General features: G+C 52.0%; 2 protein-coding genes across 4 annotated transcripts; one reads left to right on the forward strand and one right to left on the reverse strand.

The window, feature by feature from the left end:
• Positions 1–26,272: 26,272 nt before the first annotated feature.
• LOC122153806 lies at positions 26,273–31,912 on the forward strand. Its single transcript, XM_042796969.1, has 7 exons — positions 26,273–26,316; positions 26,713–27,064; positions 27,153–27,265; positions 30,234–30,338; positions 30,910–31,004; positions 31,294–31,555; positions 31,725–31,912. The coding sequence occupies exons 2-7, from the start codon at positions 26,958–26,960 to the stop codon at positions 31,784–31,786; spliced, it is 744 nt and encodes a 247-aa protein (XP_042652903.1). The 5' UTR covers positions 26,273–26,316; positions 26,713–26,957; the 3' UTR covers positions 31,787–31,912.
• Positions 31,913–37,730: 5,818 nt separating this feature from the next.
• GLI1 (GLI family zinc finger 1) lies at positions 37,731–60,735 on the reverse strand. Of its 3 annotated transcripts, none has more exons than XM_032997798.2 (12): positions 60,668–60,735; positions 45,912–46,078; positions 45,637–45,732; positions 44,453–44,648; positions 44,053–44,215; positions 43,848–43,949; positions 43,580–43,720; positions 42,833–42,982; positions 42,165–42,329; positions 41,453–41,701; positions 41,019–41,298; positions 37,731–40,659 (listed from the first exon to the last, which is right to left on the reverse strand). In XM_032997798.2, exons 2-12 carry the CDS (start codon positions 46,006–46,008, stop codon positions 38,393–38,395), a joined length of 3,906 nt encoding a protein of 1,301 aa, XP_032853689.2. In that variant the 5' UTR covers positions 46,009–46,078; positions 60,668–60,735; the 3' UTR covers positions 37,731–38,392. The 3 variants fall into 3 exon arrangements, with proteins under 3 accessions (XP_032853689.2, XP_042652919.1, XP_042652918.1); XM_042796985.1 differs by lacking the exon at positions 60,668–60,735 and adding an exon at positions 58,160–58,450 and having other exon boundaries at positions 43,848–43,946; XM_042796984.1 differs by lacking the exon at positions 60,668–60,735 and adding an exon at positions 58,160–58,450.
• Positions 60,736–60,948: the final 213 nt, after the last annotated feature.

Here is a 60,948-nt window from a genome sequence, read left to right on the forward strand (position 1 = left end):
GTGGTTCCCCACTAGTTTTCCCATATTAACCTAAGATCCCAGATCCTAATCCCTTCCTTCTGGTCTGATTCTGATGCATAACACAGGAACTACTTCTTTGAGGTAGCCTCCATTTAGCACAAATTTAGCTGGGCTTAATTAGTCCACCTTGCTCTAGGTCAGTCTCTCACATAGTGTGATCAGAGCGCTCTGTCTTCTGGCCATGTTGGATGACTTCAGGAGACTGTAGATGTTCCCTAACCACAAAAGAGATCAGCCCTCAAAATACTCTGGTGACACTGGTCAAACATCCTCTTAGCACCTCCTCACAATCACTGATCAGGCATCTCAGAAAGATGGATTAAGCTTTCTATGCTTAATGTTGTGCATTTGACTTCTCAGTCAGCATTGGCAGCTTATCAAACTGCACCTAAAAATGGATACCTGGTGGCAATACCCATTATGAGCTTGGCCATACGTTGCAGTGGCATTTAAAGCTGCATAACTTTGTCCAAGGAAGACATCTAACTGCTTTACATCCCAAAGAAGAAAGAGTCATATCCCCCACTGGGACTGCAAATGTAAGTTCAAAACCAACTATTCAGGTAAATGATTCTAACAAACATAACTTGCAAGTTTAGTTTTGCAGCTTACTGACTTATTCCAGAGTATCTCAGGCTACTTGTGCTAGCACCTTCTGTACCTTGTACAGAAGTTTAAAAATATCAAACAGTTAAGGTATATATATGTATGTGGAGTTTGATTCTTTGGCCCTGAAAGACTAAAAATGATTGAGTAGAAAACCACCATAATGCATTTTATCTTTGGGAAGCAATGTCTCTGTCACTCGGAGTAGCCAAAGATGAGTTAAAACGCAATAACCTGAGATCAATAATTGTTTCTTCCAGTAGAAAAGGTTGACAGTAACACTTTTTCAATAGTGTTTAAATAAACAGCATAAAAAACTAATCACACAGTATCAAGTGAAGTGATTTTTCAGTTGAACTATATCTCACCCTTGGAAAAATATGTGGAAAATAAAGCAGCTGAAAATAAATTAACTTCCCCCAAAAAAATCTTATTTGAACATGCCAAATATTTAACAAAATTGTCCAGCTTCAGAGTCCAGATTTAGCAGATTTGTAAATGAATTAGACTGATAAAGAAAATTTGTCAAAGAGTTCCACTAATATTTTTGGAAATCTGAAAACATAATTGTCCTAGCTCTTATGAGTTGCATTATTTGTTATGTGAATGCTGAATTCACAAACCACAGAATGCTCTGAATTTTGGCACAAATTGTTATGCCTGAAAGATCATATCAGAAGCATATTTCCATGCCCATATTATGCAACAAGACACCCACGATGAATATGAAACACTGAATTGTTGAATCATCTTAAAAACAACAGTCTGCAAGTATATTACAGGAAACATTTTTAAATAAATGGGTTTTAAAAATAAAATAGCATGAACAACTGAAGAAAATATAAAATTATTATCAAACAAATCCAACGGCCTAAAAAAAGTTTCTAATGTATTTCTGTTATTTATCTTTGAAGGCATCTCCTTTTCAAACAGTCTAAGCACCAGTGCTCTGTATTCCCAAGTATCAGGCTGACTGATTAGGAAATTATCTTTAATTGTCTGCAGCAAGGCTGTCTTTCCTAGTAGGCTAATATGATCAAGTTATGACATTTTCTGTAGACAGCGGTGTGCAAGGAAGAGATGGGGCTAACTTTACACCTGGCCAGCTCCCACTCTCAGATGACACTATGTCACCCAATACAACAGTGGGATCAACTGGAAGTCTGATTGTTCCAGCTCTATACAAGGCGTCACCTCAGAAGGATTTAACCAATTTGCTACGTAACCTGACTATATGTGTTCAGTTATTTATTGTTTTCTTTTTAATTCTGTTTTTCTTGATATAAGTACATTCCAAAAATAATGAGCATTACAGTATCAACTATCTTACTATTAGAGGCCATATAGGAGCTCATGGAAATACAAAAATAAGCTACAATTTATTCCCTTTCTGAGGATATGCCCATAGGCATGAATGGAAAGGTTGGGTTGTGAATGACAATACAATGAAACCCAGCAGATGAAAGGGCAGTTATGGTCCACAACAACATAAGATATTATTAAACTATTACATTTATATTTAACATTTATATTTTAGAGCCCTTTGGCTCTGCCTGTTCCAAATGAGATAGAAAAACTCCTCACACACCCTATCCACCTCCCATCTTCCTGCCATAACAATCTTTGGGCAACTTCTCCCTGTTTCACCTCAAAAGAAGCCTGACCCTGAGGCCATGAGGGAGCTGTGATGAAACCTGACAGTTTTCCCAGCATGGCTGCACGTCTGCAAGCTCTGACACAGAGAGCTCTACAACTCATCTCAGTGTAGACCTCAAGACCTGAATAAGGCAGGAGCAATAGGTCCTATTCCAATCACCTTCTACCAAGCAATTGCATTTGCCTCGCCTAACACGTGACATACCGAGGTGAGTGTTATACTGAAATTCTTTGAAATAGAACAAATAATGCATGCGTGCACACACAAGTCCCAGGTAAGAAGAAAGACCTTGAATGAAATCTATGAGTCTCATCCATGGAAAAGAACTATGCAATTTCCCAGTGCACCTTGACCTCTTAGTAGTGACTCTGGAGTTCATTCATGAAGCTCAAATTCTTGCAAGAATTTTCAAGTGATATAATAAAAATCCAACAGGAGTTCAAAAGAGAGATGTTGGGACAACCAAATAGTTGGATGCTGATAATCCCCCCTCCCCATCCCCTTCCCACTGGCAGATGAGTATTTCAACAGAAACCCATGGGGATATGTCAAAGCTTGGTATGATAAAGGAAAGTGTCCTAATCATATAATTTTGAAGGGATCTAGGTCACCATTTTCCTAATCAATGTAGTATGACCTTCAGTCAAAAATGCATGTTCCTGTTCTACTGAATAAATTTGTCTTGGGAGCTAATAACCACAGAAGGCCCTGAAGTCTTTTGAGGCCTCTGAGGAGATGATAAAGGAGCTTGCAGGTCATGTACCAAAGTATCCAGGTGCTATTGGCTTCAGGGGTAATTGAAAACAGAAACAAAATTAAATTCCTCTTGCACAGGTCACCCTGTGTTTCTGGATATATTAGGACAGGACTTGATGTTTTAATTGACAAAGCACTGTTAACAATACTTCTGTCTTTCCAATCACTGCTAGAGCTATTAGGAATTAAGGTCAAATACTAAATTAACTTTGCTGAGGAGGCAGAGTATATATCAGGGCTGTTAACTCTGCAAGGCCCACAGCTTTTGCCTGAGGGTAAGGGTAGAGAAAAATGGAATAGATTGGAATAAGAAGCTATCTTTTGCCTACCGGCTGTGAATTTGAAATTTTGGAAAGCATTGCTTCTGGAGAGATGTACACTGGTGTTGGGGAACACCAAAGGTAGCAATTCTAACATACTGCTCATAGCCACAGAACGGGGAGCCTGCACAACAACATGCTGCAGACTGCTAAATCATGAGGTGAGGAGCCAGATTCTGCACCATGGCTGAACCTCAAGTGGAGCTGCTTGTGTCTCTGGCAGAGACCCAGCAATCACACTACTCTTATCTGGTGCTCTCAGCTGTAGTAGTGCTACTGATTCTCAAGCCATTCTCCCAGTTTGCACAATGACTTTTTTTTTTTTTATGAGACATAGATTCTCCTCAAACCAACAGGGAACTTCATCTTCCACCTCTTCATGTAGGATATGTAATCAGACTGAAGAGGAATGCACAGAATTTTGTTGTCTATGCTGGAATCAGCTCCTATGAGCCAGCCAATCCTCAAACAAGCAGCATAACTATCCTGAGAGCAGCTGACACTTGTAACAGCTGAGCATCAGCTGGATGCTTTTAAAAATGCAGGACTGTGCACATAAATTAAATTAGCATATGTAATTAACTTGTTTTCACAAGTTATTGATGAACAGGGTCGGACTTTACCATGATATGTATAATCAAGAGCATATTTTGCTCTCTTCTCCTGCCACAGCTTGGCTGAGTGCTTCACAAAATCACACCACCGCAGTGTAAGAAACTGATAAAAGTCAACCCCTTGCAAATATCTGAAGTTTCCTGTCTTTCTCTGATAGATGAAATAGTATTAGAGCCATCAATTTCATGTTTCTGCCCATATGTGTAAATTCCACTTTTATCTTGCTTCTCTAGTTGGCTATTATGTTTAGACTGTATTTATAAGGCAGACTGAAAGTGGTCCTACCAAATCACTGTGACCTCCATAAGAAGAGTGTGTTACCGAAAGACCACTATAGCTAAGAAACATTAGTCTACAAGTATTCCTCCTCTTCTGTGAGAGGGCTTGTCTCAAACACTGTAGATAGAAATGGGATAGCTTCGTTTGTTCATAATCTTAAAGGTGAGAATTGCAGAGGACACTTTGGTACGCAACAAGAAAAACCCAGCATTACCCTGTAACACAGATTCAAAACAGCAACCAGCAGCTGATTATTATAGCTACCTATCCTATTATGTTTCTCCCAAAGTGCACTGTGCCCTTAAATGATTAATATAAATGCTTTTAAATTAAACTCTAAGAAATATCTAATTCTTCATTTTATTTCAAAGACCTTCAAAAAAAAAGGAAGAAGAAGTGGGAAAAGTGTTAGAAAAGGGTAGGAAAAAGGGGTATTAATCTAGCTTTCTCTGAGAGAAATCAGTCTCTAAGCTATGGAAATCACTAAATGTACCTTTTTAAAGCTCAGAATTTTCCTCAATAAACACACCAGAAAAACTTTTACTGGAAATAGACACCGGGGGGGGGGGGGGGCGTGGAAGTCATATATCAGGATTAAAGGTAATTTCTTTTAACTTGCTTTCCCACAAATGCCAGTAAAGCTTTTATATTTTTTTAGTCCCCCTCCAGGTCATCTATGGCCTTTTACTATCAAAGTACAAACAGGTGCCATGGTTTGAGCCTGGTCAGCAGCTAAACACCACACAGCTGCTCACCCACCTTCCCCTCACTTGGGAATGGGGAGGGAATCGGAGGGGCAAAGGGAGACTCGCAGGTTGAGGTAAAGACAGTTTAATAACAGTAATAGGATAATACAGTGACAGTATCAACAGATAATGCACAATGCAATTGCTCACCTCCCGGCTGGCAATCCCAAACACAAAGCCACCACAGCAACACCCCCAGAAGTGAGAGCCCACACCTTCCCGCCCACACCTTCCCTTATATGGTGAGCACAAAGTCACATGACATGGAATATCGGCCAATCCGGGCCCAGCACTCCAGCTGTGCTCCCCCCACCCCCCACGTGCCCACACCCAGGCAGGGGCACGCGGAGCTGGGGAGCCCCTGGAGCCTCAGTGGGCATCAGCACTCCTCCAGCTACCAAAACGAACAGGAACTCTATTCCAGCCCCAACCAGGACAACATGTCTGTATCCTTCTAATACGGAAAAGCCATGTTAGAGGGATAATGGCGATAATTAGAGGATATGGCCATAAAGCCATATTAGAAGGATACATAACCCCAAAAATGTTCACAGAGATACTTCTTTTTATATATCAAACTGTGTACCTGCAGAAGCCACTGGGTAAACATAACACTGAAAATTGTGATAGGGAATTGACATGTCTCATCTCATATATGGTAGTATGATAAAATAAATTATTATTATTTTATAATCATAATATATAAGCATTTTTGCTTATTTATCTTACATTACTAATACTGCCAAAGTTCTTGCCATGGAGCAAGACCCACTCTGCTGCATACCTCACACAACAGAAAACAAAAACTCCTGCTTCAACGAGCTTACAATTTAAATATAACACAAGAAATGACTGGCAGATGAAAATAGGTTTGATAACAATACCAGTCAACTTGATTAGAAAAAGCTTTCAAAATGTATACTGGTTCTCTCAGGAGAAAAGTACAATGCCTCTCTTCCCCTTACAAGGCTAACACTGAATTCACAAGATGATCCATGAGACAGTATCTGCGACTAAATAGCGTATTCCTTTCCATTGCATGTAACAAAGTTAATTAAATAACACAGGGTTCACTCTGATATAACTGAGCAAAATCTGCTCAGATATTTTCATTATAGAGTTTCCTTTGTTTCATTCAGGTAGAGAGAAGAAAACATAAAGCATTTTTTCTTAGTTTTGCTCCTAAGGCATCCGTTTACACAAAAATTGAAAATTTGTTAAAATTATAGAGCTATAAATGACAAGATTTTTTGAAAGAGATGAAGGAAGAAAGCACCGCTAGCATCCAATCATTAATGAGAGATTAGATATTCCACTAAGATATTCAAATGATTTAATTTACTGAATGTAAGAGGAAAGGCTTTTCCTGATGTGCAACAGTGAGTGTTTGTAGAGAACTATTAGAATTATCGGAAATGTAACAGTCAGAGTCTGTTCCAAAACCTTGTGACATTTTGAAAGCACAATGCGCATTAAGAGTGGAATCAAACCTTTACCTGCAGACACAGAGCACAGCCAACAGAGGCAGAAGTTTGTAGAGCAGTCTTTGGCTTCTGCTAGAACAGTTTTCTATTTTTTTTCATTCTGCCTAAGTCCCTGGCAACTACTAGCTTTTAATGCACTTGTTTACCTTATTGACAGAGGTTTTATGATCTTTCTTAAGTGACTTCTGTTCTACAATGATGTGATATTTATCCTTCAGTACATCTTAATGCTAGCATCATGCATGGAAATCTTGATTGTGAGGCAATACAGTCACAGTCCTAATATTTCAAAAGCACAAACCCTGCTTCCTAGCTGCATAAAGGCAATGACCTGTAATAGGCAAAATCACTGAAATACAGGAAATAATTTTAAAAGTTGAATGTATTAACAAGCAACATATTCTAAAAGCTATTAATAAGCATTATTCTCCAATTGGCCTATAGTGTTTTGAGTTCAGAATGTCACTGATATTATTAAGAAGATACAGAGCTTCTCAAAGTACCCCTGATATCACAGCTGACATGAGAGGGCAGTTTAGTGGGTTGAGTGGTGGGGACTTACTGCAGTTGAACTTGAACAGGAATCTTCACCATTACAGCTGGAACTCACTAGTGCCTCCTCAATTGAGAAACCAAGGGCTGAAACAAAGCTTCTAAACCATCATACACTCTTTCTCTTCTGTATTTGAGTCATCTAGTTCACACCAAGGAAAGCCTTTTCACACTACATAAGTTTCATTCTCTGAAGTACTGAAAAGCTCTGATTCCCAACAAAGTCAAGCAATATGCTTGTAAAGTAGTTCAGCATCTTGCCAAAGATGTTCAACACTGTATATCCCAGATATAACAGTGGTATAAGTTGTGACATTATGAAACATAGATGAAAAAGAAAACACTTCCAATCAATCTGCTTTTTGCCCATGGAGATATTTTGCAAATATAAGAAAAATGCACGGAAAGAAAGCTATTACCTCAACGATCTGCCTTTAGACTGTAAAGTCATAATATAGTTGCTTTAACCTCTGTGAAACAGGTTTCAGATGCATGTGTCAGAAAATGGATTCAAAGAACCATTAGTTTTTTATTCTCATCCATTCAATTGTTCCTCTGAAAAGTAGCTAAATAGAAACGGGTCTGAGTGAGAGATTTTCTTTAAATATGTATTAAAACCTAACAGATGGCTTGCCTGAATGACCATCATATAACCAGAACATTGGGTTTCAGAGGAAGAAAAAGCCTACTACATGTACTAAAACCACTAGCACCACAGTAAGAAACAGAGAAAAATTAACTCATCTAATGCTGCAGACTGGAAAAGTACTCCTGTCTGAAGGATTTGAGAGTCTTTTACATTTGTCTTATCAGATGGCCATGAAAGCCTCATTAAAATAATGTACATCTTTTTAGAGACAGCAAATGAAATTGATTTAACAATTAAATACCCATTGAAACCCAGTGCTCAGATTATACTTTAAGATTAATGTTGTTAGTTTTTCTGAGAAGGAAAGGATGAGCTTCTGAAACACAGGATTATTATTTTCAAAGCGACACTTCAGGCCATTAAGAAAATTAGTAATTTTAATGGTGTGGAAACCTGTTATTTCAAACAAAGAGTATGAGAAGGTTAGAAGTGAAATGTAAGTAGGTGGAAAGAAGTACTACAGTACTCAGAAACCTTTGAGACTTCTATTCCAGCCCCCATTGAACTAAGTCATCAATCAAAAATCTTGGCAAGATGAAAATCCCTTCATTTCCAAAAATATTTTAACAGTGTTTATCCAAAAAGAAAATCCTCACTTGATACCTTTGAACATTTTTAGTATTTCTTATCAGATATGAATATTTCTAAAACAAAAGTAATTTTAAGCCAAAAAAAAATATTTTACTAATATAAGTACCTGTTTTACACATTTCAAAACTTCTTTTCAACATTTTTAAATTTGAAACTTCAAAAGAAATTAATGTTTTCTCAAAATATATTTTGCCATAAAACTTGTGAACTTTTCTAACCAAAAGATGAAAGAAAAAAAATAATCTGAAATTGCTGTGACATCTAAAATTTCAACTGATGACATAAATTAAGCTGCTTAACCTCTTTAACTGCTTGAAGCTTCCCCTGATTAAAAATTATTATTCCTCAAGAGGCACTTTATCTATATAATATGGAAGCATGGAGCTGTGAAGTTCATTAGTACAGAGAGAATTGGAAAAACTTAAAAACTTCTCTTTCTTACAGGAAAGCTATAAGTATATGGAAAACCTGTGTGGAGGAAAACCTGCACTAGGAAAAACTGGAAGGGGATTGACTAAACTGAAGCTGAAAAAAAAAAAAAATCACATTGATTTTTGCATAACATGGTACTGAATAATAAAATCTGGGCTATATTGTGGGGAGGATGAGGGCACTTGGGAACATGCTAGTACAAACAAGGGCTATGTGCTCTGCCCTGGTATCGATGGCCTTGCTGGGCTGGGGAGCTATCTTGTGGAGAGGATGAGGGAATACATCTCTCTCTTCCTACCCAGGATTGATGTGGATGGTTTTATTATACAGGTTTCCAAGGTCCGTGATCTCCCTTGATCCTGGTGAAGGGACTTGTGGTCTGGCACCAGAACGATCAAACAGTAAATATTCTGACCAAGAACAGGAACAGAGGGTCCTTGCCTTCAGCCAGGAAGAGGAAAGGAATGACAGGGTATCCTGGACTGTGTGGATTCGATGGCCTGGCACATCAAACCCACAAAGGTATAAGGCTTTGGCAGGCACTGGTGCCCAGTGTATGCTGGTGCCATCAGGGTATAGGGGCACAGAACCTGTCTGTATCTCTGGAGTGACAGGAGGATACCAAGAATTGCCTGTATTGGAGGCTGAGGTAAGCTTAACAGGAGACAAGTGGAAAAAGCACTCCATTGTGACGGTCCAGAGGTCCCTTGTATCCCTGGCATAGACTACCTAAGGAGATGGTATTTCAAGAACCCAAAAGGGTACTGGTGGGCTTTTGGCGTAGCCACTGTGAACGCAGAGATCAAACAGCTATCTACCCTGTCTGGCCTCTCAGAAGACCCCTTTGTTGTGGAGTTGCTGTGAGCTGAAGAAGAGCAGGTGCCAATTGCTACCAGGACAGTGCACCGGCAGCAATACTGCACAAACCGAGACTCCCCAGCTCCCATCCATGAGCTGATTCATCAACAGGAGAGCCAAGGAGTGACCAGCACGACTCATTCACCTTTTAATAGGCCCATAAGGCCAGTGCAAAAGCCTGACAGAGGGTGGAGGTTAACAGTAGACTATCGTGGCATGAACAAAGTGGTGCCACCACTGAGTGCTGCTGTACCGGCCATGTTAGAGCTCCAATATGAATATGAGTCAAAGGCAGCCAAGTGGTATGCTACAACTGACATTTCCAATGTAGTTTTTTGCAATTCTTTCTGCAGCAGAATGCAGGCCACGGTTTGCTTTCACATGGAGGGGTGTCCACCTAGGGGTAGAAGCACAGCCCTACCGTTTGTCATGGACTAACCCAAACTGCACTGAAAAAGGGTGATGTCCCTGAACACCTACAATATATAGATGACATCATTGTGTGGGGCAACAAGGCAGAAGAAGTGTTTGATAAGGGGAAAAGAGTAATTCAGATTCTACAAAAGCTGGTTTCACCATTAAAAAAGCAAGGTCAAGGGACCTGCACAAGAGAATCAGTTCTTGGAAATAAAATGGCAGAATGGACACCATCGTGTGCCTATGGTTGTGGTCAACAAGATAGTAACTATGTCTGCACCAACTAACAATGAGGAAACACAAGCTTTCCTATGCCTGTGGGATTCTGGAGAATGCATATTCCAGGTTATAGTTAGCATGTGATCTCTCTCTACCAAGTATCCCCGAAGAAGAACTATTCTATTGGGTGTGGATGAGATGCAGTTAATTTTTCCCATAGCAGCCCTCATAGTGCTGTGCTTTGTATTGGTAGCTAGAAAGGCATTGATAACACACCAGTGGTTTTGCTACTGCTGAGCAGTGCTTCTACAGCATAAAGACTGTCTCTCCAACATTCCCCCCTCACCAGTATGCTGGGGGTGAGCAAGATCTTGGGAGGGGACATAGCCAGGACAGCTGACCCAAACTGTCCAAAGGGATATTTCATACTATATGATGTCTGCTCAGCAATAAAATATAAGAGAAAGGAGGAGGAAGGGACCATCGTTATTATGATGGTTGTCTTCTGGACCAACCACTACACGTACTGAAGCCCTAATTCCCAGGAGGTGGCTGGACATTGCTGATGGGAAGTAGAGAATAAATCTTTTATTTTCCTTTGCTTCTGTGTGCAGCCTTTGGTTTTGCTTTATTCAACTGCCTTTATCTTGACCCATGAGGTTTTTTCCATCTTATTTTCTATCCCTATCCTGCTGAGGAGGGGAGTGATAGAGTAGCCTGGTGCACACCTGGCATCCAGACAAGGTCAACCCACCATGAATGAGAAAAACATTTCTTTCTTACCCACTCACATTTCTGTGAATGTCATGCATGTATATCATCTGCCATGTCCCACTGTACTTCACAATATTTTTATAAGGCAAACCATATAGCTGGTAACTTAAATAATTTTCAGGAAGTTTCTTAATAGTTCTACTCCTAAGACCAGATATTGCTTATGAGTAATTTAACATTGATATTTCCATCAAGTATAAACCTGCCCAATACAGCGTAAGAATAGATTATTAATCCACATTTATTTTTATTTTAATCAGGATTTCATCCCAGCTTTCTCTTCCAAGACCACAGATAGAAAAGAGTAAAACAAGATGTGCCATACCTATGTCTACCTAAAGATATTTCAGTAGCTTTCCAAAAAATGCCACCTTTAAAAATCAGAAACTTATAAGTACATTTAATGGAAACCATTATATCACACAAAACAAGGCAGAAAGCTATCTTAATCTAAATGTGAAACTTAGGGAAGCTGAACAGTATAATGTACATTCTCTGAGCAACTCAGGTACTGAGATGGATGAATCACAGACACAAAAGAAAAAAAGCTCTCTAACAAAAGTATCACTGAAAATTATTCTTGGGCAGGTATCTTACAAAATGCACACCACCGTTACAAGAACAAGTAGTACAGAAATCACTCACTTCCCTTATGTGCAAAGAGTTATTGGTTAGCACCTGTATGTCTGGGACATACTTCTCCATCTAATGAGCATCAGAGAAAGCACTTATTCAGTCTCAGCTATTCCCTTGTGTTGCTAGTGTTCACCATTAGGCCAGGGCATCATTTCACAACTAAACAAAAGCGAAAGTCATCATTAGAGAATATTATGTATCAGAACACCTTACAATTACAATGTAACTAAAAGAACATGGAAAAACATAGGATCAAATCACAAACCAGCTTAGAGAAGCACAAAATATCCCCGAGGAATCGGAGACTTGGACTTGTCCATGTTTTTAAGAAAGCTTCAGCTCATCTACTAGCTAAATGCATATGCCTGCATAGGTATTTGGGCACATAACTAGCTGCTCTGAAACACAACCAAGTAGATAGATAATTGACTAGAACATCATCTTCCTTCTTTCCATTACAACCAAAATATTTTGGCCTCAGTAAATTAAGGACAAAAGTTAAGAACAACTTATAAAAGTTGATCCCTTTCCCCTTAGGAGCTGGTGTAACACTGAATCTTTAAACTAATGATTTTCAATTAAAATGACCTACCTCAGGCAAAGGCAAATGTTTCATAGACTTTGAACCAGAAACTACTGTGGCAGCAATTAACAATTTTGTTAAAAGTTTTGTTGTAGCAAGTCAATTGCTTTCCCATAGCATTTGATTAAAGTAGTACAGGGAACATCAGGACTCAGAGAATTCTTCTGAGGTGTGCATTATTACTTTCTCAGACATCTGCAAGTTTAAGTACACAAGATGAAAGACCAAAATATCTGACGCACTGTTTCGCAGAGCAAAAGGAAATACAAAGCTTTTAGGTGAGGTAGAGTGCCATATACCACCCTTTTCAGCTACTTGTTGACCCTCTGCACTACATTTGTCCCCCTGCCAAATTAATACCATCATACTTCATGGGAAAGAACACATTGGCGTGCTCCCTAGCAATGACGACTACTGCAGTTTTATCTGCAATGCATTACAGATGACTGCTGCTGGTTTTCTACCACAGAAATGTGTCTGGATCCCATAATAAAGTCAGAAAAATAAATAAATCCTTAATAATCTCTTTTTAGATTCAGTTCTATCCATCTGGTTGGACTGGTTGACTATTTTTTCTTTTTTCTTTTTTTTTTTGACGTCTAAGCTACAAGCAAAATAAAAAGTAATAAGGACTTTTCATACACACTGTATCAAAACACGAAAAAGAAGCAGAATTAATATCCCAGCTGATCGCTTTCCTAGAAAAAAAAGTTGTTTCTTACAACTTGTTTAATAATATTTTTCATACCATCCTTTTAAAATTTAGAATAATTTCCTGCATTTGCCTTTGGAAATTTTCCATTCCCAGTGAATCTGTTCATTAGATCTTTTCTGTTAGTCAAAAAATTGCCTTTTCTTGAACTGAATAAAATTAACCTTAGTTAGATCCCATTTTGTTCCATTTATATAAGACCTTCCAGTGACTAGTCCTATTCCAATATGTATTTACTTCCTGTTCAAATAATTTCTACCAGGTTTTTCTATTTTATTTCTTTTAAAACTTAGTACTGTTGAGTTTTTTCCTGCCTCCTTCTAGCATCACTTTCTAGCTCCAGTTATGGGATGTCTGGAATTAAACATGAAGTTGTAATTAAACATGCAGTTGTAAGTCAAGGTGAAGTTTGTGGAGGAAGAAAAGACAGTTATTTCTTTGTTCTGATATATGACACTTCTGAGGAAAGTACAAATCTTCCTTGACTTTTGCAGTTGGTCTATTTCATTACACCTCATATTTATGTAGATATTCACAGGGGTTTACAACAATAGGCCTTCCTAAAAAAATTAATTATGTTTTCAAATAATGAGTTATTTTCTCTTTCATTAACAACTAACTTTCAGTTTTCTTCTTGTTGCTTAATTTCACTTTTCTCCTCATATATTTATAAAAAACCTTACGCTCTGTAATTTTTGTCCAACAGTAAATCACTGTGTTTAAGATTGCTTGTCTCTATCAAGTTAAAGAAAGCAAAGGAGCATGAAGAATTCTATATACTGCTCTCCTGGGTCATGATCCTCTGCTAGAGCATTAGTCATAACAGAGTTTCTAAAATGGACAGGAATGGGTGACAAAAACCATTGCAATAAATAGAGTAGCGTTCCTAAGACAGTGAGCCAAACACTGATATCCCCTCCCTATCCTTAAGTGTCCACAGTTCATAGTACATTCAGTTTTGTAGCATTGACAGTGTCAAGTCTCATGATAGGGAATTCTGGGTTTTGTCTGTTGAAGGAAATGAAGCTTTCTGTTGTCCTTAAATGTTTAAGAACTCTTGTGGAATATAACACAAGTCAAGATGTCTTGAAAAGTTATTATACTATTTATTTATTTGTATTTCTAACAAATCTCTAGGTTTAATTTTAATTCCTACAAAATATGCACACCCACGTAACTGGTTATTTTCTAAAAAGTCAAGAATGATGCCTCTGCAAATTGAGAAATAAACTGTGTTCACAGCGATGAGGTTTTTTTATAATCAAATATGTCACAGATGATTAGATATGCCATCAAGCTGTTCTCATTATTTTGCAACAGGTGAACCAAATATTAGTAGATTTGACAGTGTTTTACTCAGAGATATCTTTAAGTGTTAATGTGGTAGATTTCAAGTTGTCATTGACAGTTGCTAAAATATCATTCAGAAAGAATGATAGAATGAAAGAAAGTTCCCATTCTAAAAGAACATGGGAACAATGTCCATGTCACATTTCCAGTGCATGTAATAGTGAGGCTCCTGTGATAACACAGTACTCTAGTAGCTAGGGGAAGAACTCATGCCACAAACATTTCAATTTTCAGGTTAAATGGCTCTAACAAAGTAATTCCCATTCTGAAATTAATGATAAGTTTTTCCTTGTCCAGAGGAAACGGTCTAGTGGTCTACACTTTTGGCTGGATACACAGGATGAAATGTTTTGTCTGGGGTTTGCCTTATGATCTGGCTTTGGCAAACAGTAAGCCAAAATCATCTTCCAGTTTTCCTGGTTTAATCGAGGGCACTGCTTGAGCCACTGCTTCTATCCCCTTCCTTCTTTTTCTTTTGGTGCTAATAAAAGATTGGTGACGTTATGTGGTATTACTTAATGGAAGATCATTGACTGCCTCCAGGAAACTTTTATACTGTCTCAATGTCTATTAGAGATGCACAGAGTAAGAATTCTAGCTAAACTGTACCTTCCCATCAGTATGTATTCACATTTTTGCTAGCAGTATTTGCTTTTCATCTACTCAGTACACTGCATCTCTTCAGAGACCTGATAGATAAAAAGAGGCTGAACTTCATTATAAGCTAGATAGTGAAAGTAAGCCGTTTGGTGCCCAAAGGCTTATTTAGAAGATCACAGAAATTATCTCATTTGGTTCTCACTGATGGTGAGTACTTGCTTACTCCTTTAAAGAAACTTCCACTATCTGCACTACTGAAGACTACCCTACACTCACACCTGAGTATCATAAAAAGGCATAGACAGAGAGCTTACATGGTGCCTGAGCTACATATAAAGTGGCACCTGTCCAGCAACTTCCATTAAATCCACATCAAAAAGAATGCCACTTCTTCCTGTGGGAACTTAAGTATTTGAAGTGGGGAAAACAGTTAAGGCTTGTTGCCTATCTTTCATACGTAAGAGAAAAAGAGCAGTATATACTTTAAGTTTGTTAATCTTATACTTTTTTGAGAGGGTTTCTGTGTCACTTATCAAGCCTAGATAGACATATGAGAAGGAAAGATGTGTTGGAGAATGGCTCAGAGACAAGGGTCCTGTGCCTTTAGCCAATAGATTGTAAGCCTGCATGCCTAAGTTGTGCCTTCTCATGTATTAAGAAAATCTTTGAACGAACGTTAGCGCAGGCTCTGCTCATACAAAAAGAAAAAGGGGGAATTGTTGGAGAATGGCTCAGAGACAAGGGTCCTGAGCCCACCGAGCAATTGTATGATCAGAGCCTGCTCTAGATGCTGATGCTGGGCCTCACTAGGGTTTGCCTGCAGCTGCTTGCAGCTGCTGATACAGGAGGAATGTCAAGGACGCTTCAGCCCTGTGTACCGTGGGGTGTCGAAAACAGGTTAAGGGGGATTAGGAATAGTGGTCTGAGAAACCTAGTGTTATGATAACGGTGGTCTGAGAAACATTGTGTTACGGTACTGTCGTGTATCGAAAACAAGTCAACAGGAATCAGAAATAGTAGCATGAGAAACTTAGTGTTATGAGAAGCTTGTGCTGTAAGCTAACTGCAAGTAGGTGGACCGTGCGAATACGACCTTTAGAGCTTAAGCCAATCAGCTAGTGACTAGTAGGCATAATAATTATCATTGTCTGTATAAATATATGTACCCTGGACCAATAAAGACACACGTTGATTGATGCTCTATCACCCACACTGAACCCGTCTCGGCGTGTCGTTCGTCCGCGGCTCCGCAAGATGGCGCCCGAACAGGGACCTGCATAGAAGAATAACACAGACAGAGCGGCGGACCCAGAAAAAAAACAGCAATGACCGAGGAATTCAAGAACGGACCCGGAGAAACACCAAATACAGCAACGTCCAGGGTCCACGAGCTGAGACGGAGAGGTGCCGGCCCCAGCAGCCCCGGGGGAGTACGCGGAGAGAAGCCGGCTGGACCGGCCCCGAGAGCGGAGGCGGAGCAGCCCCGAAAGTGGAGGTGACCAGCCCCGCAGAGCAGAGGCAGACCGGCCCTGCAGAACGGAGGTGACCGGCCCCGGAGAGCAGAGGCGGAGCGGCCCCGAGACCAGAAGTGAGTGGCCCCACGAACGGAAGCAGAAAGACACCGGAGCTGACGTGGTAAGGAGCCGACTGCAGCAGCCCCAGGGGCGGACGCGAAGGGACGCCACAGGCGGATGCTGAGCGGCCCCGGGGGCGGACGCGAGGGGGCGCTGGAGGCGACCGCAGGGTGGCCCCGGAAGTGGAAGCGGGGGGGGCGCCGGAACTGACGCAGAGGGGCGACGGAAGCTGACGCAGAAAGGTGCTGCATACAGCGGCAGCAGAAACAAACACAGGGAAACATCAGAGACAGCAGTGCCTAGCCGAATCAAGAACGATCGGACAGTGGGCCTCCGACAGGTCGTTCCGAGGACCTGAACTGAGATAGAGGGTCGCTCTCCGCAAGGGCTGCTGGCAAGAGCTGCAACCGGTGCCTTAGTCATGGAGCATCAGCAACATATCAAAGGGGGTAATTTTTTAGTGCCTTAAACAGGGAGCACAAGCCGGCGGGAGTATTTTTAGTGCCTTAAACAGGGAGCACAGGCCGGCGGGAGTATTTTTAGTGCCTTAAACAGGGAGCACAAGCCGGCGGGAGTATTTTTAGTGCCTTAAACAGGGAGCACAAGCCAGCGGGAGTATTTATAGTGCCTTAAACAGGGAGCACAGGCCGGCGGGAGTATTTTTTAGTGCCTTAAACAGGGAGCACAGGCTGGCGGGAGTATTTTTAGTGCCTTAAAAAGGGAGCACAAGCCGGCGGGAGTATTTTTAGTGCCTTAAACAGGGAGCACAGGCCAGCGGGAGTATTTTTTAGTGCCTTAAACAGGGAGCACAGGCCGGCGGGAGTATTTTTAGTGCCTTAAACAGGGAGCACAGGCTGGCGGGAGTATTTTTAGTGCCTTAAACAGGGAGCACAGGCCGGCGGGAGTATTTTTAGTGCCTTAAACAGGGAGCACAAGCCAGCGGGAGTATTTTTTTTTTTTTTTTTTTTCTGCCTTAAGCAGGGAGCAAAGGGCCGACGGTGCCTTAATCAGGGGTAGGTCGGCAGTAACGGTACTGTGCCTTATCCAGGGAGCACAGGACCGGAGGTGCCTTAAACAAGGAGCACCAGGTTGACGAGATGGAACAAGAGGTAGCCCTGGATTTATTACAGCGCTTTTTAGAAAAGCGGGGAGTGGATTGTATAAAATCACTCGCGGGTTTAGTAGCATTAGGACGGGTCAAAGGATGTTCTCAGGACCCTAATTCTCTTTTTGATGTCAACGAGTGGAGACGATTAGGTGATATTTTATGGGATATGGTAATTGACGAGGATAAAGCTGCAAGGAAAATGATGAAACCATGGCGGGAAGTGGTGAATAATAGTGGGCGGTATCAGCTTGAAAAGAACCTTGCAGCTGTGGCAACTGCAAAGTTGTGGGGGGAAAGTTCCACTGTTACCCCAGATAGTGAGGCATCCGGATCTATGCTTTTTGACAGTGATCGTATTCCTGTACCATCAACAGGAGGGCCAGTTACAGTTAATGTGAATAGGGAAAGTCCGGAGGCCAGCCCCCCCCAGTATCTTTAGAGTCATGCCCCCCCCCACCCCCCCCTACCTCAGAGGCGGAGGGGCAGAGGGACGATGGCCCCTCGCTAATATTTAGCCAACAGGAGTGGCGCGAAGTAGGTGATTTATTGTGGGACGAGACTATCACTGGAAGCAATAAAGGCAGTGAAGCACAACAGCAAGGGGTGGTCTGGCGAACGATCATAAAAGCTCTGGGGGAGATGCAAGCAGAAAAGAAAGTAGCTGCTGCTGCTATGGCGGCTATCGGCGCTGTACCATCTCTGCCGGTCCCTGCCAAAACCAACCGTCCGTCCCGATCAGCCACCTTCTTCGAGATTAATCAGCACCTCCACTCTATTAAGGACATGTCACCAAGTATTCCTCTTTGCTCCACCGCGCAAGAAGCTGCAGAGAAATCAGGTGGCGCGGGGGGACAGGGGGGAGCGGCGTGCCACCATAAACTCTGCCCACCCCCCCCCCTTCAGACGGTTCCGCCCCTGACAGCGCGTCAGCGTCTGGCTCGGAGAGAAAAGCGGCGGCTCTGTCCAAATTAAAGCACCAGGGTCACACATCGGTAATGGACAGTGACAAAGTCCAAGAACTTGAAAGAAAATTACAGAAGTTAAGCTACAGGACAGAACTCTGCATTTACAATTACAAGAAAAGGAAGCGCTGCCGGCAGCCCCCACCACACCCACTCCCATCACCTTTATCAGAACCAGCTCCGCTTTTAGCTCAGTCCCGATGGAGTGGGGTGATTCGTGATGCCTTGTTAAAAGTGGACAGGCATGCTGCTGGAGCGTTGGCCTGCCCGGTAGTGACAACAAATGGGGGACACCTGGGAACTCAAGATCACAAGATTCTCCTCGGGGGGTCTGGAGACTCCTTACGAACTTTACAACTCTGAACTGTCATTTGGGTGTTTCAACATCAACACCGGTATCAAAAACTTGTTCATGTAGTATCAGGTTCATTGTATGGTGTTTCAACATTGACACTGGTATCAAAAACTTGTTCATGTAGTATCAGATTCATTGTATGTTGTGGGTTCATTGCAATGTTTAAAACATAGCATGGTGAAACCTGTATTACATTCTGTATTGCATACTCTGTTGTTACAATTGCTGACACTTTTAAAACTGTAAGGATGGTTTTCTTGCTACATAAGACTGCATAAGATTGGAACATGGACTGACAGAATGGTTACGAGACTTGGGAATTTGGAAAATGGACTGATGATGGTTGCAAATCTACAAAATTACTGGGTGGCTGAAAGCTTTGTTGATGCACAGACTGGCAATGCTGATTGTCATTATGATTGTCATGATGGTATTGGGGTCTGTGTGGAAATGCTTTATGAATGCTATGATTCAAACGTTAAAAGGAGTCTGGATTGTCCAAAAAAGAAAAAGGGGGAAAACCTGGTAGGAATTTTTTTGGGGGGGGGGATCAGGGTTATGCACTGATCCTACAGGGTTTGGACAATCCAGGCTGGGTCTCTGAGCAGAAAACTGCCACATGGCAATCCTGCCCTTGGGGTCACCTGGAAGGGCAAGGAGGAAGTCAATCTAGTGCTTCCTCCCTGTTTGAATGCCTGGATGCACTAACCACAAAGTAGATTTAGTTTGTTCACGCGTGCTAACGATGCAGACCTATCACAGCACTTCCGGGTGCGTGATAAGTGCCTTTAGCCAATAGATTGTAAGCCTGCATGCCTAAGTTGTGCCTTCTCATGTATTAAGAAAATCTTTGAACGAACGTTAGGGCAGGTTCTGCTCCTACAAAAAGAAAAAGGGGGAATTGTTGGAGAATGGCTCAGAGACAAGGGTCCTGTGCCTTTAGCCAATGGATTGTAAGCCTGCATGCCTAAGTTGTGCCTTCTCATGTATTAAGAAAATCTTTGAACGAACGTTAGCGCAGGCTCTGCTCATACAAAAAGAAAAAGGGGGAATTGTTGGAGAATGGCTCAGAGACAAGGGTCCTGAGCCCACCGAGCAATTGTATGATCAGAGCCTGCTCTAGATGCTGATGCTGAGCCTCACTAGGGTTTGCCTGCAGCTGCTTGCAGCTGCTGATACATGAGGAATGTCAAGGACGCTTCAGCCCTGTGTACCGTGGGGTGTCGAAAACAGGTTAAGGGGGATTAGGAATAGTGGTCTGAGAAACCTAGTGTTATGATAACGGTGGTCTGAGAAACATTGTGTTACGGTACTGTCGTGTATCGAAAACAAGTCAACAGGAATCAGAAATAGTAGCATGAGAAACTTAGTGTTATGAGAAGCTTGTGCTGTAAGCTAACTGCAAGTAGGTGGACCGTGCGAATACGACCTTTAGAGCTTAAGCCAATCAGCTAGTGACTAGTAGGCATAATAATTATCATTGTCTGTATAAATATATGTACCCTGGACCAATAAAGACACACGTTGATTGATGCTCTATCACCCACACTGAACCCGTCTCGGCGTGTCGTTCGTCCACAGCTCCGCAAAGATGATCAGGAAAAGGAAGACTAGTTGAACTAGCTGAAGTAAACAGTCTATGGGAGACAGGAAAGGTTCATGTGTACAGAAGGCAACTGCTTTTCTTCAGCATATTTCTAAAGGCCATCAGTCTGATATTTGCCATTAGTGCTATAAGTTGTACCTATTTTAACCTATTTAGATAATTACGCTGATTGTCAGAGTGAAACTATTACAACATATTGTCTCTAATGCTTTTGTCAGTATGCACTTCTGTTTAATGCGAATCAAAAGACACAAGAAAAGTGATGGAGTATAATCAGAAATGTCTTCCTTTCAACTGAATTCAAGGTGTGTATATATGAAGGAAAGCAGAAACTGAGTCTGAATAGAAAGACCAATTAATTAAAGACACAATTAACCTATCTGTAAGAAGACAGTAGACCAGGTCTCCAGAAGATACAGGAGCCAGTTCTAGCTAGCTTTCAACTACTAAGCCAATTCATTCTCACAAAACAACTAGCTCACTTCATAGATTACTATAATGATTTCAATAAGGCTTCAGTCAGACATGCTATAAATGGAAAGAAATTGTACAGATAAGAAATCTTACACGGATGTGTCTGTATTTGCTCCTGCAATGAAGCTAGGAAAACTCCTTGGTGAGGCACAGACACTTCTGTCAAGTCATGTGTTAATGCATACCTTAATATTACTCAATAAGGACACTAAAAATAAAGTGCTACATATCACAAAATGAAACTGTCCATTATAACCAGCCTTCATGTTTTCCGGTGCCAATATATAGCTTTGTGCTTAGTTATGTATGCAACAAAGGCACTTGGGATCCCTCCATATGAAAAACAAAGAACATCTGCATTAGAAAATAGGCAAATATACGAGTATATATTCACAGTTCTGGGGCCCTCAGCATAAGAATGACATGGACCTGTTGGAGCGAGTCCAGAGGAGGCCACGAAGATGATCAGGGGGCTGAAGCACCTCCCCTGTGAGGCCAGGCTGAGAGAATTGGGGGGGTTCAGGCTGGAGAAGAGAAGGCTCTGGGGAGACCTTATAGAGGCCTTCCAGTACTGAAAGGGGGCCTACAGGAAAGATGAGGAGAGACTCTTTATCAGGGATTGTAGGAACACGACAAGGGGTAATGGCTTTAAACTGAAAGCAGGTAGATTTAGATTATACATAAGGAAGAAATTCTTCCCTGTGGGGGGGGTGAGGCGCTGGCCCAGGGTGCCCAGAGCAGCTGTGGCTGCCCCCTCCCTGGAAGGGTTCAAGGACAGGCTGTACGGGGCTGGGAGCACCCTGGGCTGGGGGAAGGGGTCCCTGCCTGGGGCAGGGGGGTTAGAACTAGATGATCTTTGAGGTCCCTTCCAACCCAAACCACTCCGTGATTCTATGAACACAAGAATCACTAGAGAGTTCTTAGAAAAATCAGCTGCCTGCAGATTCCCAGACTACCATCTAATATTGAGAAAATACCAGAAGCAGTTTGGGAGCAGAAATGAAAGATGAAAATAAACATTTTTGATCCAATGTCAATGTTTTCCAGTTACATTAGCTGGCTGCCTCTGTAATAGAAATTTCATTGTTTGTAACAAAAAAAAAAAATCAGTGATCTTCCTAGCTATTGCAGAAAATTCAATGCATCTTACAGAGGAAGTCTGCAAAAGGAGATTATTTTTTCCTCCAAGTAGGTTAACAAGAGTCTATTTACTCTTCCATAGGCTTTGCTTATCTAGCCTTCAGCTACTAAAACAAAGAAAGAATATTTGTTAAATCATTCATTTTAAAATGGCAACATATTATACTATCTAAATGTTCTATCACAGAAAAACAAGCCTTAGCTAGTCTACAAAAATTTGAACACTAAAACTGACTAAATACAGGCAAAATACTAATTTGTGCTGAGGGGTTTTTTCTCCCTCCCATTCATTGAGGAATTTTTCTCCTTAAATTTAAAGTGGGTCTCAAGCCCACAAAAAATGAAGATGATTCCTTCTCCACTGACTTTCTGTCAAAGCCACTAATCAACCAAAACATATTTTGGAAGTGTAATTTTATAAAGTTCCTGTTGCTATTCTGATCATATCAAGAACACCTGTATGACATCACCTAAAACATATAAACAGAGCAGCTGACTAGTGTAATTTATGAGGCATATTCAATAGTAATAATTATTTTTTTTACAAAAACAATTTATCATATTTCCAGTAGCATCATGCATGTTGTTGGAATTTTACTCCATTTTTTCCCCATATGCCAGAGACTCCTTCATACCATTCCAAAGATCAATTTTCCTAACAGTTTCAGCTTATTGTTGATTCAAATGTCTGCCTAGTGGTTTCTCTCCTTAGTCATCTCATTTACAGTGTTATTGTCAACCTTTTTATCATTAAATCAAAGCTCATCTTTGCTGTGAAAATGCTTTCCCTTTTCCTTTCCCTCCAAGAGGGATCTTATGGTTTCTTCCATGTTTCTCTTATGCATTACATTTCTTTACACCCATATAATGCCCCAAACTAGTCTTAATACCTTCTCTGAACACCACCTTCCAATTCCACTCCGTAACAATGCCTACAAAGGGTAGGCATCTAAATATACAATCATTTGCTTCTACTGAATAAATATTGTTGTGCTCCCTTCATACCTCACCAGTTTTTCTTTCATTTTCTTTAAACAAAAGTTCTGCAAATGCCTTCAATAAAATCTGTAGTGCCAAGAAAATACTCCCAAACCAGATTGAATGTACTAGGGGTTTTTTACTTCATTGATATAACTGCAGTGATAATTCCACCCTGGTTACTGGTCAGGGGCTTTACTATAAATAGCAAAACAGACAGTTGTAACACTGCCAGGAATTAGATGATACATTCAAAGCTAAATCAGTATATCTCTGCAAAGCAGTGAATTGCATTGTGCTGACATATCTTCAGTTATATTTTGTGCAGTACTTCAGAAGGTGAAGTATTTATCTCTAGAACAAAAATGAACAGAAAAATCCATTTCATTACTCTTTACTGCAAACCTTTCCCAAGAAATCAGGACTCGTTAATCCCCATTCAATACCATCACTTTTTGTTTACAGGCCTTCTCCTGAGTATTCTTCATGTATCTTTTTATCTGTTTCTGGCTGACTTGCATCGAAAAAAATTTTACCTGGACATTAAGAAAAAAGTCTATGACATTGTCACCATGTATCATCTTTAAATCTTTCCTATCAGCTGTATTGAATGTGACATACTGTTAATAGTAAACAGGTTAGTAGAATAATGAGGAGTTCAAAGTATAGCTGTGCCAGTAGGAAAAGGCTGATGAGTTTTGACTCTGAATGTGGAGCAGCTGTATACAACAGGACTCAGAATAAATAACAACAAAACTGGTCACAACAGAGTAGAACACTCAGCAGAAAATACTCGCTGTTCAACACTCGGCCGAAAATGCCTGACATTTGACGCTCAGACAAAAACATTCGGCCAAAAACACTCAACGTTCGACACTCAGCCAAAAAGGATCAGCCAAAAACGCCTGACGTTCAACACTCGACTGAAAACGCTCGGCCAAAAAAGACAAACGTTTGAATCTTGGCCGAAAACGATCGGCCAAAAATGCCCAACATTCGATGCTCAGCCAAAAATGCTCAGCCACAAACACCCGACGTTGGACACTTGGCCAAAAACATCCGACATTCGACACTCAGCCCAAAACGCTCAGCCAAAAATGACCACTGTTCGACGCTCGGCCAAAAACGCTTGGCTGAAAATGCCCAACGTTTGACATTTTGCCAAAAATGCTCGATCGACTCGCGGTCGACTCGCGGCTGACGTTCGACTCACGGCCAAAAATGCCAGATGTTCGACGCTCGATGTTAGACGCTTGGATGGACACGCCCAATGGTCGACGATCATCTGAAAACCTTGGCCAAAAACACCCGACATTTGACGCTTGGCCGAAAAGGCCTGACGTTCGAAGCTCGGCCCAAAATGCCCAACATTCAATGCTCAGCTGAAAATGATCAGCCAAAAATGCCTGACGTTCTACACTCGGCCAAAAAGGACTGGCCAAAAACACCCAATGTTCAACGCTCAGCAGAAAACACCCGACGTTCGATGCTCGGATGAAAACACTTGGCTGAAAATGCCTGAAGTATTGATGCTCGGCCGAAAACATCTTAAGTATCAACGCTTGGCCGAAAACGCTGGCCCAAAAACACCTGACGCTTGACACTCATCCAAAAATGACAGTTGCTGTGCAGCATTCTCCCCTCTAAACTACTCCAGTACACTAAGCAATCCATGGCTCTTTGCTTGCCTTGCTGCAAGGGAACAAAGACACTAGCCAGCGTGAGCACAAGGACTGTTAGACATACTGCGAGACCTTTGCACAGAAAGGGACAGCACAGACGCTGGTTGCTGTGCCCCAGTCTCCCCTCTAAACTACTCCAGTGCATTAAGCAATCCACGACTCTGGGCGTGCTTTGCCAGAAAACACACACGCTGGCGAGAGCCAACACAAGCGATGTAAAACACACCTTTGCACAGAACGGGCTAGCACAGACCATAGCTGCTGTGCAACATTCTCCCCTCTAAACTACTACTGTGTGCGGAGCCGCGGACGAACGACACGCCGAGACGGGTTCAGTGTGGGTGATAGAGCATCAATCAACGTGTGTCTTTATTGGTCCAGGGCACATATATTTATACAGACAATGATAATTATTATGCCTACTAGTCACTAGCTGATTGGCTTAAGCTCTAAAGGTCGTATTCGCACAGTCCACCTACTTGCAGTTAGCTTACAGCACAAGCTTCTCATAACACTAAGTTTCTCATGCTACTATTTCTGATTCCTGTTGACTTGTTTTCGATACACGACAGTACCGTAACACAATGTTTCTCAGACCACCGTTATCATAACACTGGGTTTCTCAGACCACTATTCCTAATTCCCCTTAATATGTTTTCGACACACCACGGTACACAGGGCTGAAGCGTCCTTGACATTCCTCCTGTATCAGCAGCTGCGAGCAGCTGCAGGCAAACCCTAGTGAGGCTTAGCATCAGCAGCTAGAGCAGGCTCTGATCATACAATTGCTCGGTGGGCTCAGGACCCTTGTCTCTGAGCCATTCTCCAACAACTGTGCACTAAGCAACCCGCGGTTCTGTGCTTGCTTTGCCTGGGAACACACACGCTATCCAGAGCCAGCACGAGCGCTGAATCCCACACAGCAAATACTCTTTGAGGCGTTTTCGGTCGAGCGTCGAACGTCGGGCGTTTTCATCCGAGCGTTTTCGTTAGAGCGCCGAACGTCGGCACCCGCTAGCCGGAGCTGGCAGGGGCTCCGTAAGGCACACCGCGAGATCCTCGCGCAGAAAGGTCCCGCACAGACGCCGGTTGCGGTGCAGCGTTCTCGCCTCCGAACCGCTCCGGCGCGCGGAGCAATCCGCGCCTCGCCACTCCCGCCTGCCGACCGAAACGCGGGACTGCAGCCGCGCGTTCGCGGTGCGGGCGCGTTCGCGGTGCGGGCGCGCTCTGCCGCGATCGCCGCTGCCGTCCGCGGTTAACGGCAACGCGACGCTGCGGTGCCCGCGGTTTTGCTGCTGCCGCCGCCGCCGCCGCCGCGCCCGTCGCCGCCTCCCGGTGAGGAACCGCCGCCCCCCCCACCCCCGCCGCGCCGAACTGCAGAGCCGGTGCCGCCCCTGGGCACGCGCCGCCCGCCGGGCGCTCCCCGCTGCTGCCGCCTCCGCCGCCACCCGGTGGGCGAAGCGCGGTACTGCAGCCCGGCGTCCGCGCGCCGGCTCTGGCCCCTCCGGCGCGCCGTCGGCCGCCGGCGCAGGCGCCGTGCCCGGGAAAGAGAGGAGCGCGGCGGCGGGTGGCGGCTGCCGGTGAGGCGAGCGAGCCCCTTGGGCGGGTGTGGGGGTGTCTCCTGGGGGCGGGGGGGGGACGGGAAGCTGCACCCGCTCTGCTGCGGCAGGCGAGCCTCGCCAGCGCAGCCCCGGGGAGTCCCCTGAGAGCGGGAAGGGGGAAAGGGGGCGGGCGTCCCCAACTCGCCGGAGATCCCCTTGAGCCGCCCCCGCCCCGCTCGCCCCCTGCAGCTGCCCTCAGCTCCAGCCCCTCCCCTGAAGCCTGTCCCGTAGCCCCAGGCCCCCCGCAAACCCTGTCGTGAGGGCAGCGAGCTGGCCCGCGACTGCATTTCCAGCAGCCCCTGCGGAAGGAGGGGCCGTGGCCAGGGGTGGGCTCTGGCGCTGACAATCTCTGTTTCTTCTTTCCCTCTTGCGGAGGCTGCGCTGAGGATGCGGTTGTCCGTTCCTCCCCTGGGGATGCTGCTGGCTGCACCCGCCTCAGGCTTGCGTGGGGCTGTCTCTGCCCGGCCTCGTGCACTTTGCGGCGTGGGGGCAAAAAGGAACAGGCGGAGCGCTGGCTGGCGGTGGGCAGGAGTTGCCGTGGCTGGCGCTGGAGAGGCCAGAGAAAGGCAAAGGGGACTAAACGGGTGGCCGTGCAGCCGGCAGCTGCTTCCCGCTGCAGGATGAGAGAGCCAGCCTCTCCGGGTGAGGAAGGATCCCGCTTTGCAGTCTGCAGCAGCTCAGACCACCAACGTGCACCGCAGGGTCTGTATGTCTCACTGAAAGCGCGGTACAGCCACGCAGTGCACGAGCGAGCGGGGCTATGTGCGTAGGAGGCCTCGTCTCGTAAGAGCTGAGGCACCCCCGTGTTCTCTTAGGTGGAGGACAGCCGAGCGCCTGGAGCTAGAGAAGAGGAAGGGGGGTGGGAAGGAGAAAGAAGCGTCTGAACCGGCAGATTCTCCCGGCAGCTCCAAGAGCGAGAGCTGCTGCGGTGAGTCCCAGGCCCGCGGGGCCCTGTCGCCCCTCTTGCATGTCCCGGGCCCTCCCCTGGCCTCTTCTCTTTCCCATGCTGCTGTGATTTTCTTCGTTTCCCTTTACCTCTCAGTTCTTCTGTCCTGCTCCCTCTTCCTCTCTCTTGTTCTACCACTCTCTTTTCTTTTTCTCTCTGTGCTTTTGTCTTGCTCCCTCTTCTTCCTTTTTTTATCCTCTGTCTCTTGTCCTGCAACCCACTGGTGTTTTTCTGCTCTCCAGGTGTCTGTCCTGCTACCCGTCCTAGGCTTTTCCCCCTTCTTGTCTGTTCTGCTCCCTCTCTCTTATTCTTGCCTGTCTTTCACTTTGTCCTGCTTCCCTGTCCCTTTTTCCTTTCTCCGTATCACCTTGTCTTGCTCTCTTGTCTTGGTTGGACAATCTCTGTCCTTCTCCTTGGCCTTCTTTTTCCCCCTCCGTATCATCCTCTGTCCTTCTTCCTGTCTGTCTTTTTTCTCTTTCTGTCCTTCCCCCCCGGTGCTTCTTTCTCCAGTTCTTGCTCCTGCTCTCTGCTGTCTGTCCTTCCCTTTCTCCCTCCCTCTTTCTTTGACGTTACCCCCACGCTCCTCATTGTCTCTCCACCCCTCTGTCCCGCTTCCTATCTCTCATTTTCCATTTCCCTGTCCTGCTTTTGGTCTCTGTCTTTCCCCTGGCTCTGCGTCCTGTCATTCTTCCCGTTGCTCTGGCTTGCTCTCTATCCCAGTGTTCTTCTCCCCAACCCTCCCTTTTTCTCGGATTTCCATCTTCTTGCTTCCCGTCCCTCACTTCTTTTCTGTACCCCGCTCTCCTTCCCCTGTCCCTCTGCCTCTGGCCTGCTGCTGGTCCCTGGTTTGTCTTTCTCTCTCTGTCTCCCCCTCTCTGTCTGGGCTCTGTCACTCCCTCTCTCCGTCACTCTCTCCTTCATGCAACCCGTATCTTTCTCTCTCTGTCCCTCTGCCCCTAATGCTTCTTTCTCCGTCTCTCACTCCTGCTCTCTGACCCTTTCTAACTCTCACTGTCCATCTGTCCCGCTTCTTCTCTCGGGTTATTCTGCTTTTATCCCTCTGCCTGTCTCACTCTTTCTAGTTATCTCCCCTTGTACAGCCGTCTGTACCTTTTTCTCTGCCCTACTCTGGCCCTACTTTTCCTTCCTCTCTCTCTGCCCAGCAGCCCATCTCTGTATTTTTTTCCCTCCTTCACCTCTTTGTCTTCATTTGCATCTGGTTCACCCCCTTCTGCTGCCCCCAGTCCCTCTGTCACGTTCCTTGTCCTGCTTCTTGTCTTTCCACATCCGGTGCTCTCTCCCCACTTTTCCCTCTCTCTCCCTCCTTCCTTTTCCCTCCTCCTTTCTCTCTGCGTCCCGTTGTCCTGTCGCTCATCTCTCTTTTTTCCTTCCATTCCTCTGTCCTGCTCCCTGTCCCTTCCTTCTCTGTCAATCCCTCTGTCCTGTTGCCTAGCGTGACTTTTGCTGTCTGCACCCCACTGCACTGCTTCTCATTCATCTCTTTCATCTCGGTTTTCCTGTCCTGCTCTGCAGCAGTGTATCTTCATTCTCCAGCTCTCTGACCTGCTCCCTGCCCCCTTCTTTTCCACTCTGCCCTTCTTTCCCCCTCTCTACACCTCTGTCTGAAAGCTCGTGTCCTGCTGCCTGTCCCTCTCTGGCTACAACCCACAGGCCCACTCCCTGTGCCTCTCTTTGCACCGCTGTCGCTGTCCTTGTCCCTCTTTTCTTTCTCCCTCCATCTCTCTGTCCCGCTGGCCATGTCTATCCAGGTCTCTTTCTGGTTTTTCTCCTCTCTTGGTTCCTCTGCTTTTCTTCCTGTCCCTATTTTCTTTCTCTCCTCATCCCTCTGCCCTTCTTTGTGTTTCCACCCCCTCGCTCCCGCAGTGCCCTGCTGTGGGTTACCCATCCTTCTCCCTGTTGTTTTTTTTCCCCCCTCGCTCTATTCCTCTTTCCTGCTCCCTAGATACTTTTTTTTTTTTTTTTTAATTCTCTGTGTTTCTGTTATTCCGCCCATTGCTATTTTTTAATTCTCCACCTCTCCTGGTCCCCATCCTCCCCTTTCCCGCTCTCTCATTCTTTTCTCTTCCCTGTACCTCTGCTTTTCTCTCTCCTTGCATCCTACTTCCTCCCTCCCTCCCTCTTTCCCTCCCTCCCTCTCTCTCATGCTGTCCTCCTCACCATCCCTCTCTTGCAGGACACTAGAAGAGAGGAGAAAAGTGGCAGTGCCGCTTTTTCTTTCTACCTTTCTGATGTGTGTGTCCCCCAGTCCCTGCCTTTTCCAAGTGCCGGTCTTTCTCTCTAGATACTTCTGTCATTCTCCTCCTCTGGCTGCTCTTGCTCTTTTTCTCTCTCTCCGGCTATTCTGTTGCCCATTTCTACTTTTTCCCTTTCCATCCCTTTGTCCTGCTTTCTTGTCCTTGTTAGTCTTTCCCTTTGTTCCTCCTCCTGTCTGTCTCTGCTCTCACTGGCTCTCTCACCCAGCATCCTGCTCCCTGTCCCACTCTGTTTTGCACGAGCGTGCTTTCTGGCTCCCTGTCCCTCACCTGGTTTTTATACCCCTCTGTCCTTCCCCTGTCTTTCCTCATCCCTCTGGCCTGCTGCCCATTGCTGTCTTTTTTTTTTTTTTTCCTCTCTATCTCTTTGCCTTGGTATGGTGATACTCGTCTTCTCGCTGTCTCTAGTGTTCCGTTGTCCATCTTTGCCCTGCTCCCTGTCCTTTCTCTCTTCTCTCCTCTGTCATCCCCTTAACTTTTTGTCTGTATATGCTGTGCTGCTGCCTGTCCCATTGTTTCTTGCCCCATCCCTCTGTCCAGCTGTTCTGCTCTCCACTCGTCATTTCCTCTCTCTTTCCCTCTGTCCTACTCCTGCACTTAGCACGCGAGTGAGCGGGGCTGCGTGTTTAGGAAGCTTTGTCTCGTAAGAGCTGTAAGACGCACAGGTATCCTTGTAGGTGGGGGACAGCCAAGTGTCTGGAATTACGGAAGGGGAAGGAAGAACGAGGAAGAAGCATCCCAACTGTCTTGTTCTCTGGGCAGCGCCGAGAGTGAGAGCTGCAGTGAGTCCTGGGCCCTTGGGGCCTTATTCCTCCCCTTGTGTGTCCCGGTCCCTCCCTGCCCCTCCCCTGGTCCTCTCGCTTTCCCACACAGCTGCTATTTTTTTTTCTTTCTGCCTCCACTTCACTCCGAGTGGCCCCCTGCCCCCATCTTTTAGGTCCTCCCTCTCTCTGCCCTGTAGTCTGTGGCTATTTTTCCCTTCTCCGTATTTCTCTGTCCGGCTCCTGGCCACTATTTTTGCATTCCTCCCTCTCTGTCCTGTAGCCCATCAGTATTTTTGCTCTCTGGAATTCTCTGTCCTGTTTGCTATCCCTGGTGTTCATTCTTCCCTCTCAGCTCTGGAGCATGTCACAAGTCTATTTCTCTCTCCCGCCTCTCTTTACCCTGCTTCCTGCCCGTCATTTCGAGGTCTTTCCTCTCTGTCCTGTCACCCATTGCCTTTTGCCATTTTTTTTTTTTTTTTCCTTTCTCCATCTCACTCTGTCTTGCTCCCTGTCCCCGTTTTTCTAAGTCTTCCCTCTCCCCCCACTACCCTGTCACTATAATTTTCTTTCCCCGTTGTTGTGGTTTGAGCCCAGAGGGTGACAGACTGCCACGCAGCTGCTCGCTCGCCCCTTCCCCCTCAGGAATGGAAAGGAGAAAATAAAGCAAAAGGCTCGGAGATCAAGGTAAGGACAGGGAGGAATGACTCATCGGCTATGGTCATGGGCAAAAGACAGACTTGTTAGGGGAAGGAAAGGAACATCGATTTAATTCAAATGACAGCAACATGTAGCAAATGGAGTAGGACGATGAGAAGTATAACCACATCTTAAAAACACCTTCCCCCCCACCCCTCCCTTCCTTCCAGGCTCAGCTTTGCTCCCGATTTCTCTACCTCCTGCCCCGCAGCAGGGCGGGGAACGGCTGTTGCGGTCAGTTGGCCACACGTTGTTTCTACTGCTCCTTCCTCCTCAGGGGGAGGACTCCTCGTGCTGTTCCCCTGCTCCAGCATGGCGTCCCTCTCCCAGGAGATGGTCCTCCCTGAACTTTCTCTCACACGAGTCCTTCCTGCGGGCTGTGGCTCTTCCTGAACTGCTCCTGCGTGGGTCCCTCCTGCGCATCGCAGTCCTCTCGGCGACAAAGTACAACGGCGGTGGGGGCTTCCCTCAGACTCCCAGCATTCTTCTTCAGGAGCAGCCACCTGCTCCGGCCAGCGGGTTTCCTCCACGGGCTGCAGGTGGGCATCTGCTCCGCCAGCGACTTCCATGGGCTGCAGGGGGACAGCAGCTCCACCGCACCCATCCCCACCCTCCTCCTCCTCCTCCTCCTCCTCCTCCTCCCCCCTTCTTCCACTGACCTTGTTTTTGCACAGCGGTCTCCCTCACAACTCCCACTCATCCTCCCAGGTTCCCCTTCTTCAATGTTAGCTCGGAGGCATGGCCACTGTGGCTACTTGGCGTGGACTTGACCAGAGGTGGGTCCCACTTGGAGCCGGCAGAGCTTGGTGGAGGTCCTCACGAGGGCCAGTGCTGTAGCCCCTTCCCCCGCTGCCAAAACCCCCGGCTGCACACACAAGCAAACCCAACACACCCATCTCGGTTTGTCTGGCTCCCAGTCTCTCCTTCATTCTTCCCTCTCTGTTGTGTCACCCGTCACTTCTTTCCTCCCTCCCTCCGTCTATCTCACTGTCCCCATTTTTAAACTCTCCTTCTCTGCCTGGTAGCTAGATGCAGCTTTTTTCTTTGTCTGTCTCTCTGTCCAACTCCCTGCCTCCAATTTTTAATTCTACCCTCTCTCTCTCTGAAAGCCTGTCAGGACTTTTTCCTCTTCTCAGTCTTTCTGCCCGTTTTTTAATTCCTCCCTCTCTGCCCTGTTACCTGGCAGCATTTTTATTGACTCCATGTCTCTCAGTCTGGCTCGAGATCCTGATTTTTGACATTCTTCCCTCTCTGCCCCGTAGCCTGGTGCAGTTTTGAGGTTTTTTTCCCCCATTCCCCATTGCTCTTTGTCCGGCTCCCTGTCCCCGCTTTTTGATTCTTCCCTCTCTGCCCCACGGCCTGTTGCTGTCTGCCCTTTCTCAGTCTCTTTCTGTCCAGCTCCCGGTCCCGTCCTTTTTGAAGTTCCTCCCTCTGTCTCGGAGCCCATCGTGGTTTTTCCCTTCTGCATTGCTGGCTCTCTGGCTGGCTCCCGCTCCCTGTTTCTGTTTCCTCCTTGTGGGCTCTTTAGCCTGTGGCGATTTTACTTCCTGCTCTCTGTCTGACTCTGGATCCCAATTTTTTAATTCCTCCTTCTCTTTACAGTAGCCTGTCTTTCTGGGCTTTATCCCCTCTTTATCTATCTCCCTCCCACTGTCTGGCTCCCAGTCCTGATGTTTTAATGCTTCCCTCTCTGCCTTCTAGCTGTTACTGTACTTCCTGTAAGTGTTGCTCTGTGTCTGGCTCCTCGTCCCTCTCTTTTCATTCTTCTTCCTCGGAGCCCATCAGTACACCTGTCTTTTACTGTCTCTCTCTAACCAGCTCCGGATCCCTGTTTCTTCCTTCTTCCCTCTACCTGCCCGGTAGCCACTATTTTTATTTTCTCCATCTCTTGCTGCCCAGCGCCAGATCCCTGCTTTTTCATTCCTCAGCCTCTGTCCCATAGCCCTGTGGTTTCTCGTCTTTCTCTGGCTCTCTTTGTCTGGCTCCCTGTCCCTGTTGTTCCGTTTCTTCCTTCTTGGCCCCGTAGCACGTTGTGATTCTGTTTGTCTCTGCTTCTCCTTTCCCAGCACCCCGTCCCTCCCTTTTCATTGCTCCCTCTCTGCCCTGTTGCCTTTGCGATCTTTTGCCTTTCACTGTCTCTGCGTGGCCAGCTCTGTGTCCCTATATATTAATTCCTCCCTTCTCTGTCCCTATTAATTCCTCCCTCTCCACGCTGTAGCCTCTCGCTTTTTTCAATTTTTGATTTCAGTGTCCCTGGCTCCTCAGCAACCCTATTTTAGAATTCCCCCCCCCTCTTCTTTGTGTACACATCGATATTCTTTCTCCTCTCCGTCTTTTTTTTTTTTCTGTTTCCCTGTCCCTGTTTCTTAATTCTTCCATCTCTGCCCTGCAGCATGTGGGCAGGTGGTTTGTTTTGTATTGTTCCAGCTCCTTGTCCCTTCCCTCCATTGTTTGCTGTCCTGGCTCCCTGTCCCTGTTGCTTTTTCCTCCCTTTGTCGCTTTATTGTCTTTCCCTGTCTCTCTCTCGGTCTGGCTCCCCGCCCCCATTCATTTTTTGTCCCTCTCTGTCGTGCTGCCCACGCCAGGTTTTCTCCGCATCCCCGTCCCGCTCCCCGCCCTTTGTTGTTCTGCCCCGCTCCTTGCCCCTCTTTCTGCTCCCTCTCTTCCTGCTGCTTCTTTCTCCGGAGCCACGTCGGGCTCCCTGTCCCCGTCCTCTCGCCGTCCCGTTCCCTGCCTCATGCTCCCTCGCTACACCCGCCCCGTCGCGCCCTGCTGCCACTTGTCTCCTTTTTTCGAGTGTCCCGGCCCCTGCTCCTCTTGGCCAGCCTCCCCCTCCGCCCAGCAGCCCATTGCTGCGGGAGCTGACCGACCGCTCCTGGCCGGAGCGCTGAGCACGGCTGCGGGAACGACTGCTGCGGCGTCCCAGGGGCGGTGGGAGCCGGGGCAGCCTCGCTGCTGGGCCTTGTTCTGGGTGGGACTGGATCAATTCTTGCCGCCTCCCGCCTGCGTTGTGTCCTTCCACAGCAGCGGGCGAGGGGCTGTGAGGGAGCCCGGGGGGGGGGCAGGAGGGGACGCGGGGGGGGGTAGGAGGGGACCCAGGGCCGGGGTCGGGCCCTGCGGGGGCGCCACCTGCTAGCTGGGAGCCGGTACTGCGGCCGGGGAGCCGCGCATGCGCGGTGGGGGCGCCCTGTGCCGCGCTCGCCACTGCCGCCTGGCGAACGAAGTGCGGTACTGCAGCCCCGGAGCCGCGCATGCGCAGTGGGGGGGGGAGCTCTGCAGCGAGCGTTGTTGCCTCCGAGTTTAACGGCAACGTTCCGGAGCTGCGGCTGCAGCGGGGGCGAAGGTGGGCGGGAGCGCGCGAGCTACCGGAGCGGAGCGGCGGCCCCCGGGGAGAGCCCCGTGGAGGGGGGCGGGGCGGGGGAGCGCCGCTCCGGGTCGCAGCCGGGGACGCTGCGGGGCGGGCTGGCCGGAGCCCCGCTGTGGAGGGCGGGGGGCTGCGCAGGGCGAGCTGCCTCCCGCGGCATGCCGGGAGCTGTAGTCTTGCGGCACTGGGCAGTGGATGGTTATGATGTGCTTACCCCGGAGCATGCCGGGAGCTGTAGTCTTCCGACGGTGGGTGGCCATGCTGGGCTTGCCCCAGGGCTTGCCGGGAGCTGTAGTTTTTACGGACCCGGCTGCCCAACAGCTGCGGTGCTCTCTGTGGGGCACAGCCCCCCCAGCGCCCACTTAAGTGGGCCGAGAGGAGGGGACGAGGTTGGGAACTGCAGGGAAGTGGGTGCTCAGGGATTAGGGGCAGCAAGACCTATCAGCCTCAACCTGACTGAGGTCACTTTAGCGCCATTGACCCCCCCCTCAAAACATGATGTGACCCTGCTTGGGGATCACAACCTCTGGCCCTGCCTCCAAACAACCAGAGAGTTACATGACATTCCCTCTGGAAGGGTGGTTATGGGGGACTTTGGAGGATTTTTTTTTTTATTTTTTTTTTTTCCTTCCTTATCTTACAGAAATAGAAGGGTGTCTGTTGCTCCAGGGGAATCGCCACTCACTGCATTAGCCTCTCTCCTCACTACCATTAGCACTATGGTTATGGTTGTTACTCGTTATTGTTTGTTCTTTCTTCTGAAAAAGCTCCCCCCTCAAAAAAACAAACAAACAAACAAAAAAAATGGGAAAAAAAAAAGAGGAGAGAGAGCAGACATCACCCTGGACTTCTGGGCCGGAGGGGAGGGAAGCATGGTCCCTGTGGACAGGGAACCATGTCCTGGGTACCAGGCCACCAGGCTGGGGACAAAATGAGCTGAATCTGGCCCGGGCTGCTGATGGCAATGGGTTCGGCAGTCCCCAGACAGCCTCCTCCACCTCCATGCACTTGTCAGTGAGGATGAAGCCCACCCCTGTCACAGCACCTGTGCATGGGGAGCCTGAGGGGTAAAGCCCTGAGGTTCTACTGCACATCTGCAGGACCCAGGCATCTACAAAGTCCCCCTCACCAACCCTCCTGGGGGACCCCCCCAGGATCTGAGGAATCCTCCCTCAGACACCCCACTGCCCACCCACAGGATCCAGGAAACCTTTCCCTTCTCCACAGACCCTACTGGGGACCCAGGCATCTGGGCTGCCTCCGTCTCCCACAGGGACTCATCATCATTAATGAGGAGAGACACCGTGACAAGTCTGCATCAGCTCTACCGTGTTTTAACAGCAGGAGGGGGAAAAATTGCACCAGCACAAAGAGATCTAGCTGGGAACACAACATACTCCTCCTCACTCCTTCCATCCCATGTGCCTTTTCCTGTGTGCCTGGACACTTTCATCGACACACGTCAGACCACGATCACAAACTTGTCTCTTCTTACAAACATTGCTTCTCTTTTTTTTTTTCTTTTTACGATTACAGCTCCAGCTCAGAGAATCCTGTATTTTATCCCTTCTCAAAAACATCAAGTCTAGAGTGACCCGTGAAAATTCCCTTACCCCTTTCCCAAGAAGGAAAGGAAAAGGGTCACTTACCGCTGCTAATAAATGACACCTGCCTCCCACAGCCCCTTTCAGGCCTACAGACCTCTGCTTGTCCCCAGCAGACCCCCAGGTACGAGGACACCTCCCTACCCTCGGGCTGCGACCCACCCCCGGCACAGCTAAGCCACATCACCTCTCCCACCACAGAAACTCGGCACAGCTGCGGTACGATACACCCCGACCAGCGGCACCGCCGGGACCAGCTCCGCCCCGTGTGTCGCAGGGCGGCGTTTCTTCTGCTGCTTCAGCGCTTTCCCCCACCCAAACCAACGCCCACCCGAGGGGCAGCGACCGGGCTGCCGCGCCGACGAGAACCGTGACGGGGCTGTGCGGCGGCTCCGACCGGCGGGCCGCGGGAGCGGCTCCCGGCATGCCGCGCGGAGGGGCGGGGCTTTCCCGGCATGCCGCGCGGAGGGGCGGGGCTTTCCCGGCATGCCGCGCGGAGGGGCGGGGCTTTCCCGGCCCGCCGCGAGCGCGTGCTTCGGGCTGACGCCGAGCCGTCGCCATGGAAACCCCGGCTCCCGGGGACGAGCGCGGGGGATCCCGTTCACCGTCTGGAGGACGGGCCCGCAGGCCGCGGAGGAGGAGCGGGAGCAAGAACCGCAACCCGGAGCGCTCCCCGCCGGCCTGAGGCGCAGCCCCGTGGGGCAGGATGGTGCTCGGGGCACCGAGGAAACCCCTGGGGTCGGGAAAGCGCCAGGGCCTGCAGAGACCCTGCCGCACCTGGGATGCCCCAGAAAGCCCCCGAGACTGTGGCTGGACACCTCCAGGCCCTGCAAGATGTCCAGTCGGTCTGAGAACGGGCCCACGGATCAGGAAAGAGGCTCTTGAGCATGACTTTGAGGTTCTGGAAAGGCCCAGAGAATCTGCAGCAGCCTTGTAATAGCTGGGAACATCCTAGCACACCTAGAGCAACTCAAGCAGCACAGACATCCACTCAGAGACCCGGAGAACAGCCTCAGCAATGCACTAAAAGATTGGAAAGAGCCCTGGAGCATCCCCAGAGACACCAGGATGACCTAAACCACCCAATGTAAACGTTTTAAATGCCCAGTGTTGCCCTGGAGGCACCGAGTGTGCCCTTAGGGGCCTCAGGAAGCCCAGCCAGCTTGCAGAAGCAGCAAGGCAGCCCTCAGAAAGAACACTGGAGAACACATAGCAGCTCAGAGCCATCAAAAGGCCGCCCAGTGATGCCAGAAAATCCCAAGCAGCCCCAAACACACCTATAAAGTCCCAGAGACCCTACAAAGGGTCCACAGTGCTGAGCAGCCATGGAGGTGCCAAGGTGGCACCCTAATGCCTAAGGCAGAGCCCAGAGATGCCAAGACGCTCTGAAGGAAACGCCTCAGATCTAGGTGTAGCCCCAGAGGCACTGAGCCGTACCTTGAGACTATGCCTCCGAGTGTATGTGGGTCTCCCTGTGCATCTGCCGGCACTTCTGTTCAACACTGCCACGTCTGCTACACAGAGACAGCACTGCCTTAACACCCCGTCCCCCCGCAGTGGGAATCAGTGTGTGCTTGGTCTGTGCAGCATGTGCTATGGCTGGATCCCCAGCCCAAAGGAAGGGGGTGCTTCTGCAGGGCTGGGCACAAATGGGTCTTGGTCCCAAATGAAGGAAAGAGGTAGGGGGAAGAGGGGGTCCAGCTTGGAGCTCATCTGCAGAGAGAAAAAAAAGCACACGGCTCACACTCCCCTGAGAAAGGGTTTAATGGGAAGGGGAGGCACTGCAGTTTCTTTCAGAATAAAAGCTGGGGTAACACCCAGAGGAGAGACAGACACATATGCACACTATGTACAGAGCGACACAGGCAGTGCCAGGCACCCCAAGCCCCCCGCCACCATCCCTGTGCTATCCTTGAGGAAGCTGGGAGGGAGGGGGCAAAGGGCTTGCCAAGCAAGGAGTGATTGCAGTCCTGACAAAGACTGGGATATGGGGGGGCAGGGAGGGCAGTGGGAGTATAGGGATGGGGCCTGCCCACAGGGCTGGAGAGGGTGGAACTCTTTGGTTTCAACATTAAGACTGTGCAGGGCCACCTTGTCCAGAGGGCGGGGGGAAGCAGAAAGATTCTAGGCACTGCAATGGAAGGACTCAATAAAACCAGTTCCCCCCACAAGAGGTGACCTGAAGCACCTGGTCAGAGTTGCAGCTGTGTCTGGGACCCAGCAACATCCCTCCGCTGCAAGAGCCAGACACAGACTGGAGAAAGAGAGACGCCAGGGGTGTTTCTCCCCCCTTCCCTGCTGCACCAGGCATAAATCTGCATGTGAGGAGGGATTTTACTCCTCTGCCCAAATGTGGTTTAGGCCCCCTCGGTTGCAGACATGCCGACGTGATGGCTGGTAGCTCCTAGTTAGGACAGGGTGTTGAGAAAATGACTCTCCCCTGCCAGAGTGCTCAACATGGAGCTCATGTCACCCACAGCCATGTTGGCACCACCAGATGCAGGAAGCAGGAGGCCACCAGCGGGGCTCGGGGGCCCAGGAAGCAGTGTAGGTGTCTCTGGATCTTCGACAATGGCAGCAAAGTCAAGGTGCGTATTCTCCAGGTCCAGGGAATCCAGGCTGTTGGCCACCTGCTCCCCTGAATCCAGGTAGTAATATGAGCTGCCTTTGAGTCCTTCCAAGCTCCCACCATAATGCCTGGGACCCCCACAGCTTGATGCCGTTTGGCCCTGCAGCTTATGCCCCCCCTTGCCCACATGTGTGCCCTGGCCTGCATAATACAGCAGGGCATTACCAGGTCCCTCAGGTGTGGGGCGGGCAGGGGGCAAGCGAAGTACACGCCGGGAGTTGGCTTCCACTCCCGCATAGGAATGGCTTGGCTGAGCCAGGCTGCCGGCATAGTTCAGAGTGTTTTGGTGACCAGGTGGTTTAGGGCCACCAGGTGGGTGTGGCACCATCTCTGGGTTGAAGCATGGGGCATTTAGGAGGTGCTGGGTCTCTGCCAGTCCCTGTGGGTGATCTGGTTTGGCTTGGTAACCAGAGTACTTTGGGCTGAGGTACAATGGTGCTTGCATGGCTTGGCACTGCCCAGGTTCACTGCCCACCCCCATGCCAGGCTCCCCTCCCTTGGAAGCTAGTTGGTCTCCCCACATCAGAGCCTGCTGGGCCTGCACATAGCTACGGACCATCACTTCTTTGGTCTGCATGGTGGGGGTCTGGGCTCTTCTAGTGCCTGGGTTCAACATGCCCATGTAACTGCCAGGTGCCTGCTCCTCAGACTGATAACCACCAGGCCCTACATTCATGGCTTGGCCAAATGATGCAGGACGCTGCATGGGCCCAGCAAGCCTGGGGTTGTGGCAGGGAGCAAGTGCTGGGGCAGGTGCTGGGTAACGCTGCTCAGATTTGATCTGTAGTCGATTAAGCCGGGGCCCCCCAGAAAATCCACTGTCCTGGCATGAGTTCACAAGTTTGGGTTGCTGCCCACAAGAACTGGGTAGTGGGTACTCAGTACTTTGATGGTGACAGCGTGGCCCAGACATGGCAGCAGCAGAGGCACTGATGCTTGACTGCCCAGAACTCAACTCCATATTGCCTTGGGGAGGTCCATCCCAAGTAGCTGGCACAGTCCCGTTGCCAGCATGCGTAGTCGTGAAGTGCTGGTTCATCTGGCACTGAGGGAGGGAGAACTCCGACTGAAGCAACCCCTCCTCCGTGTCCCCATGCCCGCCCTGGTTCAGCTGCATACCCTCCGTGGTCCGGTGAGCGCTGCTGTAGAGGCCTTCACACTGCAGCTCCACAACTGTCCCCTGGCATGGGAAGCTTTCCTCAGGGTAGTTCAAGTACTGTTCCATCTCTAGCAAGCCAGAGTCTGTGCCTGGATCAGGGCCCTCTATGCTCACACTCTCCAGGAAGACATTTTCACTGATGCTGGGTGGGCGTGGGGAGAAGACATGGCGCTGAAGGTTGGCATCAGAACCACTCAAGGGCTGCAGAGCAGTTCTGCCCACTCCTGGCACATTCACGTTACCCATGCTCTTAAAACGATGCACCTTGGGCACAGCATGAGGGTTGGTCGCGGTCCGGGCAGGGTCACTGGCACGTCGCACATCATTCCGAGGCACGAGGTGAGGGGGAACGCTGCCTGCATAGCCAGGGTAGTCATTGGAACTGTGCCTTCGCAGCAAACCATTTGAAAGGAAGCGGGGTTCGGCTGGCCCGAGGTAGTCCCCAGGTAAGCTGCTGTGGCCACGCATGCCCACTCGCTCCATGTTGGGCAGTGGGGTTGGGGGTGGGCCACCTGTGGCGGCAGCATATTTGGCCTTGAGACGGTAACGCTGGGCTGGGGTAAGGCTGCCCAGACCTGGCAGCCCTCCACAGTGGCTGGCATCGCTGGAGCGTCGCGAGTCATCTGGAGAGATGGGGTCATAGCCATCTGCCAGGCCTGCCCCGCCAGGCATTGCCCCTGCCTCGCCACCCAGACATGGCCCAGCCAGGCACGGGGACACCAGGGATGAGCGCCGGCTCACTGTGTAGGCTGAGCTTACGGTGCTGGTGGCGCTGCTCCGGCGCTCGTTCAGTGCCATGCCCACCTCTGCTGCTGACAGCTCCGCAACGCGCCGGTGCGAGGCAGCTGGCGGCAGTACGGAGATCCCAGGCACCTCCCCAGGCAGGCCTGAGGAAAGAAAAGGAGGAGTTACACCAGGTCGCAGCATGGCACCAGTGGTCAGAGGAGGAACAGGCAGCCACCTCCAGTATCAGGATGTGGCCTCTCTCACAGTCAGTGCCTGCTAGGACAGGAAGCAGATTCAAGTGGTGGCAACTAAGAGGGGGCAGAAGATCACTGAGAATCATTTAGGTTGGAAAAGACCTTTAAGATCATCAACTTCAAAGTTGGGGCACAGGCCAGATGTGGGAGTCCATCACTAGAGAAAGGAAGGTGTGGAAACGCCTCTGGCTGCAAACCAGATCTCTCTTGACACAGTGCCCATGGGACTGGCCCCACATCCAGGTGGGAGGGAACCACAGTCTTACCAGCTCCAGGGATGGCTGGAAAATTCAGGCCCTTGGTAGCTGATGGCTTCCTCATCTGCTTCAGTTTGTCAATGCGAAGATTTTCTAGCTTGTGAAGGGCCATGAGCCCTGAGGTGCCCATGGGCTCGCCAGGCATCACCTCCTCCAGCGTAGACAGATCCTCGTAGCTCCCACCTGCGTTGCCTGCCATCTCCACCCCACTGTCATTGTTGGTGGTGCTCCCGAGTGGGGAGTGGTCGCTGCTGCATGACGACTGCCCACCTGGGCTGGGCTGTGGCTTCTAAAACGTTAACCAAGGAAAAAGGGGTCAGATATCCACTACATCTCCGAGCCCGCACCCTGCCCAATGTGGAGATGACTCCCCCACCACACAAACTGACCCTCCAACAGGCCTAGGCAGGCCTCCCTCCATCATCACACCCCCTGCTTCTTACCAAGGCCAAGTCAGGCACCAAGAGTTTGCTGTCATCCTTCCGGGCCTCAGTGGGGCCATTTGTGTCTTTCTCCTGCTTCATGTCTGGGGGGCCACTGGGGGTGGGCAGTGCACGGCCTGGCACCACATCCCCTCGGTGCTTCTTGGTGACATGGGCGTCAGGGCCGTGCACCGTCTTCACGTGTTTGCGCAGGGAACTGGGGTCTGTGTAGCGTTTGGTGCAGCCTGGAATCTTGCACACATAGGGCTTCTGCCAGGGAAAAAAAGTAGGCATGGTGTCAGGAGGGAGTTAGCTCCAACTAGAGACCCCTCCCAACACAGTACTGGCTGGGCATGAAATAAATCCCCCCTCCTTCTTGAGTAGGCCCAAGAACTGAGGGAACTGAGAGTGGGAAGGGATCAAAGAGGCTGAGTCCCCTTGGAGAGGGCACGTTAGGTGCTACAGCAAGGCCTTGGGGGACATAATAGGGAGCCAGAGGAGGAACGTAAGGACGGTGCTCCACAGGTCTGAGGCCCAGGGTAGAGGGTCCCTGATAGGAATGCTGGTGACCAAGGAAGGGAGGAGGGGTTCATACTTTACTAGAGCAGGCAAGGAGGGAGTTGGAGCACACAGAAAAAAAATCAGGGATGTAGGGAGTTTTCAGAGTACGGCACTAATCAGGAGAAATATGGGGATCCCAAACGGGTGCAAAGAGCCCGAGATGGGTCTGTACCTCATTGGAGTGAGTGCGGTTTTGATGCTTGGCCCGGTCAGAAGCATTGGAGAAGGCCTTGTTGCAACCCTCGTGTTCACACACGTACGGTTTTTCACCCGTGTGTGAGCGCAGATGTGTCTTGAGGTTCTCCAGGCGTGAGTAGGCTTTGTTACAGCCCTCGAACTGTGCAGGCAAGCAGGGTGAAACATGCCACACACCTTCAACAGACCCTGTACCACATCACCCCCACACTACACACCCACAGCACGTTTGCCATGGACACGTAGCACATCCCCCAACCAACACACAACACACCTGCCCTTCTTTCAGGTGCGTGTCTTCACACCACTGGGCAACCCTTTACCCTTCTGGCCTATGTCATGCCACCTCACCATGCACTGGCCACACAGCCGTGCTGCACCCAGCCTGCTACATACCTCTTTACCTCATCTGCATCTCTGACATGCCAGTGATCACACCGGCTCTGGCCTGCTACACATGAACCCCACTCTATCATGCCCTACCATGCTCCTGACCACCCTGTCTGTCCTACTTCCTTTTCCCCACCACACATCCCCCCTCAATGCCACACACCAGACGCATCAGCTCTCACCCTGCCCTGAGCTCTGCCCGGTTCAAGGCACCACAGTTCAGCTGAGGCTTTGCAAAGGCTTGTGTCAGCTCACCGTGCATTTGTGAGGTTTCTCGCCTGTGTGACGTCGCATGTGCACCACCAACATGTACTGAGCCTTGAAGGGCCTCTGCTCCCGGGAACATGCTGCCCAGTGGCACACAAACTCCTTCTTCTCCCCATGGATATGCTCATTGTTGATGTGCTGAGGAGAGAGGGGCATCGCTGGTGGCATTGGGGAGGGTACCAAGGGTCAGGGAGATGCAGGTGTCAAAAAGAGTATCATGGGAGAAATGGACATAGAGGGACCGGGATGTCAGGTGGAGACAGAGTGGTCAAATGGTGTCTAGAGGAGGCAGGAGATGGCTGGGGGCTATTTTCGAGGACCAAGAGAAGACAATAGGGGTCAAGGTGGTCTGAAGGGTGGTCAAGGGGATATAGGAGAGCTGGAGTGTCTGGAGGGAGACAAAGAGCAAAGGAGGAAGTCTGGATGCACCAATGATTCAAGAGAGCTGCCCCAGAGGTCAGGAAGGCCATATTGGATGTTCCCCCTAGGGACATGGTATAGGAACGTCATGAAGAACTTGCCCACAAGAAGTGAAGGATGCATGTCCCTCCCTTCCTAGGGGCAGCTTCCAATGGGGTGCACCTGTGTGGTGAGTTCTCAGGGCAGGGTGGGAGGGGATCAGCCCAGTATAGGACAGTCTTAGAGTAGGAGTCATGGGTTGACACAGGGGGATGTCAGCCAGCAGCCTGAGGGCAGGTTCTGGGACTGGGTGTACCCAGGCAGGCCCTAACTCACATGCACCAGCTGCTCCTGCGTATCGAACTCCTTGGCACAGCCATCCCAGTAGCAATTGGTTTCATACACAGTCTCAGACTCAGGTTTCCCATCCTCCTTCTCCAGATCTTCCCGAACATCGATCATGCCCAGCAAGGGGTCCTGGGAGAACACAGCCAGATGAGCACTCCCAGGTACAACCCTCCATGCCTCCTGTTACTGGAAGTGGTGCCAGGGAGGAGCATAGAGCCCCAGGGAACTGGGGGGGGTCTCAAAGCCTGGGGAGTACCTGGGTGCCTGTGGAAGCTGGACTAGAGATGTCACCCTCGGATCTTTCCTCTGTGTATTTGACAGCCACAGGGCTGCTCAGGCTCCACTCCAACTTTAGCTGCTACCGGGGCAAGGAGAAAGTAGAAAGCAGTCAGTACTCAGATGCTCACTGGACCACCACTTAAATGAGATGCACTGCTTATATGGATGCAAGACCCCCTTACCTGGCAGTGTTTGAGGGTCCCACGAGCTGGGGCATGGTGCAGGAGCCCGGGGTGGGTGGACATGTGTTCATGAGAGCTACATGGTGGTGGTGGTGATGTGTGGCTGTACAGGTGGCCTTGGCCCTTCTGCTGACCTGGTGGACTCTGGTATCCCAGTGATGGACTGCAAAGAGCAAGAGGGATGAGCAGGTGACACCATCAAAGGACAGAAATTTAGGTCTTCTGAGCCAGGGATCCCAGCCAGTGAACTCCCAGAGACTCCTTCCCTAACCCACCGTCCCACTCTGCTCCCACCTTCCCTAGCCCTCAGCCCAGGCACTCGCCAAGCTGGGAATTGGCATTCAGGCTCCCAGACTGACAGGCTTCACACATACCAGCGGGGCTAGAGTCTGGTGCCCACCTGATGGTGCTGATGGAGAGGTGGCCGTAGGAACCACTGGCAGAGGCACAGCGGGAGTTGATGAACGCAACAAGGGAGTTGGGTGAGGTACGGATTACCGTCTGCAGGTCAATGCTAGAGTCTGACAGCGGTGAGATGGACAGTGCCCGCTTCTTGCCCAGTTTGCCCGCACCACGGGGCGTTGAGAACCGTGAGCCTGGGATGGCAGCAGAAAGTGGGAGACACTCCTCTCAGCATGGGTCCTAGGAGGCTGAAGAAAGCCCCAAGGACACAAGTCTGGTGCTCTGGAGTCTGAAGGAGTACGCTGAGTGTGCCAGTTAGCTTTTGATTTAGAATAGGATAGGATAGGATAGGATAGGATAGGATAGGATAGGATAGGAATGGAATGGAATGGAATGGAATGGAATGGAATGGAATGGAATGGAATGGAATGGAATGGAATGGAATGGAATAGAATGGAATAGAATAGAATAGAATAGAATAGAATAGAATAGAATAGAATAGAATAGAATAGAACAGAACAGAACAGAACAGAACAGAACAGAACAGAACCTTCACATCCTTCTTAAATGGTGGACCCATAACTGCATGCAATACTCCAGGTGAAGCCACACCAATGCTGGACACAGCGGGACAATCCCCTCTCCTGCCCATCTGGTTATGCCGTGTTTGATGCACCCCAGGGTACGGCTTGCCCTCACGGCTGCCAGGGCATACTGCTGACTCCTATTGTCCCTGCTGCCCACCAGCATCCCAGACCCATTTCTGTAGGGCTGCTCCCCAGCTACTCCCCTCCCAATTTGTACCTGTTGCTGGCTTTGGACTGTGGAAAGGCTCAAAAGTGTACTCTCCCTCCCTACCACAGTCATCAAAGTCCATAGGGGGTACCTAAGCTCCTTGACACACATGTACTCCCTGCCACAGCTGATATCATCCCAAGAAAAGTGCCTGATCCCCTTGGTCACAGCCAACACAAATCCTCCTGTTCACACAGGCATCGCTGTTTCAGGAAAGATACCTGAGGCCCCAGAAGTCGTCTCCCTTATCACAGGCATCACTGTCTCCAGCACTGCCAGACCCCCCTCAGCACACACACCTGCACTCCTGACACAATCCCCAGGAGATGCCTAAACCCCTTGTAGAACCCCTACCTGTCCCATGCCCTCCCAGGACTGGAGACTTACCATCACCGCTGCCTGGGTGCTCGGTTCCTGGCACCAACCCATAACCACGGTGACTGCTCATGAAGTTTGACTGATGGCAAACAGGGAAATCAAGTCCTGGCAGAGGGGAGGAGAAAGACAGGAAGATGTATTAGGGTGAGTGGCACAAAGGAGAGAGGAAATGTCCAGGGCATCCCTGAACCCAAGGGCTGAATGTGAAGTCGGGTGTCCGTCGGGCCCGTGGCAGGCACTGCTCAGGCCCGGGCACTAGCCAGAACGAGGGGGCTACGACCGACCTTGTGGCCCTGGAGCACCTGGGGCTGGTCCGTGGGGCGGGCGCAGGCAGCAATGCTCAGCATAGCCAGTGGCCGGGGGGCTGACGGGGTTGAACATGTCGCAGCGGGGCCTGGCCAGGCTCAGGAGCACATCTGGTCCTCGCCGAGGGGCTGGAGCCGGTCGGGGCCTGAGGAGGACAAGGGTGGGCGGGCGCCGCCGCCCCGCGCCCGCCAGGGGGCGCCGCAGCACAGCACAGCCGCGGGCAACGGGGCCGCCCCGAGCCCACCCCCCCCCACGCGGGCCCCGGGGGGGTCCCCGCCCCGCGGCTCCCTCCCGAGCCCCCCCTCCACGGGCCCGGGGGGTCCCCGCCCCGCGGCTCCCTCCCGAGCACCCCCTCCACGGGCCCGGGGGGTCCCCGCCCCGCGGCTCCCTCCCGAGCCCCCCCTCCACGGGCCCGGGGGGTCCCCGCCCCGCGGCTCCCTCCCGAGCACCCCCTCCACGGGCCCGGGGGGGTCCCCGCCCCGCGGCTCCCTCCCGAGCACCCCCTCCACGGGCCCGGGGGGGGGTCCCCGCCCCGCGGCTCCCTCCCGAGCACCCCCTCCACGGGCCCGGGGGGGGTCCCCGCCCCGCGGCTCCCTCCCGAGCACCCTCTCCACGGGCCCGGGGGGGTCCCCGCCCCGCGGCTCCCTCCCGAGCACCCTCTCCACGGGCCCGGGGGGGGTCCCCGCCCCGCGGCTCCCTCCCCAGCACCCTCTCCACGGGCCCGGGGGGTCCCCGCCCCGCGGCTCCTCACGTCCCACGGCCCGCCCTGCCCACGGCCCGAAACCGCCCGCCGTGGCCTCGCACCCCTCCCCTGCCCGGGGATGCACAGCCCCCTGTGTTGCTGCTTCGTGGCAGCCCCCTGCACAGGGAAGTCCCAGGGGCGCTGCCAAGGCAGGAAGAGCAGGTGACAAAAGTGAGAAACCCTTTCCCCCACCCCATTCTGGGGCTCAGACATGAACAACGAGGGTCCACGGCAGCGGAACTGGGCTAGAGAGCATCAGACCCAGCAGCAACCACCGATGACCATCTCTGCATACGCAAAAACTTCGTGGGCCCCCACCCTGCCGTGGCGGCCCCTGGCATTTTCCCTTGCCCGCCCCACACGTACACATCCTGGCGCTCCCTTCTCACCAGGGTAGCCACCCGCTTCCCTAAGGGCTCCCACTGGAGCTGGGGGTCATTCCCCAGCTGGGGCACAGGCCTGTATGTACCTGGAAGGGAGAAGGGGCTGGTGCAAGAGGAGACGTCTGTGGGGCCAGGGCGCAGCCCCCCCATATCCCTCTCCTCCCCTTCTGACATTGCAAATGCATGCGGAAAACTGCATGTCTCCAGCAGGCTGGGTGGGGGCAGAAGGTGCAAGTCATGGCAGCTCTTTGCCACCACAGCCACCTAGCCAAAAACGGAGGCCATCCACTGCCACCCGGTCCAAAGTGAGTATGTCTATCCCCACGTCCCCAGTGCCTGGCAGGCCTCCAGACCCCTTGTGGCACCAGCGTGGGGGAGTTAACATACCTTAAGCACATGAATTGCGGTACGGATCAGACCACTGCCCAGTTCGAGATCACCTCTGATATCTCGGCACAAGCGGTGCCGCTGCGGCAGGGCACCCTGCGGTCACCCATCACAAGCACCCCCAGATACTGACAGCAAGGTGTCCGCGTGCATGGCGCTGTACTAAGAGGGTCCTGTCCCCACAAGAGTCCCAAGCCCACTGCAGTGTCTGTTGCAGCGGGAATGAAGTGCACACACGTGCACCCAGACACCCACAAAAACATCCGCACTCAAGTACGCACATAGGTGTAAAAGCTGCGAGCGCTAACTGCCAAGAGGAGAAACATAGGCACAGACAGTTAGAAATGTTCTTGGTCAAAGGACCCGAGCTGGCACCCTGCACTGCACTCCTCATGGGTCCCTGCAGCACCTGCAGGTCCCACCCAGCCCTGCCTTGCCCGTGCGTACCCACCCTGCCTGCAGGTCAAAACCCTGCCCTGTTCCACCCACACATTGCACCCCTGCCCACAGGGCTCAGCCCAGCCCACTATCGCATCCCTGCCTGCAGGTTCCTGCCCCTGTGCCTGGGTCTCATTTCCACCTGCAGCTCTGCCTGGCCGTGACCGTGGTCAGATCTCCAACTGTGGCTGTGCCTTTGGCCTCTGCACGCAGGTCCTGGCCCACAGCTCCATACCCACCCGTGGTCCCTGTCCTGCCCCAAGAGCCCCGAGGGCTTACATGAAGGGCAGAGGCTCTGGAAGGAGAAACAACCACAGGGTGAGGGGGAGGTACATGTGGGTGGCACTGGAAATGAGGCCTCCTGCCCCCTCAGCCTCCCCCTTTGAGAGACCAAGGGAATCGCCCCAAACAAGGGGTCTGGGGGACTGGGAGCCCCTCACCCCACTGGGAAAGTGCTGAGTTGTATTTGGAGCACGGGGTGGGGGGGGTGAGGGGGGCAGCAATTCTTCCGCATGAGTTGCCCCTTTGAAAGCTTGTCTAGGGGCTTTGTGAGAGTGTCAGCCAGGAAGAATGGAGGCGCGGGGGGGGGGGGGGGGGGGGCAGCAGGGCAGGCAAAGGGGGAGGGAGGGAGGTATCTGGGAAGGTGGTGGTGCTGGGGGCAGGCAAGGGAAAGAGAGATGAGTAGGAAACGAGTCGGGGGGGGAGGGGGAGGGTGCAAAGGAGGGACCTCTTACCTGCCTGCTCGACCTGGGCCTTGCAGCAAAGATTAGCGATTAGCTGGAGGGGAAGCCTCCCATCTGCCCCCTACCCCAGCCACATCATCTAATGAAGAGAGGGTTTGCAAGTCCCTCAAAAAAGTTTCTCTAATTGTGGAGTCAACCACGGCAACCTCCCCACCACCACCACCCCCCTTTGCACACACAGCTTATTCACATGTGCACAGGCACACACACACATGGATGCATGAACATACATTCGCACGTATCTAGAGCGGCACACGTGCAACTGGGAAATAATGGGGTGTGGTTTTTGTTCAGCAAAGCCAAAGTCCTCTGTCTCCCCGTCCCAACAGCCATCATCTGAGCTCCCCCAGGCTGCCCCCCAACCCACAGGTTTAGCCCACCAGCCCCTCGTTCTATAGGAGAGCAGGCAGGTTACTACCATGCAGTGCAGCAACCATATGCAGCCACCCCAGCCCATAGGGGCGTGGGGCTGTGCCTGTCCAGACAGGTGTACCCACTTGCTGCAGCAGCAACAGGATGAGGGGCTCTGCCCTGGGCCCAGCTGGCTCCCACCAGCCTACAGCTCCCGACCCCAAACTGGACTGGGGACTTGCTGCCCTGAGTTCCAAGCAGATGGGGCACCTACCGCTTCCAAGAAAAGGGTTAATTCACCCATGGCCTCTGTGATGTTCCCTCTACCTTGGCGACTGTTAGCCCCGTTCACCTTGCTATACACAGCTGTGCCAGCCCCTGCCGTGCCTGCCACCTGCTATATCCCTGCACACACATACACACACGCACACGTTCACAGAGCACACGTACACACACCCACAGAGTGACCACCACACAAACTCCATGTGCACGCACACAGCACCTGAGCAGCACGCAGGGCGCGCGCGCACACACTTGTGCACACCAGAGAACAGGTAAGTCCAACGGAACACGTGCAAAGCCGCGTGTACATGCGTCCAACACACGGGTACACAACACATGCATGTGCACAGGTTTATACAAACATGCATGGAGCACACCTGGGCGCACAGAGCACGCACGCATACACCACACACCACCACACGTGGGGAACACACAGGCATGTAGCACAAGATACACAAGTACCCCCGCCTCATGACTCCCCAGCCTTGCGCACCACCTCCCAGACTGGGGGAGTAACCCCTCTGTGACCCCTCCAGCACCCACCCTGCGGGACTGCGGGCAGCTCAGTGGTGCCTTGGTCCACACCACCCCCAGTCCCTGGCCACGTAGGTACAGCAGGAGGGTCAGGGTCCCGCTGTGCCAAGACAGCCTCTCCTTCCTGGGTCCAGGTGTGAGCAGACCCATCCTGGCAAGGGCTGGGTGTCCCTGCTGGGGCAGCCCGGAGGCAAGCGGGTGCCAGGCTGGCAGGACGGCCGTGCCACGGCCCTCTCTGATCCCACACATCCCGCCTGCTGGGGGGGCTGGCTGTGCGAGGCAGAAAGTACCCAGGGCCCATGAGTCCCAGCTGCAGAATGCTCCCCCCCAGCCCATGGGGTCCGCAGGGGCTCCCCAGACCCTGGTGGCCCCCTGAGCAGGGGAAGCCAGAGGGGGCCGGGGAGGCAGGGAGCCAATGGGAACTGGCCCGCGGCTCCCCCACCGCCGCGCTCGCCTCCCCCGCCTGCCGCACACCGCCGCGGCCCACCCAAGTAGCAGCCTATGGGCATAAATTTGAGAGCCAGGCGCAGCCGGGATTGAGGGGAATCTTCGCTCGGTCTCCTCCTGCCAAGAAACTCAAACTGAAACACATTCCTCCTCCTCTCTGCCAAGAAAACAAGGAGCGCAGCCAGCGGCAGGAGCAGTTGAAGCAGGGCTGGTTCCAGACGCCAAAATGCTGCACAGGAGGGGGTCAGGACTGGCCATCCCCCTCCCCCCCAGCTCCTTGCCTTTTATTTCCTGCAAACACATCTAAAATCTGTCATCTGGCTCCAGTTTCCTGAGGACACTGGGGAACAGGGTGGGGGAAAGGGAAAGAGAGAGAGGAGAAGGCGCAAAAGGCAGAGAGGGAAAGATGTAGCAAGCTTGTGTCACTGGACGACAGTCAGGATGCCTGCGCTGATGGGTGGTGGAGCAGAGATGGAGGGAATGAGGGAGAGACACAGACGCAGGCACTGGCAGGAATTGCACACCCTTAGGAGACCTGGCTGCAAGAAGAGGAGGAGGTGGCGGGCTGCACCCCACCGCACCCTGCGACAGGGCAGACCCCCACCCCATCTCCCGCCTCGCACCAGGAACACTCCTGGCTCCGGAGCAGCCCTGACAGCCCTGGGGCCGGCCAGCCGGCAGCAGTGGGTGCAGCGTGCTGCAGCAGGGTGACTGCCATCCAGCCCAGCACCCAGGGGTTGTGGGGGCCCCTGCCCGTGCCTTAGCACTGTCCCCATCATCTCCCGCCCCAGGGCCCAGCCCCTTCAGGGTTAACCACCCCGGAGTCCCACTGTGGAGGAATGTGATGTCAGGGCTGGATTAGCCGTGAGTCTGAGATCCCAGCCCATAGAGCAGCAGCGCTGATCTGTGTGTGGCACAATCCATCAACCCGCCCAGCACAGCCCCCAGCGTGGGGGGCCTGGGGGAAGGCGCTGTGTGTGCATGCGTGGGAGCATCTGTGTTTCTGTAAGCATGTGTGTGTGCACGTGCGTGTGTGTGCTTGTGGGAGTATGTTTGGGGGGGTGCTTGTGTGTATGTACTCACAGACGTATGTGTTTGCATGCATGCTTGCACTTGTGCATGTCTACATATGTGTGGAATGTGCATGTGTGCCTGTCTACATGTGCACGTGGGGAGCTACAGCAGTAGCTAAGGGGGAACAGCTAAACATTTGCAGGACTGGACACCCCCAACCCTTACTCGCTGAGGAAGCAAGGGAGGGCCAGAGCAGAGAGACCAGACAGACAGAGAGCAGGGTCCAACCCCGCAGCGGGGGCTAAGATGGGGAGATGCCCCAGAAGGCCACCACTGCACGTGGTTTTCACACTCTCAGGAGAGGTGTGTTCTAGCCCAGGGGCAAACCCCTGAGCCCACCACAGGCACAGGGCCCTGCTGACACCCCTGCAGCCCTCCCCGCAGCCCTCCTGTGACCCAAGGTCAGCTACGGGCCCAATTGGTTTAACCTTACAGGGCCTTAGGAAAAACACTGATCTGGCTTAAGATCTGCCTTCCCACAGCGGTTGCAGCAGCACAGGCAGAGCAGCGGCCAGGGCAGTTCTGCAGACAGAGAACAGGAACACAACAGAGGGCCAGGCTGAGCTGCAGCACACAGATGCAAGTAGCAAGACTGGAAGAGAGCTGCTAGGAGCCAACGCTCCCTCACGCCAGCGACAGTCCAGGATCAAGAGGACACATTCTAGCTGCCTCCCAGGGTAGGTGGGTTCTGGCAGTGCCAACACACTCCTCCCCAGCTATGATGTCTCGGGCATGCTGTACAGCCTCCCCAGGCGCCACAGCTGGCACCCACTGGGGGTGGGAAAAGGCCACTGATGGCAGGGCAAAGACCGTGAAATTCCGCCCCCACCCCGGAAGAAGCCTCTTTTCCCTGCACTGGGACCAAGTTTGGGCCAGGCCAGTCTGTACTGTGGAGCTGCTTCCCCTGACCCCACACGCTTTCTCATCTCTGCCTCAAGCAGAAGTGATGGGCAGACCTCCCGCCCAGCTGCCTCGCTATGCATCTGACCCCACTGTTAGGCCAGGCCTTTAGAGCAAGCCCGAGCTCCTCTGCATGGGGCAGCTAATCTGCCCAGGACTGCAGCTGCCACAAAGCACATTGCTTCAGGTTCACGGGGTCTGAAAGGGGATGATTCAGGGTCATGATCCCATGCTGGTGTAGGCTACCAAGCTCGTTCCAAGGTGGTCCCTTGCCTGAAAAAGTTGAGGCAGAGAAGAACCAGCTTTGGGGTAACTTTACCCATGTGTAAGGAAAGGGGCAGAAACATCCATGCCAGGACAGACTCAGGACATCCTCCACTCAGTTTTCCCTCCCCTCCCTCCCTCCCTTCTCCAGCCCTGGCTGCCACCTTCAGAAAACGTAACTCATCCTCATTCGCCACGCCATGCCAAAATTCTCTGCCCTTCGCATCACTTCCAGTAAGGAACAGAGGTCCCTCCCCAGCCCACCCATTCCTCCAGCATCACAGCTTTATGCAAGCTGCAGTATACCACCACCCATACGCCGCCTCTCAGCAGGGGGCAAAATGATCCAGCCCCTCGCTCCCACATACATCCACACCCACTCATGACCATGCACTGACATGCCTCTAGACATGTTAACACATGTTAATACACGTGTGCTTTGGATAGAGGGGAAGGCAGGCCAGTCTGGGGTGTAGCCCTGGCTGCCTGATCTCCAGTGTAACTCAGGGCAGAGACAGCTCATGGAGGAGGGCTGCAGGGTGGGAGCTCACGGCTCCACTCTCCCTGCCCCTGCTCCCCCTGTAAAGCAGGGACCGCCAGCCCTCAACCACAAGCTGAGCCACTCAGGAAGCCGTGGCAAGCCGGGCAGGAGTGGTGGTGCTTGATAGGTGGTCCCAGGGCAGGCAGGCAATTGTCATGGGCTTGCACGTTGTTTTCTTTGGCCCCCAGCACACGCTACCCCTGCAAATTGCTCACATAAAGCCACTTCCCTGGCCCCTACCTTCATTGGAGTCCAGGCAGGGGCAAGGTTTTGGGGTGAGGATAAGGGGGGGGGTGCACACATGGCAGCAGCTGCTATAAGGAATTTTTATGCTTCCCCCTTCCTTCCCAGTGCTGGAGGGAAACAGCAAAATTGAACATGTGGGACCCATAAAAGCCCAGCTCTGAGTCATGGCTGTGGGAGCCCCTGCCAGGCACTGCTCCTTCCCATGGCATCAAGGCATCATCCCCAACCCAGCAGGCTCATGCGTTACATGGAGGGACACCCTCAGAACAGGGGCTGCAGTGCAGGAAATCCTGCCGTCCTGACGGAGAGAAGGTTGGACCCGGCAGGCAGAGGTCTGCAGTGTCATCTGTCCTCCCACTGCAGTCAGGGTAGTTCACACTGAGCCTGTTCCCACACCAACATCTCCATCCTGCAGGATTCCTTGGAAGATGGGAACAGGAGGATGTGCGGGACCTGGCAGGGACTTCAGCGGTCTTTAAAGAGTAAAATATACATTAGCAATCCCTTTTAATCTGTGGAACTGCATGTCTCTTGATATCCATGGAGCAAAGTAAGCACACCACCTGGAGATTTAGGAAGAGTAAGTTGCTCCTCCTTTGGGGCAAGAGACCCCTTCTGTCTGCTGAGAAGTGGTGGTGGGAGTGCCCTCGGGCTGTTCCCAAAAGTCTCCAGCAATCCCTTGCCTGCTGGGACACATTTGTCTCTCCCAAAGTAACCGACACTGGTGGAGATGGGTGGCACAGATGCCTGCTTTCCTGTTCCTTGACTGAAAACCTGCTCTGTCCATACACAGCAACCCCATCACTTACAGCCATGTTCTCTGCCACCATGGGGGGTCACCAGCCAGGGCTTTGCTCCCCATAGATCAGGGGTGGGAATTTGACAGTGGGGTGCACCACATCTGGAAAGATGCCCCCCCACCCTGACCCAGCCTTGGAACCGGATAGAGCAGAGCTGAAACCTGACTCTTGTTTTGCTGCTTGCTCCCACTCTGAGGCAGCTATTTTATCGGCTGTTCATATCGTTATTCTGCAGCTTCTGAAGGGTTTTGATGTGCCATAAGGATTGGGGTGAGTACACTTGCTGTGTTCCTGTGAGGATTTCTGTAGAAGAATCCCCTCAGTCGCACCAAGGATGTACTCAATGGACCTTTTTTATTTATCACATCACTAAAATTGCTAAACACCAGGAGAAGAGATTAAGTCAAACTGAGGCATCCAAACTCGAGTCGAGAGACTCGAGTACCACAGATGCAAGACACCAACCAGGCAGATAACTGCACACACGCATACAGATACATACATGCACAGACAAACAGACCCATCTGTATACATGTCCGTAGGTGTGCACACCCATACATGCTCCCGGGAGACACTGTGTGAGTAGGAGGATTGCTCTCTCTTCTGACCAACTACCAGACGCTCGAGGTTTCCCTCTTTTAGTATGTCAGTACAGGATGGACTGATGCACTTCTACAGTGGCCTGTAGAAGGAAGGAAAGACAACACCACAAATATCCTTATGTGAAAGTCATGTCACACATGGGTATGTGCATGTATAGGTGTGTGTGCATGTGAACATGTGTACATGCATGTACATGAGGGTGCAAGGGTATGCACACTCATACAGCATGTTGGGAGTGGTAGGGAGAACGGTATTCTCCAGAGACTGCAGGCTGGCCAGCCTCTCCAGCACTGCAGCTGGTGTCCCGAGCTGCAGCATGTCACTAACAGCATCCCCCCAGTTGCACTGGAAGAAGGGCCTTCGTGTCTTCCAGTCCATCTGCCCACCCACCCCTCACACATTCTGGACAGTGAGTTGCAAATCCCCCTCCAAGCCCAAGCTCAACCCCCGCCTCTCCTCAGGCTGCCCTGACATGACAGCACGCGTCACAGGGTGTCCGCGCTGACTCACTCCTCTGGATGGAAACTTCCCTGCTCCGGGGAGATTCTCACAGTTCAGACAGCTCCAGCACTGCGAGGGAAACGCAGTACTGAGTTTGTTCCACCACCTCCCACTAGACCAGCCAAGGGGGGGCCTGGCGACCTTCTGCTCCCAACTGGCTCCTGATTTTATAACAGAAAAGACCCTGGAACATGGGGGTCATGAGGACCCCCTCACAAGCAACCAGTGACTTGGCTACAAGCAGATGCCTGGAGGGCCTTACAAGTCCGCTCACAAGCATTACTGGGAGTTCATGCATGCACACAGTGGCAGCTGGGCTGGCAGATGCATGAGGGTATGCGCTGGTGGGCTGGGGTCAGTACATGCCAGTCTCCTCAGAGGTGCTGGGATCCTTGGTAGTTCGGGAATTTGGGGGTCCTACCAGGCACAGGAAGTAATGGTGTGGATCTGCTCCAGGGTCTCAATTTCCAGCAGACTCCCTTGCCCTCCAAGACCCTTGCCAAGTAACAGTAACCTTCACTGTACTGGGGAAAGGCTCAAGGGAGGGTACAGACCAACCCGCCTTGCGCTAGGCAGAGACGCACGCATTGATAAACCAGCTTCAAACACCCACAACAGCGTGGAGGGGACAGTAGGTAACTTTGCTGTTCCCTGTCCCCCACAGAGGCAGCTTCAGCCTCAGCTGGACACAGCAGACCTAGCCACCCTGAGAAGTTTTCTTAGATCTGAATTTCTGAAGGAGAAGCTTAATCCAACTGCTTTCTCTTTCCTTCCCCCGCAACCTGCCCCTGCACCAAAACCCAATGCCCACCCTCAGGATGATGCATCCATCAGCTCCAGGTTTGCAATACCCAGCCTGCAGAGCAGAGTGGGTGAAAACTCAGATATCTGGGTATCCAGCAGAATCTGCTGGGCCCCTATGTCCCTTCCAGGGCTGGGCACAGGACCCTCACTGTGGTTGGAGTATCTACTGGTTTCCCAAACCCCAAACACGGCGTTGAAAATGTCACAACTATCCAGACCCACTCACATCCAGCTGCCTGCCTCTCCATCCTCATAGGAGACGTGCAGCCCTCAAGCTGTCACTGCAGTGCTGAGTGTCCCCCACTCTGGTTAGGGACCATCTGGACTTCACATGTGTGTGTAGGACCTGGCCCAGGGCACCATGCCGCAGAGAGGGTAATTCTCTAGAGAGACGCTTCCTCTGCCTTTAGCCTTCCTGCACTCCTGGCTCACCAAGGGCTGGGTGCAGTTTGGGGGTGCCTTGCAGACAGTTCTGGTCAGACCCTCAAAAGGGTGGCCTGTGCCCGCTCAGTTAGCTCACGCTCAGCTGCAAGCCAGGCTGACCAGGTCTCACAATGCCCTGCTCAGGGGCTTCTCACGCTGGCAATACCGGTTCCCTCCTGCTCCTCTGTGCCATACCTGACCCTGGCCAGCTTGCTTTGCCGGCCACAAACTCCTCATGCCAGCCAGGGAGTGATGCAGAGCCAACACGTGAACCCAACAGCCCTGGAAGCTTTAGAAAGGCAGCCAAAGGGTCAGTATCCAGTGGGGCACAGGAGGCACTTGGAGCCAACTGCCAGAGAGCTCAAGCCTGGTCACCGTTGTGGGGGAACTCAAGGCTGAGCTGCCTCACCCAACCCACCGGCCCCAAGTCCCACCTGTCCTGAGTACTAAAGCCAGCAGCAGTCCTTGTGCAAGTGTGCAGGAGGACCAGTGCACACTCAGAACTGGCACAGGCAAGGACTCAAGGTGCTCCACAACCAATGTGGAAAAGCAGCTCTGCCCTCCTCCCAAAAGCAAAGAGCTTTGATAAACTCCCTTGACACACTCCCTTTCCCACAAACTGTTGAACCAGGTGACCTTTTGAGGTCCCTTCCAACCTGGGCTGTTCTATGATTCTAGGTTTCCCAGGCACAGGAAACTTCTGTGGCAGTCTCCACTACAGCCCACACGGCAAGGGGAAAAGCACAGCTCCAGGGCCCACGGGATGAGGGCTGGGAAGCCAAAGCGCACAGGGACCTGGGCATTTCACCATGGTTTCTGGGAGGCTCCTTGGGGTGCACAGAATCTCCCTGCGCCTCACTTCTGGCAGATGCTTGCCCACATGGCCTGGCAGGCTGTCAGGGCAGCAGGGGGACCCACTGTCCCAGTGCCAAGCCATCCTCCCCTCGGAGCCTTGCCCAGGACCCCAGGAACAGCAGGTACTGTTGGTGGGGATACAGCCGTCTGCTCTGGCTGCGGGGCGCATGGGCCGGGCCAGCCAGCTCTATGCCCTGATAAAGCATCTGGGTGCAGAGGCCCACGGGACAGCTGGAGGAGCCCCACATATAACCACGACCAGCCCAGGGTAAGAGAGCTCAGGATGGCCAGGAGCTTGCACCAGCGGTGCAGGTGGCACTGCTCACGGTTCATGTGTGCCCAAGGACAGTCCTACAGCTGCTGCGTCACTCGGGCCAGGGCAGTAACTTCCAGCCGGCCGCTGTTCCCGGCCCAACACCCCCCCAGCTGGGCACCATCCGAGCTGCCCTGAGCCGGGGCTGCCTGCCCAGGAGCCTGGACCACCCCGCTCCAGCCCGGCCCTGCCCTCCTCGGGCTGCGAGGGGCTACACCGGGCGGGCAGAGCAGCAGCGCGGCCGGAGCAGCCCACCCACCCGGGGCGCACGAAGCGCGGCGGGAGCGTGAGGGCGTGGGAGTGGGTGTGAGCGCGAGTGTACGTGACGCGAAGCGCGGCGGGGCCGGGGCGCTCTTACCCGTCCCCCCCCGAGAGCGCTCGCCCCGTCCGACCCAGCCCGGCCCCGGCCCTCCGCCGCGCCGGGAGCCGCGCGGGGAGCCCCGGCCGAGGTCCCCTCCCGGCGCCGACGGGACGCGGGAGGGGGACGGCCCCGGCGCGGCCCGGCGGAGGGTCTGGCGCCGTCCGGGCTCCTCCGGGGAGCGCGGGCCCGCGGGCGCCCCGAGCCCCCGCCCCCGCCCCGCCCGACGGCTCCTACCTCCGAACGGCTCCGAGCGGCCCCGCGCGGGGCGGCGGGTCCCGCGGCTCCGCGCTCTCGGCTCCCCGGGCTGCAGCTGCGGCTCGGTCCGGGCGAGGAGCGGCACATCCAGGGGGACGGGACGGCGCGGCGCCCCCCGCGCTCCCCCGGCCCGCCCCGGGCGCCCGGAGAAAGTTGCCGGAGTCCCGCGGGGGCGGCGCGTCCCGGCAAAACCGACGGAGCCGGGAGGCGGCGGGTCCCGCTCCGCCAACTTGGGCGGCAGCGGCGCCGAGCGCGCTCGGGACGGAGACCCCGGCCGGGAGCGCCGCCGGCTCCAGCCACTCCGAAAACCCGGGCTGGATCCGACACACGCGCGCACACGGGGCACGCGCGCCCGCCACGGCCCTGCACACGCGCGGGGCCCGCGCGCTCCTCAAACGCACGGCCCGCGCGTGTGCCGAGGTCCTGCACGCGGGCCGGCCCTGCACACTCACAGCCGCACACACGTGCCGCCGTGCCCATGCACGGGGCTGTGTGCGTGCACGGGTCCCGCACACGGGTACCTGCGCGCCTTCGTGGATGTACGTGCAAGGTTTGCACGCATCAGCGCGCACGCAGATGTGGGCATGCATGCACGCACCTGTGCGTGAATACGCGGGGCACGGCCAGCGGGCGTGCGCACCGATACCCCTGCACGCGTGCATCTGTGTACCCTCCTGCGTGGAAGCACACGCACACCTTGGCACGTGTAAACAGACACATGCGGGCGCTCCCCATCCGCACAGCGCACACCCGTGTGCAGAGCAAAGCGCAGCACGTGCACGTGCAGGACGTGCAACACCAGCCAACGTGCTGAATGCCCAGCCCGGCCCAGTGAGGCAGCCTGGGGACCGAGGTCCCAGCACCTCCCGCCGCCCCGGCTGGGAGAGGCTGAGGCTCCCTGTGCTGGGTGTTGGGGTGCTGCGCAGAGGGGGTGGGCAGATGTGGGGTGTCGCAGGCTGGCAGGTCCCAGCAGGGCAGCACGGGCTCAGCACCTCGTGTAGCCCCGACACCGCTGGGCATCCGGGTGCAGCCTGAACCGCTGCCCCAGGCGCCGCTGAGCAGAGACGACCCTCCCCGGCACTGGACCCACCGCCCAGCAAGAGTGGGCCCGTCCCCCCCGCCCCCACGAGCCCCCTGTCAGGGCTGAGGGGAGCTGGGGGCTCTGTCGAGCCTTCCTGCCCAGGGTGCTGCCGAGGAAACCCTGAGCTGGCTTGTGGTTTGGGCGGAGGGGGAAACTGCCGGGTTGGGGGCATTGCGATCGACAGGAAACTGCGCGTTGTCCGTGGTCTGCGCGGGCCACCGCGGTCTGTCCGAGGCTCGTGGCCGTGACACCGCAGGGAAGCGCCGCGTGGGCGCCCACGCCTCCCCGGAGCGCTGCTGCGGCACGCGTGGCAGCGCAGCCGGCGCCAGCAGCAGCCGCTGGGACCACGCAGCCCCCTCCCCGGAATGTGCAGAGCCGCCTTCGCCCCGACACCCCCGTGAGGTCCCCGGCCAAGCCCCACGCTCCCTGCCCGTCCCGCCCGTGTGCCGGGGGGGGCGCCGGGACTGGGGCGTGGGGGGGGGCCCGGCGGGCCGCGGGACAGCGCCCCCTGGTGGCGACTGGCGGAGCCGCCCTCCCGCGGGAGCACCGGGGTCTCGTGGGGCCCCCGCCCACCTCGCCCCACGGGCCGGTGGGGCCCGTCCTCAGCGCCACGGGCCTGGGCGTGGCGGGGACATCGCTCTCTTCACCCCACCCCGCCTTGAAACGATGGGGAGCGAGCAGGATTTCCAGTGCTACCCCCTCTGGAGAGAACTGGAGCAAGGGGCTCACTGGCCCCTCGGGGGGGCTGCTATGGCCCCTCTCTAGGGGTGCACAGGGTTCGGCAAGTGGGGGGGGGGGGGCAGTAGGGCTGGGGGCTCTTCTTCACACATCCACCTTCATCTGCTTTGTGAGGCCAGAGCTAGGGTGTTCCCAGGCCTGCAGTGCCCCCATGCTACCCTGCCCACCAGGGTCCCACTGCAATGGAGCAGCTAGATGGAGGTGGAGACCAGGCCTGTCTCCCCAGGTCTCCCAAGACCAGCCGCACCCTCTGTGTCTGCCCAAAGAACCAGAGGTGCTAGGTGCAAGCTGCCCCCATAAGGTGATCTTGCCCCAGTGAGCACACTCTACACCCTTTTCCTTCCCCTTAAACTATCCCTCCCATCCTTGCAGGTGATCCCATTCAGCCACTTAAGGAGATGAGCCCCCCCATTTCCACCTGGAAATCCTCCTGCCTCCCCATCCTGCAAGCCACCGAGATGTCTAGCAAGCCTCCCAGGGCTGCCCTGATGGGTCCCCCAGGTGCCTCCTTCTTTGGCCACAAAGTCAGTGGCTCAGAAAGCCTTCTCCCATCCCTAAAGCTCCCCTGGCTCCTTGCCCCATGGACCACAGCCCGACTGTTGTCCCAGCAGTTCTCCCAGCTGTGTCCCGGTGTGGCACCAGTGCCTGCAGTTCAACCTCCTACTCACCACCCAGATGTTTCTCCACCACATCAACTGTGCCAGGGCTACCAGTGGTGGTGGGGGTGAGGATAACATGCACTGCAGGGCCTGAGACCTTCTCAGGCGCCCAACAGTGACTGTCACTTACATACAGGCTGATGCCCTCAGCTGGCATCAGAGCTGTACATCCTCATGGGGAAAAAGTCAAGTCCCATGTTGTGTTTGTGTCACTGTACAGAAGGCAAGCAGAGAGCTGGGGCTGTAGCGGCTCAGGAAGTAGGTTGCAAAGCATTCTGCTCCCTTCCCCA

Source organism: Tyto alba, unplaced genomic scaffold (assembly GCF_018691265.1).
Source record: "Tyto alba isolate M040663 unplaced genomic scaffold, T.alba_DEE_v4.0 Super-Scaffold_23, whole genome shotgun sequence".
In the NCBI taxonomy this organism is placed as follows: Eukaryota; Metazoa; Chordata; class Aves; order Strigiformes; family Tytonidae; genus Tyto; species Tyto alba.

Excerpts from the sequence above, each read along its gene's own strand:
- LOC122153806 (XM_042796969.1), top strand. The coding sequence starts at position 26,958 with ATGAGAGAGCCAGCCTCTCCGGGTGAGGAAGGATCCCGCTTTGCAGTC. Across the intron at positions 30,339-30,909 it reads CGCCGAGAGTGAGAGCTGCA|CCCAGAGGGTGACAGACTGC; the intron begins GTGAGTCCTGGG and ends TTGTGGTTTGAG. Across the intron at positions 31,556-31,724 it reads GTTTCCTCCACGGGCTGCAG|GTTCCCCTTCTTCAATGTTA; the intron begins GTGGGCATCTGC and ends TCATCCTCCCAG.
- GLI1 (XM_032997798.2), bottom strand. The coding sequence starts at position 46,008 with ATGTTCAACCCCGTCAGCCCCCCGGCCACTGGCTATGCTGAGCATTGC. Across the intron at positions 42,983-43,579 it reads CGCAGGAGCAGCTGGTGCAT|CACATCAACAATGAGCATAT; the intron begins GTGAGTTAGGGC and ends CTCTCTCCTCAG. Across the intron at positions 40,660-41,018 it reads TCCAGCCATCCCTGGAGCTG|GCCTGCCTGGGGAGGTGCCT; the intron begins GTAAGACTGTGG and ends TTCTTTCCTCAG.